This window comes from Protopterus annectens, chromosome 11.part0 (genome assembly GCF_019279795.1).
Source record: "Protopterus annectens isolate FY-2018-M chromosome 11.part0, PAN1.0, whole genome shotgun sequence".
NCBI classification, from domain to species: Eukaryota; Metazoa; Chordata; order Ceratodontiformes; family Protopteridae; genus Protopterus; species Protopterus annectens.
Window position 1 is genome coordinate 1,516,340,307 of NC_056745.1, and position 72,089 is coordinate 1,516,412,395.

The following is a 72,089-nucleotide window of genomic DNA, read 5'->3' on the forward strand; positions in this document are numbered from 1 at the left end:
CCATATGATTGAAGTTTTGAAACTTCCAATGTTTTGAATGGAAATCACCGTACAGCGTGGAACGGGAGTTTTACCATTTTCATCACTGTAGTGTGATCTCAGAGTTGGTATATTTAATTAGTAAGGGGTAGCGTGATCTCGGAGTTGGTATATTTAATTAGTAAGGGGTAGTGTGATCTCGGAGTTGGTATATTTAATTAGTTAGGGTTAGTGCAATCTTGCAGTTGGTATATTTAATTAGCAGAGGGTATGGGGGTGCAGGGAGGCTTGCCCCCTGGAAAAATGTAAAAAAAAATTTTTTTTTTTATTTTATTTTTTGCATTTTTGAAGTGTCAAAACCTTGATCATATGATCTCAGCCATACAAATTTCAGAGTTTTGAAACTTGCAGATGATTTCCTTCTGTCTTTTGCTGATATTGAATTTTCACTAACAAATGTCAAACATGCTTTCTATTATTTTGGATCAATCTCCAGAGTAACATTTAATCAAGATAAAGCTAATACTTTATTAATAAATGACATCAATAATTTAAAGAAATGTCATACAAAATTGATTTGAATAATAAACAGATTAAATATGTTGTCGCTACTCTTATGGATAATCTAAAAGATATTTTTTATTTTATTTTTGAAGTTTCAAAACTCCTATCATATGGTCTCTGCCATATGAATTTCGATGTTTTGAAACTTTGATAATCTGATAGGGATCTTGCGGATGTTATCCTTCTGTCTATTGGTTGCAAAAATGCTTTCCGTTATTTTGAATCAATCTCTAGATTAAAATGGAATCAAGATAAAACTAATACTTACTTTATTAATAAATAAAGACAACAATCATTTGAAGAAATGTCATATAAAATTGATTTGAAAGATAAACAGATTAAATATGTTGTTGCTACTCTTATGGATAATCCAAAAGATATCATGGATATAAATTACAATAAGATCTTGGAAGATATCAATTTTCTAACAGAAAGATGGAATAAATTGATTTTCTCAATGGGTGATAAGATAATACTGATTAAAGCGATCATGTTACCCACATGCTATATATCATACAGACAATTTCTGGCTCCCTCTAAAAAATTAAACAGTTTAATAATATTTGCTTGAGATTTTAATGGTACCTTAACAGATCTAGAGTAGCAATTGAAAGAGTGGCTGTATTACATTCCTATTCCTGACCTCTGTGCAACTAAATTAGTTATATAGACTATGGTCTTATGGCTGAATTCTAACTACTCTGCTAACTAGAAGAAATTGTAGGAAGCAATGTGCTTAAAATATGAGAAAAATATCAGTTTTTCATAATTGTTTTTCAGATATATGCATGTTGGATGTTAAAGAATTATTAAATCAGAATTTCTAATAGGCCAACTTGTTCCTATCAAATAAATATTATTTTGAAGTTTTTTTAAGGTTGTATATACGTAGCCTAAGGTAAAGGTTTGGTTACTGTCTACTTTCCCTATAACATTTATTAATATATGCATGGAAAATTCACATTTTAGTAATATGAGAAGATTCAAAAGCAATGTTTTAATTTGCTGGAATCATTTTTTAAAGAAATTAAATTGTGCGACACTGATTATATAAGGCACTAATATGACTTAAAAATGGACAACTGGCTAACAGCACAAGGCTACAGATGGGTCATGGTATGTAGATTGGATTTAATGTCAGATTCTGTTACAAAATAATTTCCATGTATAATTAACCTTTTTTTACTAATCTTGAAGCTAATACTGGAAATAGAATGGCCCTCCTTTCTATTACACATAATCTAATAAAAAACATAGAAGTCAAGTTAATGAAACATACTGGAATTCTTCTGCTTCTTTCAGCTGTTCTTGTTAGGGATCACCACAGCGGATCATCTGTTTCCATTTCTTCCTGTCCTCTACATCTTGCTCTGTCACACCAACCACTCGCATGTCTTCTCTCACCACATTCATAAACTTTATCTTAGGCTTTCCTCTTCTCCTCATACCTTGCAGCTCCATCCTTAGCATCCATCTCTCAATATACCCAGCATCCCTCTTCAGCAAATGTCCAAGCCAATCCAATCCAATCTCACCTCTCTGGCTTTGTCATCAAACTGTCCAACCTAAGCTGACCCTCTAATACACAAATTCCTAATCCTGTCCATCCTTGTCACACCCAATGCAAATCTTAACATCTTTAACTCTGCCACTTCCAGCTCTGACGTTTGTCTTTTCATCAGTGCCACCATCTCCAACCCATATAACAGAGCTGTTCTCACTACCCTTTTGTAAACCATCCCTTTCACTCTTATTGGTAACCGTCTGTCATATATCTCAACTGACACTCTTCTCCATCCACTCCACCCTGCCTGTACTCTCTTCTTCACCTCTCCTACACACTCACCATTACTCTGAACTGTTGATTCCAAGTATTTAAACTCATCCACCTTCTCCACCTCTACTCCCTGCATCCTCACCATTCCTCTATCCTCCCTGTCATTCACATACATATATTCTGTCTTAGTCCTGCTGACCCTCATTCCCATAGTCTCTAGAGCACATCTCCACCTCTCCAGGGTCTCCTCAACCTGGTCCCGTCTCTCACTACAGATCATTCATACCCAAACATCATAGTCCATGGGGACTCCTGTCTGATCTCATCTGTCAACCTGTCCATCACCACTGCAAATAAGAAAGGGCTCAGAGCTGATCCTTGATGTAATCCCACCTCCACTTTGAATGCATTTATCACTCCAAATGCAGACATCACCACTGTCACACTGCCGTCGTACATATCCCCTACCATTCTGACATACTTCTCTGCCACTCCTGACTTACTCATACAATACCACAACTCCTCTCTAGGCACCTTGTCATATTCTTTCTATAAGTCCATAAAGACACAATGCAACTCATAGGTTGGTTCATAGGATGGTACTAGGCTATCGGCCCTAGGGCCTATAGAAGCCTTCTGACCTTCTCCATACTTCCCCATCTACACCCTCAGAGCAAACATTGCATCTGTAGTACTCTTTCCCAGCATTAAACCATACTGCTGCTCACTAATCATCACCTACCTTCTTAACCTAGCTTCCACTAATCTTTCTCATAACTTTATGCTGTGACTGATCAGTTTTATCCCTCTGTAGTTACTACAGCTCTGCATATCACCCTTATTCTTAAAAATTGTTTCCAAAATACTTCTCCACTCCTCAGGCATCCTCTCACTTTCCAAGATTTCATTAACAAATCTGGTTAAAAACTTCACCGGATTCTCTCCTAAACACCTCCCTGCTTTCACAGGCATGACATCTGGACCAGCAGCCTTTCCATTCTTCATCCTCTTCATATCTGTTGTCACTTGTCTTGGTTTACAATTGAAGACAAACGGGTGGGGTAGTTCGTTTATACACTTTATTACACAGAAACACATCAGGATAGATAGCAGCAGTACAAAATATAAATAAACTGATTAACTGACAGACTACGCAGACATGCATACTTAAATCTCAATAGCTTACTAGAAAATGGCATCCAGGCTTGCACGTGCTCAGTAGTTATATACTTGTACAAGCCCCTAGAAAGCTTCTCAAACATATACATACATATTGATCTACACCCTCCATCTTTAATGAATTGCCCACAGTATAACAACATTTGAAAAGAAGCATGCAATTGTACAGACAATAAGAAATAAGTACAATGTTCATGTATAAGTTGCCATGCATCTGGAACATGGTCTGGAAATGCAACCTGATCTAGTGATATAGCAATCAGGACTGGACTTAGCAACAGGGATAGTCACTGGTGAACAAACTGCTTCAGGAGAGTCACGATTCTTCTCAGGAATAGGGATATTTACTGGAAGATCATCTGAAACTGGAATGCTGAATAACTCACTCTGAGATATAGAGTCTTTCTCACATGTATCATACTGCAATACAGGCTCAGGCACCAGGATCAAATGTTCCCGATTCTGCCTAAATTCTGCTCCTTGGGATTCCACAATGTATGACCTCATCTCTGGATATATACTCATCATTACTCCAATCCGATCAATACCTTTTGTCATCTGCTTTCTCACTATCTCCCCTTCTCATAATGGATTGAGCAGTTTGCTGGACTTGTTATAACAGGACTTCTGGGATAAGTGCTTCTTCAACAGATTGGCTTTCTGTTGTTCTTGACACATGGAACCGATAATGTACTACTGATTGGTAGTTTAGTTCTGGTTTCTCTTGACAGAAGTCTCTGTTCAGGTGAACCAAGATGTTTATCACAAGGAACATTTCTGAGATTCAAGAGATTCAAAGAAACATTGCTATTGTCTCATTTCAACTTCTCTAGTAATTGTTTCGCACTTTGAACTGCACGTTCTGCCAAACCATTTGACTGCGGATACTCAGAGCTACTCATAACATGAGTAAAGTTCCACTCTTCAGCAAATCTTTTGAATTGCTGGCTTGTAAACTGTGTACCAGTCAGAAATAACTTTGTGCAGAGTACCATGGACTACAAAATGACGCTTCATCTTAGTAATGACAGTACTGGATGGCATATTAGGAAGCAGGTCAATCTCAAACCTATTTGAATAAGAGTCTACTAACACCAAGTAATGTTGGTCATTCCATTTGAAAATGTCTGTAGCTACTGTCAACCATGGTAGTTCAAGAATCTGGTTTAGCTGAAGGGGTTCTTTCTGTTGATGTGGCTTTGTACTGTTAGAGTAATAAATAAATAACATTAAGAATTTACCTAATTTTGCCTTCAGTCAGGAATAACACTTCAGGATGTGCAAACAGAAATTTTATTTTTAACAGTGCTGGGAGTACATCTTTATAAAATGTGTAAACCAGACTCAATGAGCAAAGGAAACTGTATCCTTTATACATTTGTACCCAGGAAAGGACCAAGCCAGCACTAAAAGTCTAATGTCTGAGTGTATCATATAACTGATTTGTTTGCAGTTAAAAGCATTCTGTAGGTTCTCCTTGCTCCTTTATCTGTTTAAAAACTTTCATTTTGTGACTCACTGCTGTTTTTCTGCTGTGATAAACATTTCTGTAGTGTTTACTGTCTAAAAGCATGTAAGCTAGTAGCTGTAGTAATGTGGCTTTGCAGTTGCCCGCCCCTACTGTAAATTTGACCGGAGACACTCCTCCCAGTCTAGTGTCATTCGCTCATTCCATCTAATACAGAGAGAACATTTGAGAAGGCCAACCCACTTAGTTTCCAAACCTTGAATTATCTTCTGCTTCTCCTCTCTCCCTTTCCTTTACCAAAAAAAAAAAAAATGTTGCTAGAATCTCCCTGTGTTCTGCTTCTCAGCTGATAAGTATATATTTTTGGCACGTTTTAACTGTAACAAAAAAAATTCTAAACTTGTTTCCTGCCTTTCCTGTAACTAGTCTAGTCCAGATACAGATTTGCTTTATCCAGGACTGTTTGTAAGCTTCTGAACCCCCCCCCCCCAAGCCTTTCTGTGTTGGAGGGAAGCCTTCTAGCTTATCAGTGGGAGTGGTAAGCACTAGGTAGCCTATCTACCACACGAGGAGTGGTTTCTGGCCCAGAAATTGTAGTTTATTGGCTGTTTGGGCAGTTTTTCCATCTCTTTCAACTTTCTGATTTAAAAGCCCATGTTTGTGCTTGTTTCCCACATTTCCTGTAACTAGTCTAGTCCAGATACAAATTTGCTATATCCAGGACTGTTTGCAAACTTCTGAGCAGTGCCAAAGTCTGCTCTTCATTTTTTCCCTTAGATCTGCTAGTTCTCTCCTCTTCTGCACTTTTACTAGCTTATTAGTCTAGCACTTTACCAGACTTCTTGCTGCAATTATTGTAGCACACAAAAGTGCTACCAGCACTAAACATTCTACAAAAAGAAACAGCTCCAGTACTTATTATTAATGCCCACCACTCCAGGCATGTCTAAAGGTCAGTTCCATGTGCTTTCCCCTATCAACCTGGTGAACTTGGGCATCCTGAGACAATGTAGCAACTGCCTCATATACACTAACAACCCTCTCCTCTTACCTCCCAACACTCAAACTTGCAAGAGATGCACTTATATATCCAAATTGGAAGCCACGCACTCTCCAGCCAAATCCAGAATAGCTGGTCAAGAGGAGAAGGTCAACACTTGCACCACACCACATGGAACACACAGCCCTCCAGAACACACACCAGCTCTGCCTTCACATAAAAACACAAACCACACACCCACCTCCATGGAGGCTGTCAATAAAAATCTACCTAAACAGCAGAGACCTACAAGGCAGAAATGCACCCACAACACAACAATAATCATGAGACACATAACTCTCCTAAACAGTGTGCCACTCAACCAAAGCCCCTAAGGCAAAACACCATGCCAACACACTAGTCATAGGTGACTCAATAGGAAGGCACACTGATGTCCCACTCACTAGGTTAAATAAGGAGAAAGTAACAGTCAGCTGCCTGTCAGGTGCCAGGATCCACCACATAATGCACATACTCATAGGTTTATAGGTTCATAGGTAGATACTAGGCTATCTGCCCTAGGGCATTTATAAGCCTAGCCAGAGTGTATGTGGCTTCTGCCTCCCTATTAGATTAGCCTACTGTGCCTCTGTAAAGTAGGTCACAGAAGGTACCCTTTTAAGATTAGTTTACTGTGCCTCTGTCTAGCAGGGACACAGAAGAGATCCCAGGGGTGAATTTGCGATTTCCCATCCACGCATCCAGATTTCGCTTGAAGAGGGTCAGCAAGGGGCTATGTCTAACATGAATTGGGATTCTATTCCAGAGTGAGGGGAGCCTCTGGGAAATGAATCTGTCCCTTCAGCATGTCCTATTTATTTTTGTGCTGAGGTTTAGGTCCCTGGAGCGTGTAGCTCTAAGGGACTTGGATTTTTTGAGGTGGAGCATGTCCATTAATTCTGGGTTTGACATGGCTTTATACGTCAGACATAGATTGCCTCTGAGTAGGCGGTAAGCAACTGAGTAAAGCTGGAGTTTCTTCAGTCGTGCTGCATAGGACATCTGTTTGTAGCCCATGATCCTCTTGGTGAGGTACTTTTGGGGTCTCTCCAGTTGCTGCAGGTGGCGGGTAAGGTACATCCCAAAAGGGGCATTGTATTCAATTATGGGCCTGATGAGTGATGAGTAGAGGGGCACAATGACCTCTCTTGATCTAGATGTGAACCCTTTCATGATAAGGTGGGCTATATAGAAGGTCTTTCTAACCACTTTGGCAACGTGATTATCAAAGGAGAGATTACTATCTATGTTGGTCCCCAAATCTCTAATTACTTCTTCCGTACTTAATGGATTACCACCTATGTGGTAATTTGTGGGCACCTTGTTTTTCCCAAAGGGGATGACTATGCACTTTTTAGCATTTAGCTTGAGGCCGTGGCTCTGGCACCAAGCAGCCATCTCTGTGAGACCCTTTTGGAGGATGCTTGTGTCAGTTGGAGATTCGATTATTTTGCAGTCATCTACGAACTTTGTCAGCCATAATCCCCCAGTGTTAGCCTGAACCTCAGAGAAGTATATACCGAACAGGAGAGGTCCCAGAACTGAGCCCTGTGGGACGCCACTTGTAACTGGTTTGGATTCGGACATGGCACTGGCAATTCTGACCATGTGGGTTCTATCTCTGAGCCAGTTTGCAACCCATCTTGTGATATAGGGGTTGATATTTAAGCTGGTAAGCTTATTTATGATGCCCGAGTGGGGTATTGTGTCGAAGGCTTTTGCGAGGTCCAGGTAGGCTGTGTGGACTACCTCGCCCTCATCTATGGCTTCGGTAACTGTTTCAAAGAAATCAACTAGGTTTAAGAGGCAAGATCTGCCCTTAACAAAGCCGAATTGGGTAGAGTCCAGTGTCTGGAAGCTCCCAATGTCTTTGTTTATGAGTTTCATGATAATATGCTCCATAGCTTTACAGACCAGACTAGTCATGCTTATGGGGCAATAGTTTCTGGGGTCCATTGTGGCACCACCTTTGTGGAGTGGGACCACTGTAGCTGTAAGCCATTCTTTGGGAACATATCCTGTAGTAAGGCTAAGTTTGAACAGTGACTTAATGTGAGGGTTCAGTTCTACTTGGAGCTCATGTAAGACACAGCCTGGGACACCGTCCGGTCCCATAGATGCTGTGTTTTTTGCTTTAGAGAGGGCAGCTTTCACCTGTGCATCTGTGATGTCAGGGAGGTAACATTCAGTTGGGATAGGCATTTGCTCCTTTGGGGGGGAAGGGGGGGAGAAGTTTGTGCTGAATCTGTCTGCCAGGATGTTGGCTATGTCTGTAGGTTCAGTATATTTTGTACTGTTATGCAACAATTCAGAGCATATCTGGGAGTTTCTGCCCATGTTCCTGACATAACTAAAGAAGGCCTTGTGATTATCTTTAGTGTCTAGGACAATTTTTCTTTCGAAACTGGCCTTTGATGATTTTATGAGGGATCGCAGTTTCTTGCTAATACTGATCAGAGATGCCTTCCCTTTTTGGGATTTTGCTCTGTCATGTAATAGCTTCCTCCTTCTGTTGTATAGCTTATTTATGGCTGGGGTCCACCAGACCGGTCTCCTGTTTTTGGAGGAGTGAGTCTTGGTTTTATTTGGGATAGCACGATCCATGCATTCCTGCAGGTGCTCATAGAATGCATTTGTAAAGGATTCTGTGGATTGGGCTGTATTATCCTCTGGCCCAGGGGCTTTGAAGGATTCCACCTCTGTCTTGAGAAGTGCAAAGTTGGCTTTTGAGAAATTCTTTACAGTGATTTCCTTGGCTGGGGGTGGGGATGGGATATGGATGTCCAAGGAAATTTGTTTATGGTCTGATCTTACCAATGAGGGGTTTACCTCTGGTGTGGAACATAGAGCCCCCATGTTGGTGATGACCATGTCCAATATGTTGTTCCCTCTTGTGGGAGTGGTGACCAGTTGTTCCATTGCGTTAGAGTTTATAAATTCAAGGAACCGTTGGGCGAGGGTGTTTGGGCTTGAGTAGTTTTCCCAGTCAATGTTTGGGTAGTTGAAGTCACCCAATAACATAGTGTTTGGAGAGACCTTCATATTCTCCAGTGTTCTCAAGAATGCCAAGTGGGGTTCCTGTAATAGGGAGGGTGTTCTGTAGCAGGCTACAAACTGAAAGGCAGTTTTGCCCGCTGTTAGTTGCACATGGATGGTTTCTGATGCTTTGTGCAGTGCCACTAACCTGGAGGTGTAGGTATCTTTGATGAATATAGATACTCCCCCTCCTTTTGTGCTTTGGTCCAAGTCTTGGGGCCGAAACGCATGGTATGAGTTATAACCTGGTAGTGCTGGGGTGCTCTCAGGAGCCTTGAACCAGGTTTCTGTTACTGCACAGACATCAATTTTCTCCATACTGAGCAGAGCCTCGAGTGCGTGCATCTTGAGGTTTAGACTTCTGGCATTGAGTAGCATTACCTTTAGTTTTTTTATCCTTGGGTTGTCTATGGAGGTGGGTTTGTCCTTTGAGCCTTGCCTAAAAAAGGCACTATGGGGGGGGGTCCCTCAACAACAGGTACAACTATGACTCTATTATTGTACATGTGGGTGTGAATGACCTGAGAGGTACCTCCCTGGATTACATGAAAAGAGACATGGAGGAGCTCTCAGAATATGCAGCCCAGCCGAGTATGACCTTAGCCCTGAGCAGCATCCTACCATCACCCAGAATGATACCACAGTACAAGCAGAAAATTATTGATTTTAACAATTGGCTAAGTTTCCGGTGTCGTTCTAAGGGGGATCCAGTATCTGTCTGCCTGGGATGACATGATTGACAGACCCCGATGCTTTGACAGAGATTGCCTGCATCTGTCACCCCTGGACATCCAGATACTGGCCAAGGCTATTGCCACCCCTATAGTGCCTTTTTTAGGCAGTCTTCCAAAGGTCAAATTACCACCATAACAGCTACAAACAAATGCAATCTGAGGGTCATGCTGCTCAATGCTAGAAGTCTAAATCTCAAAATGCACTCTCTCGAAGCACTCCTTAAAATGGAGAACATCGACATTTGTGCTGTAACAGAGACCTGGTTCCGGCAGCAGAAAGCATCCTGCACTACCAGGCTATAACTCATTCCACACCTTTCGACCCTAGAACTTGGACCGAAGCTCCAAAGGCAGTGGTGTTTTTATATTCATAAAGGATGCACACACCTCCAGACTGGTAGCCCAACATAACACATCTGAGATACATCAGGTGCAGCTAACATTGGGTAAGACAGCAATTCAGGTCATAGCCTGCTATAGGTCCCCAACCACATCCCAAGACTCACACTCCACATTCCTAAACATCCTGGAGAATATTAGGGTCCAACCTAACACTCTCATACTGGGCGACTTCAACTATCCCTCCATTAACTGGGAGAACTACTCATGTGCCAATACACTTGCCAAACAACTCCTGGAATTCATTAATTCCAATACCCTGGAAAAGCTCGTTCTTACCCCCACTAGAGGTAGCAAAATCCTTGACCTGGTCATTATTAATATGGGTGACCATTACTCTACACCAATAATCAACTCCTCCCTGGTTAGATCCGACCACAAGCTAATCACTTTGAAAATCCACATCCCTCCCACCACCCCTGCAAAGGTAACCACCGTGATAAACTTTTCCAAGGCTAACTTTGGGCTCCTAAAAACAGAGGTGGCTAAAATGGAGATCATTTGCATGACCGCCGAATCATATACCAATGCACTGTACGAACATGTACACAAATGCATGGCATACCAAATAGAACCAATATGCTCTACTCCAAAAAAGGAAGCCAATCTGGTTGTCCCCTGCCATAAACTAACTCTACAATGGATGTGGAATAAGGTGAAATCCAAAGAATGGAAAAACTCCCTTATCAGCCTCAACAAAAAGTTGAGATCCCTCATCAAATCCTCTAAAGCTATCTATGAAAACAGAATTGCAGCAGATAGTAAAGACAACCACAAGGCCTTCTATACATATGTAAAGAATTTCCACAGCAATACCCAGATTTGCTCTGAGCTACTTCACAATGGTACCTCCTATACCGAACCAACAGATATTGCCAATATACTGGCTGACAGATTCAGTGTCAACTTTATCCCTATCTCCCCCCAAAGAACCAGTCACAATACCAGTAGATTGCCAGACACCCAGTATTACTGCTGCACAGGTTAAAACAGCAATGTCCAAGGCCTAAAATACAGTTTCTATGGGACCTGACAATATCCCTGGCTGTGTTCTACATGAACTACAGAGTGAACTGGCATCTTACCTGTGTGCCCTCTTCAATCACAGCCTCACCTCAGGTTTTCTTCCTACTGAATGGCGCATTGCTACAGTCATCCCTCTCCATAAAGGAGGATCAACTGCAGACCCTGGGAACTATCGCCCCATTAGCCTGATGAGTCTGATATGCAAAGCTATGGAACACATCATCATCATGGACCTAATAAACAAGGATATAGGGAATCTCCAAACTCTGGATCCCTCACAGTTTGGTTTTCTGAAGGGTAGATCATACCTGCTCAACTTGGTTGACTTCTTTGAGTCAGTCACCAGAGCTGTGGATGAAGGCAAGGTGGTTCATACAGCCTACCTTGATTTGTCCAAGGCCTTAGATACCATTCTCCACTCAAAAATCAAAGAAAAAACTCACTAAGCTAGGCATCAACCCCATATCACTAGGTGGGTTGCAAATGGATTCACAGGTAGAACCAACAGTGTGAAAGTAGCTGACTTCAAGTCAGACTGCTGACCAGTCATGAGTGGAGTCCAACAGGGTTCAGTCCTGGGTTCTCTCCTGTTTTGTATCTACTTCTCTGAAGTCCAAAGCCAACACAAAGGGACTCTGGCTGACAAGGTTTGCAGATGAGTGCAAGTTTGGAGCTAGTATTAACTCCCCAAGTGATGTTGACATCCTACAGAAAGGCCTCACTGAGAACAATAACTGGTGTCAGAACCATGGCCTTAAGCTCAATGCCAAAAATGTGTTGTCATCCCCTTTGGAAAAAACGTGGTTCCCATGAATTACCACATTGATGATAGTCCACTGAACACAGAAGGCATTATAAGAGATAGTAACACAAGTTGACAGCAACCTCTCCTTTGACCACCACATTGCCACTGTGGTCAGAAAGTCCTTCTATGTGGCACATCGCATTACTAAGGGTTTTGCATCCAGGAAGAAAGAGGTCATTGTCTCCCTCTACTCTTCCCTCATTAGGCCAGTCATTGAGTACAATGCCTCAGTTGGTATGTATCTCACTAAACACCTGCAACTACTGGAGAGGCCACAAATGTACCTCACAAAGAGGATCCTAGGCCTTAAACATTTGTCCTATAGGGACAGACTCAAAAAACTCCATCTATTCTCTGTCTCATATCACCTACTTAGAAGCGATCTCTGCTTGACATACAAAGCCACATCTGACCCAGCTCTGTTAGAAATGTTACATCTAAAAAAATCCCAATCCCTCCGCACCACATGCTCCAGAAACCTCAACCTTATTACCACAATCAACAGAACATGATGGAGGGACAGGTTCATAACCTAGAGACTGCCATGCTATGGAATAGACTTCCCATGCATGTCAAGCAGAGTACCTCACTGGCCCTCTTCAAGAGAAATCTTGATGAGTGGATGGGAAATAGAACATTCACCTCAGGGATCACTTCAGTGGCTTTACTCAACAAAGGCACTGGGAACTAATGTCAGGTGGCAAAATGCCAGGGTAATACTACGGGCTAGGCTTGTAAAGGATTCAGGGCCATTAGCCTAGTACACACCTATGAACCTATGTTTTAATAAAACCAAATAATCCAGAAACACACAGTAACACACATATGTGTGTTACTGTGTGTTTCTGGATTATTTGGCTTTATTAAAACATGTGTGTTACTGTGTGTTTCTGGATTATTTGACTTTATTAAAACATTGGACTTTTAGTGCTGGCTTTTTCCTTTCCCGGGTACTTCTGTTTAGTTATTTGTTTTATTTTGTATCTGGAAAACCTTTCTCATTTTAGATCTTTTATACATTTGCTTATCAATTCAACCATGCAAAGTTTTGATGTTATAGTACTGGTAGATATCAATGACTTTAGAAATGTTGTCATTCCTCGTGATTCTTGCCTTGGACTTCATGTGAACACCTTCTTTTACATGACCCACCTGCTTTAAGGATCTTGTTTTCTGACCTTGGACAATTCATTTATCAGCAGGATTTCCCTAGAACAACTCACTCCTAGCCTGCAGGAATCAGGTTAACAAATTCCTTTTACACTAGATAACATGCCTGTGTTCATTCAGCGCTTACTTTTCCTTGTTACATATTAAACGAATTCAGTTGAAACACAGCAGTAACTTCAGCTTATGAAACTGCATTTTTCCACAGTCCTGCATACAAATTATATTTGTTTTTAACAATCGTATTATAGAATCATTAATAAAACTGGAAATTAATATACATTTTTAATAAGACTGATCTTGTCCCATAACAGTACTATTACATACAGAACAAGATGAAAGTACTCTCTCAATGTCCTTTGACAAAGAAGGCCAAAATACTAGTTCTCTCCCCCTTCTTTTGGTAGAATCAGTTCATGGGTGGCCATGATGCAAAATGGCAACATACTCTTGTTGTAAGGATTTTGGAAAAAAAACACTTTTGTATCTTTCATGATGATAACATTGTTAAATAAAATCTTATCTTTGTAAGGAAAATATGGTGGCAGGCCTACTGGTAAGCAAGATTGCTTTGAAGGTCATCCTCAACTGATAAAATGTCTCACTTCCATGACTTCAAAATCAAGTTTCTCATTTTCATGCTGTTCACTTGTATTTCTGGGTGATCTGGATAATGTATCAGCAAAATAAAGAAGTTTGCCTATTGTGTAGACAAGACTGAAATTATACTTTTGCAATTTCACCATCATGTGTTGCAATCTGTCAGGAGCTGTATGCATAGGCTTTCTCAAAATAGTGACTAGAGGTTGGTGATCTGCTTCAATCTGGATAGGTTTACCATAAATATATTCATAGAACCTCAAACATGCAAACACAATTTCCAAGAGCTCTTTCTGTATCTGTGCATATTGCATTTCAGTTTGGGTAAGAGTTCTGGACACATAGGCTACTGGTCTACCCTCTTGAAAAATGATTGCACCAAGACCAAACTTCGAAGCATCACAAGAAAGAGTAACTGGTTTGTAAACATCATAGCATCTGAGAGATGGTGGAGTGGTAATTTTCTGTTTCAGGACATCAAATGCTCTTTGATATTGCTCTAACCATGACCAGGATACATCGTAGTGTGTCAGCTCTCTAAGCAGTGCAGTAAGTTGGCTTAAGTCTGGAATGAACTTGCCTAGATAGTTAACCATGCCAAGAAAACATTGTAGGGCTTGAACATTGTCTGGATCTGGCATCTCGAGAATAGCAGTTTGCTTTGAAAGATCTGGTCATAAGCCTGAACCGGTAAATAAATGATCAACATAAGTAACTTCTCGTAGTTTGAATTTGCATTTCTGAAGAGTCAGCTTCAGATTCACTTCACGTGCTCTTTCCAGAACTTTCCTAAGGTTTCTGTCATGCTCTGCTATAGCACTACCTCCTACTGGAATATCATCTCCTATAATACCACACGGATACCCAGAAAAAGTTTGCTCCATTGCATGTTGGAAGACATCACTAGCAGAATTTATCCCAAATGGCATTCTCATAAACCTGTACCTACCAAAATGAGTGCTGAAAATAGCAATGAACATTTTCATTCAAGCACAATTTGCCAGAATGAACTTTTTTCATCTAAGACAGAAAAAGCAGTGGCATTTGGCATGAGAGCAGTGATTTCTTCAATTGTATGCATTGGATGATGAGTTGTTATCAATGCTTTGTCCAAATCTTGGGCAGAAATACATATTCTGATAGCATCTGAGCTTTTCTTATGAGCAATGTCCATGGAAGATACCTATTCATTTGGTTCTTCTTCTGGACAAATTACACCTTGCTGCACCATTTCTTTGAAAGTAGACCCATTTTCAAACTGTCTCTGAGGCCTAATAATGCCTCTACATGCCTTTTGACCATGTGAAATTGCAAGTCATAGTTGTTCCTAAAAGAGTGACATAAAAACACTACTGAACCTTCAGTTTGAATTTCTTCACCACCATAAGTAACAAGCTTCACACACTTTGCCAAATCAAGCTTCTCACCAGTACATACTCTTGCAAATGTTTCTGCTGACATAGCAATGTACTTTGAACCTGTATCAACTTTGAATTCTGTGGGTCTCGCATTTATCCAAACAATACAAAATACTTCATTCTTTGCCCATAAATCTATTACACTTACTGCTGCATTAAGCACAGACATACCATCAACATAAAATGTAGGGTCACAGCTTTCTAATTGATCAACTTGTCTCTTTGAATGTTCTCTTTTAATAAAAGAATGTCCCTTATTTGATTTATAAAACCTGGAATGCTGGAGATATAAATTGTCAAATAAAGCAGATTGGTTATGTTTGGCATTTGACTTTCAGATAATTAACCCATTTTGGAAACCGATTCAAGCATTATTGCAAGTAATATGGTCTGATGAGTTTACATAATCTAAATCTTTGTAAAAGTGAGTATAATCCTTCATCCACTGAATTACCGCTCTTGTCTGTTGATACAAATCAGTTACTATTACAATAAGAACAAACTACTGAACTAATTTTCTGGTGAAAATTAAATTCTCTTTTAGGTTCATAGGTTAGTACTAAACTAACTGCCCTTGTGAGACATTTCTAGCCAGTTATCTCTTGTGAGACTCAAACCCTGCACCTTGTGTTTGTAATGCAAACACATTAACCATTAGGCCACCCTCCCAACCCCCTTAAATCACACTTTGTTCACATGTTGAATAATTAGGATTATAATACTTTCTTTTATATATAATGAATACAGAGCAGACATTTTTGTATATAGGTTTAGTGTGTTATTTACTTGTTTGTCTTTCAAAAGTTTATCAAAATTTGTTAAAAAATATATTAGAAAGCATCGGAAGGGTTTGTTAGAACATTAAGATTTGCACCATTTAGCAGATACTATCTCTCATTTTATTGGCAATATAGGCAATAATCAAAACTATTTTTGAAAGGAAACATATTATAACTTATTGTACAGACACAGCTAAACAAAATAGTACTTTTTCCTATTTTTCTAGTAAACAGTTTAAACAGTCCTTATATGATTAATGTATATATGAACAGGCATGTAGAGATGTCTGCAAGGTTTAATTGCAGAATTCAGAATGTAGTTACCATGCACAATGTATTTCCTGTAATAGTTTTTATATGACAAATACCATGAGGTATTTAAAATCAAGAGGGGCATTCAATATGGCCATTAAAAACAAAGAAATGATGCTCCTTATGGACATTCGAACATGTGATTGTTATATAGAGCAAACCTAGAACTTTAAAACTATAAAGTTCAAAAATGCACTCATAAATGTTAAATTATATATTCCCTATAGAAACGTAAAAAAAATCACTTTTATTTAGAACAACAATCACTTGCAGATCACTAAAGCCAATAACTCTGCTGGTGAAGCATTATTCTCTTGTGCCATAGCCAAATTATGGAACTCCCTCCCACCCACAATTACCTCCGTACCATCATGCACCCACTTCAAAACTTTACTAAAAGCACACCTAAAAACATGCTGGCTATACCCTTGCAAATCCCACTCTAACATCACTCACCCCATCCAACCACTACCTTTCTTTCCACCCCACTAACTACCTTGATTATAGCAAGCTCAGATGCTCATAAGCCTAGGACTTATTATACAGAAGGAACTTTTTATTATAACGTTTGTTAATGTCTGTTATGTACTTTGCAGATAAAGATTTTAGTTGTCTACTGATGTATTATGTTCTTCATCTGTAAATATGTTTGTAATTAATTGCTATGTTAATCAAATTGTTAATCGCTATGTAATCCAATGTAACTACTATCTGTTTATTTTAACTGTGGAGCTCTTCTCTGGGCCTCTGCTGAAAATGGACCTACATCCAGTCAGATACTCCCGGACAGCAAATGTAAATAAATAAATAAATAAATTACCTTTACAGAAAACATGCCCTTATGCATTTGTTTATGTCCAGCATATAGCGCTTTCATAGATGAGTCCACAGTAACATATGGAAGGTAAAGATAAGGATGTAAATGATTTTTGCCCATATGAAAGCAAATCTCATAACAAATATTAATATTTAACTTGAAACAATAAATTAATGTACATCATATTCCAGTAAAGATGATGCAAACCACTGATACAAATTATTGATCCATTAGTAAAGCAAATGTTTAAAAAAAAATCTACATTTAATTTGAAACAATAAAACAACTTACATTAGAAATAAAACATCAGAATTCTGAAACAATATGATCTCCTATTACGGACAGGCTTATAAAACAGTTGAACATTTCCCATGAAAGAACATATTCATAATAATATTTCTACCTGTATTAATGTAACTAGTCGACTCCAAATTAAGTCCTTTCAGAATACAGCCAGATATATCTCACATTGTGTCAATGCAGAATAATTCCATGGTTAAGTTATAAACATAGATTAAAATCATATGGAGGTATGTGCCAGAATAGCAGCTGAAAATCATGTCTGCAATGTGAACAAATGCCAAAAAACAAAACTGGTACTTTTAAAAATGATACAAATATCGTGAACACATGCTCTAAGTATAAATGCATCTTTAAACAGTTAGATACAATTATCCCCAGGATTCTTTAAGTTTCCATGCAGGAATAGCTTATTCCTGCATGGAAGTGACCTTTTAGGAGCAGCATGGCAGTGCGTCATGCATAGTAATGAAGGCGTGCTGCTTGTGCTCTTAAACGGACATGGAGCATGGACAAGTACGGGGGGTGGCTGAGAGCAGAGCTCTCACAATACACACGTCCCAGCACTCAGGAAGTGCCGTCTGGCAATAACAATGAGCGAGAATGCTCATAGGAGGCTGCATACCTCCCAACTGTACAAATCATTGCATAATGTCCACACATTTGTTGGCCATACAGTTGGCCTGTACCCCAGTTGTACCCTGAAACATGGGATGATGTCAGGAATGAAGCCGTGAAGTAATGGCATATATATATGACTGTCATATACCAAACCATCGGAAAACCTATATTAAAACCAATCCTGTTACTCTAGCAACTGTCCCAAGTTCATAAGAGCAATAATTAAAGTATGTCCTTAGTTGAACCTCATGTTGTCAAGCTTTGTCCAGATAATGTGCATTAAAAGGTTGAGAGGTGGGTTGCTAGGATGTCTGCCAAACGTGCAGATGCATGCAGGAATCCACAACAATACGTGTAACCTGTCCCTCCCAAGAGAAAATAGCAGTAGAAACTTTTTTTTATCAAACAGATTAAATTTAACCGTAGGTGCACGGGTTTGCCCATTGTTTAGCTATGTATACTGTAGCTTAAATGACACAAGAAGATAAATATCAAGATACATGCAAATGAAACAATACTGCAATAGTGTAGTGGTCAGAGTGTTCGCCTTATGAGCAGTCATTCCTGGTTCAATTATCACTCTACTACATTCCATTTTCCATGTCAAATCACTTTATGAACAATTTTTTTTGTTGTATAACCTACTAAATAACATATATTTGTGAAATGGATTACTGCATTAAATGCAGATGTGAGGTGTCACTGTAATAATGTTGTAAAATCCACAGATAAAAACAAGTGTCCCATACAGTATATGTACACATGAATCAATGATACAAATCAAAGGTATAATGTGCAATGATTGATAAATCCAAAGAGTGTCCAAATACACCACATTCCCAAGAGCCATGTTACATTTCTGTCTAAATTAGTGCAGGGGTAAGTGGGAGTAAGCACTTGTAAGCAGTAGTAAGTGGGTATAAGCCTGTTTGCGCAGGGGTAAGCAATGCACACACAGGTTAAGCAATATTAAAGCTAACTCTCTGTAAGCATATTTAACCAGCAGTTGGCATTGCTTACCATCACTCAAACCCATGCAAACCCACTTACAATTGCTTAAAAGTGCCTTAATCACTCTGTATCCAACAGCCGCTATCCTGCCCTACAACAAAATAAACAGCCCTTGCTGGTCTTGAACCCAGGAACCTGTACACTATAGTCAAAAAGTTAACCAGTAAGCCATCACAGCACTACATAAAACTGAGGTATCACCAAACAGATCCTCACTACAGGAAAATCAAAATTAACATGTGAAAGGAATCTATATACAGTTTTATGTTGTATAACCTACTACATAACATAAATATATGAACTGGAGTACTGCATTAAGTCCAGATGTGAGGTGTCATTGTAATAAAGTGTTGAAATCCCCCAATAAACACAAGGACCCCATACAGTGTATATACACATGAATCATGGATACCAAACACATATATAACATGTAATGAATGATAAATCAATTTCAAACAGAAAATAGTGTGCAAATTAAAAATTAAGCAATGCTAAGCATTGCACACTCCATGCTTATTAGGTGTAAGCAATGTGTGGCCAGCTAAATCAGTTTGCCCATTGGTATACCTCTTTAAGCAATGCCAACTTTAGGTAAGCAGGTTTGCACATAGCTTAGCATTTTCAAAACTGCCCAATCACTGCAAAGTGTGGGAAATCAGCCCTATTTAAACCCCACAGGTGGGAATACATCTCATAACTGGTTGCAGCTTCCTCCTGTAGGCACTATGACCGGTGTGGGTGAAAAATTGCACTTTCGGGTGCAGTGCTGGGGCATCCAGGAGTCCAAAGTCATGGCAAGACTCCTTGGTAAAGACCATGACCAGAGGCTGCTGCAGGGCCAGTACCAGGGTTCCCAGTATAAAGCGGAAGCCTGGGACCATCTCGTCCATGACCTCACCAGTGCCACTGGCATACCTCAAACTGGTGATCAGGTCAGGCATCACTATGCCATTCTGAAACGGAGAAAGGGGGAACTCTTGGATCAGTGGAACCAAGAGGCTAGATGGACAGGTGATGTCCCAGCCGTGTGTAAGCATCAGTCTACTACCTGTTTAATAATTGCCAGTTCATGTATATTATGGATAGGTATGGCTAAATGTTCCTCTTATGTCTTTGACAGCGGCAGATGAGTGGGCTGTGAACCGGGAAGCCCATGCCTGTAGATTGCAGAGGTTGCATCATGAGGCAGATTAGTAATAATCTTGCATATACTGTCATAAGAAATAAATTTAAAAGTAGTAGAAAGTTAATTGTCAGTATAAAACCTGTATTGCGTATGGTATGTACTGAATAAACCAGACAATATGACAGGAAGAGTCTCATATAGGTTGTATATAAATAAAAGGTTAACAGCCTGGCAATAAAGATCTAACTGCTGGACTGCTTGTGTATACTGTGGTATCATATGGTAATGTAGTGTTGCAATCTCTAAATAGTACTATTGTATTAAGCACTGTTACCCACACTGTACTACATAAATAAAATGTGCAGGAATGTCTGTATATGACTGTTGTAATCACAAGAGGTCATATTGTACAACTGAGAGAGACTTAGATAGAAAACAGTGAGATAATAGAGAACATATTCCAAATAGCACACTCAACTGAGACGTGAAGTGGTGTGTTTTTAGCAAGCACAGCCATGGTTCGAATCCTGGGAGTGGTAGTAAGCTGTATGCAGAATCATACCCCACAACTGTACAGATATTGTCAAAAAGTCCATATAATTGGTCTAAGTCCCTTGCCTGTCACCCTGTCCCCCTGGCAAATCAGTGGGATAATCCCAGAAGTTTAGACAGCAAATAATGACATGCAACTGATTGTCAGACATCATAACTGTCAGAAATATATCCATAAGAACAAACCTCTCACTCTAGCAACTCACCAAAGTGTTATGAGAGTAATAAGCAAAGTATGTCCCAACTCCACCCCCATGTTGTGAAGCTATGTCCATAGTGTGTGCAGTGACTGAGTGAGACGTATGTGCATAATAATAATGTGGAATCTGGTAATACGTGTGCCAACATACAGGTAGTGCTAACAAACATTCCCCCAACATGTCTGTCAGATACAAAAACTGTACCTAGAAATAAAAGATTGAAATCCTGGACTGGTACTGTTTAATCTGGTATTGTATGGCAGGGTTATTGCTGCAGTAAGGTATTACGCATCACTGTCATCCACACTGTGCTACATAATAAAACTGACTAGGAAATCCAGTATAAGAGTGTTGTAATTATAAGGTCAGATTGTAAAACAATGGGAGATCTATAGACAAATCAGAGAAGAGATACACAGCAATATCTATATAGCACACTCAACTGTGATGTGCACTGTTTTATTTTTAGCAGACACAGCCATGGTTTGAATCCTGGCAGTGGTAGTAAGCTGTATACAGAATCATACCCTTGACTGTACAGATCTGTCCAGACTGTCCAGAGAATTGGCCCATATCTGCTGGCTGTTACCCTGTCCCCTGGCATATCAGCGTGCGAATCTCTGACATTTAGGCAGCATTTAATATCACATAACTGACTGTCAGGCCTGTAAATATTTGGAAAATGTCTATGAAAACAAACCTGTCATTGTACAACTCACCAAAGGTTTATGAGAGCAATAGTCAAAATATGTCCCAGTTTCACCTGCATGTTGTCAAGACATGCCCAGAGTGTGTGCAATAAGAGATGGAGAGGAATGTGCATAACATCACCCTGGAATCTGGGAATATTCATAGAAACAGTCAGGTAGTGTTAACAAAAAATACCTCCACAGGTATGCCAGGTAAGAGGTGTATAGTGCAGGTAAAACACAGTTCATGTATATAATTGTCTACATCCATACCACTGTCTAAACTAAGGCCATAAGGTAGTGTAATAATACCTGTAAGGTACAGATCACAGCACTGACTAGGAAAGTAATGAGAACTACGAAGATATAAAAGTTGTTAATTGACATCTTTCTCTCCCTCCCACCATATCTGCAACAATAAACTAAATACACAACTCAATCAGTATGTGCACAATTAAATCTACTGTTGGGACACATGTTCTGTTGTTTGATAACTATTGTAATTTGTTTCTATGCTTGTGCCATGTTGAAATACACCCACATTGGTGGCATGCTGCCATCAATGTACCTGCATGCTGTTGTAATGGCCACTGTGGCATGTGTTCTGTTAGCTATGTAACTGTTCCATATCTGGTGTTTTGAGTTAATGGGAATATCTCTGCATGCTGCTATACCTAATCCTAGAATATGTTGACTATTACTAACCCACATATGTTTTAAAGTTGAAACACCATAGCACGTTTGGAAAGGCCAGTCCCAGCAGACCCACCTCTCTCACCTCATCTGGCCAAGGCACTGGGCAATAGCACATCTGGGGACCACCCTGGGACCTCCTCATCCACTGGTCCTGCACCACCTTCGGGTGGAACCGCCTCAGGGGATGGGGCTCGCCCTCCTGGAAGTGGGCACGGACAGGGTATTGTCACCTGTCTTCAAGTCCAGGGTCTGGTGCATAGCGAGCTCCGCAGGGAGTTTGGAGATCTGCTATGCCAGCTTGAGGGCCTCATAGTGCAATAAGAGGGTCAATCTGCCCCTCCTACTCAGTTACCAGCACAGCCAACTTTGGGGCTGTGAAGGTGCAGTAGTGACTGCCCAAGGGTGGGGACCTTAGTCCCACTGTTTCCACTAGGGGGATCATGGGCTTCTGAATTCCAAACACCCCTCCCCATCCAAGGTGTTTACCACCCACGTGTCATATACCACCCCTGTATGCTGTCTTGCCTGTCTTGTCTGTTATGCTTCCCAACATACCTCCCCGAATATACCTACTATCCATCCCCAACATCCCACTTTCATCTTAAAAAAATGGGCAATCTGTTCCCCCCAAAAACTCTTGCTCCATACATAGTTGTCCATTTCACACACATGTCCACTGGACACATGTAATCTGGTCTAATTGGCTTCACAACATATTATTGTTGTCCTCACTCCTCTATCAGGGGTATAAGTGTCCAAATCTACCTGCAAATCAGTGTATATGCACAGCTATTGCTGTAGAAGAAATGGGCAGCTATGGACCTTACCTACATCCATCCTGCATATCCCTAACTATTTTCCCTAGTGTCTTTTCCTCTTTGTGCCCCTTTTTTCACCACTTTCCTATCAACCCTTTTTCTTTTCTTTTAAAGAAATGAATGCAGGGGTAAACAGGAGTAAGCACTTTTAAGCAGCAGTAAGCAGGTTTAAGCCTGTTTGCGTGGGGGTAAGCAATGCCTACACAGGTTAAGCAATTTAGAAGTTAACTGAGTATAAGAAACTGTAACCGGAAGTTAGCAGTGGTTACCTTCACGCAAACCCGCGCAAACCCACTTACAACTGCTTAAAAGTGGCTCAATCACTCTGTATACAATGGCCCTTGTTCTGCCCAGCAACAAGCTAAACAGACTTTGCTCGGACCAAACTCAGGAACCTAAACACCATAGTCAAAGTCATTTACCACTAAGTCATGTCAGATATACATAATGCTGATGTTTTCACAAGCATATCATCCAACACAGTCATTCAACAGTACAGAAAATGTATTTATACATGTAGATGTATGTGTGTGTATATTTCATATATATATATATATATATATATATATATATATATATATATATATATATATATATATATATATATATATCTATACACATATATATATATATATTTATATATATATATATATATATATATATATATACACATACATATGCATACATCTATAGATATATATGTCTACATATATATGTATATATATATATATATATATATATATATATGTATATATATATATATATATATATATAATTGATTTATTTGTGTTGCATTGAATATTAACTGAAGTGGAAGTTTTGACTTTTTGTCAGATAGTTCCTCACCCACCCTCCCTGATTTGTTTTGGTGTTAATCTTGGTGGCTTTGAAACCGCCCACCCCTGTTGTAAATTTGTGTTTGGATACTCCTTCTGGGCCTATCTCATTTGCTCACTCAACTGAGTGCAGTGAGATCATATTCTGATTTCCGGCACTCCTACTGTGTACAAAGAGAGCATCTGGGAAAAAAAAATTAAGCTTGTTTCCTGCCTTTCCTGTAAGTGGTCTAGACTGTTTGTAGGCTTCTGAGCCCCCAAGCCTTTCTGTTTTGGAGGGAAGCCTTCTAGCTTAATTTTGTTTATTAGAACTAGCCAGTTTTCTAGTTTCAGCACTCAAATCTGTTTCTTTGAACTCAGCACTTGTTCAGAACTCATTGTAAGCACTAAATAAACTGCAAATTACTACAGCACTCAACTTTCCTCACTTGTCTAGAGGAAAGCAGTTTTTAGTACTTAATAAATAAGCACCTATCTAGGCATGTCTAAGGATCAACTCCCGGTGATTTCTCCTGTCTACCTGATGAATCTGGGCATCTTGGGGCAATGCAGCAATTGCCTCATGTACACAGACAAACCTCTCCTCCTACCACCCAACACTCAACCTGTGAGAGATGCACTTATATAGCCAAACTGGAAGCAAAGCTCTCTTCACCCAAGACTGGACTAGACAGTCAAGAGGGGAAGGTAAACACTTGCCCCACACCACACTCATCACATAGTCCCTCAAACCCTACACCACCAAAACACACAAATAGAAACACAAAACACATACCTACATTCGCGGAGGCTCTCAATAAAAACCTGCCCAAGCATCAGGGACCTCCAAAGCAGAAACGCAAGCAAACTCCTCCCCTTAACGCAACCCAAATGACACATAGCCCACAAACTCAGTGTGCCATTCAACCACAGCCCATAAGGCATAACAATGTACCCAACACTCTAGTCATAGGTGACTCTATAGTCAGGCACACTGATGTTCCACTCACCAGGCTAAACAAGGAGAAAGTTACTGTCAGAAGCCTGTCAGGTGTCAGGATCCGCCACATAACACACGCACTCAGGTCACTCCACAACAAGTACAAATATGACACTGTCATTGTCCATGTTGGTGTGAATGAATTGAGATGTACCTCCCTGGACTACATGAAAAGAGACATGGAGGAGCTCTCCAATCTTGTAGCCCAGGCAGGTATGACCCTGGCCCTGAGTAGCATCCTGCCATCACCCAGAATGATGCCACAGTACAAGGACAAAATGATTGACTTCAACAATTGTCTAAGCTTCTGGTGTCATAAGGGCATCCAATATTTGTCTGCCTGGGATGACTTGAACGACAGACCACAATGCTTTGCAAGAGATGGCCTGCACCTGTCGCCCTTGGGATTCCGGATACTAGCAAAGGTTCTTGCCACCCCTATAGTGCCTTTTTTAGGGAAGGTTCAAATGACAAATTCACCACCGTAACAGGTACAAGCAACCAAAATCTGAGGGTAATGTTACTCAATGCTAGAAGTCTAAACCTCAAAATGCACTCACTCGAGGCACTCCTTAAAATGGAGAACATCGACATCTGTGCAGTGACAGAGACCTGGTTCAAAGCTCCAGAGAGCACCCCTGCATTACCAGGCTATAATTCATACCACACCTTTCGGCCACCTATACCAGAACGAAGCACTAAAGGTGGAGGCGTGTCCATATTCATTAAGGATATGCACAACTCCAGGCTAGTTGCACATCATAATGCATCTGGGATTATCCAAGTGCAACTAACTCTGGGCAAGACGACAATCCAAATTATAGCTTGCTACAGAGCCCCCACCATGCCCCAGGATTCCCACTCCTCATTTCTTGATACACTGAAAAGTATTAGGGTACAACCTAACACCCTAATAATGGGCAATTTCAACTACCCCACCATTAACTGGGAAAACTACTCATGTACCAACACTTTTGCTCAACGTTTTCTGGAATTCATAAATTCCAGTGCCTTGGATCAACTTATTCACGCCCCCACCAGGGGCAGCAATATCCTAGACCTGGACATTACCAACATGGGCAAACGGTGTTCCACATCAGAGGTCAATTCCTCGTGGGTCACACCCAACCACAAGTTAATCACCATAGACATCCACATCCCGCCCCCACCCCCAATTAGGGTAACCACTATAAAAAAACTTTTCCAAAGCCAACTTCACACTTCTTAAGACTGAATTGGCAAACTTCATGACACCCATGTAGACAGACAATAGAGGTGCGACTGCTGAATCCTACACAAATGCACTTTATAAGCACTTACACAAATGCATGGATCATACTATGCCTAATAGAACCAAGATGCTATCCTCCAAAAAAAGGAAGCCAATCTGGTGGTCCTCTGCCATAAACAAACTCTACAACAGAAGAAAAAAACTGTTGCAAAAAAGAGTAAAATCCCATGACTGGAGGAACTCACTTGTCAACCTCAGTAAGAAGCTGAGATCCCTCATAAAATCCTCCAAAGCTAGTTACAGAAATAAAATTGCCACTGACTCTAAAGACAACCACAAAGCATTATATCTATGTCAAGAACCTCAATAGCAACACTCAGATCTGCTCTGAGTTACAGCACAATGGCATTAAATATACAGAACCAACTGATATTGCCAACATCCTGGCAGATAAGTTCAGTGCTAGCTTTACCCCCCTCTCACCCCCTAGAGGGCCAATCTCTATACTGGAAGAATGCAATGTTTCTGTAATCACGGTTGCACAGGTAAAAAATACACTCTCCAAAGCCAAGAACACAGCATCCATGGGACCTGACAATATCCCAGGCTGCATTCTACATGAACTACAGAATGAACTGGCACCCTACCTAAGTACCATGTTCAATCATAGCCTCACCTCAGGCTTTGTGCCCACTGAATGAACTCATTAAACTAGGTATAAATCCCTATGTCACAAGATGGGTTGCCATCTGGCTCACGGACAGAACCCACACTGTGAAAGTAGCAGACTCCAAATCCGACTTCAGACCAGTGAGAAGTGGAGTACCACAGGGTTCAGTCCTGGGTCCTTTCCTGTTTGATATCTACTTCTCTGAAGTACAGGCTAACAAAGTTTGCAGATGACTGCAAACTAGGAGCCATAATCAAAACTCCTAATGATGTGGACATACTAGAAAAGGGCCTCACTGAGACAGATGCCTGGTGTCAAAGCCATGGCCTGAAGCTCAATGCCAAAAAGTCTATTCTCATCCCCTTTGGTAAAAACTCTGTACCCATGAACTACCACATAGCTGGTAGTCTACTTAATGCCAAAAATGTGATAAGAGACCTTGGGACACAGGTGGACAGTAGTCTCTCCTATGATAATCACATCACCACAGTGGTCAGGAAATCCTTCTACGTGGCTCACCTCATCACAAAAAGTTTCTCATTCAGAAAAAAAGAGGTCATCGTTCCCTTCACTCATCACTCATTAGACCCCATTATAGAGTACAACGCCCCTTTTGGTATGTACCTCACAAGACATCTACAACTGGAAAGGCCACAGAAATAGCTCACAAAGAAGATTACTGGCCTCAAACAGATGTCCTATGCAGACAATCTCAAAAAACTCCAGCTTTACTCCGTCGCATATCACTTACTCAGATGCGATCTCTGCCTAACATACAAAGCTATGTCAAACCCAGAGATGTTGGACATGCTCCACTTAAAGAAATCCCAATCCCTCCGAGCTACATGCTCTAGGGAACTAAACCTTGTCACCACAATAAACAGAGCATGCTGGAGGGATAGATTCCTGTCCCAGAGACTTCCCATACTCTGGAACAGACTACCTAGCTATGTCAAACAGAGCTCCTCATTAGCATTCTTCAAGAAAAATCTTGATGATTGGATGGAAAATAGGAAATTTACCCCAGGGATCACTTTTGTGGCTCTGCTCGACAGGGGCACAGGAAAATAATTTTCTTGGGTGGAGAAAGCCAGGGTACATTTTTGGCTAGGCTTATATAGGCCCTAGGGCCAATAGCCTAGTACCTACATATGAACCTATGAACCTATATATATATATATATATATATATATATATATATATATATATATATATATATATATATAGACATACATACATATACAAATATATATCTATAGATATAAAAGAGAACATAACAAATACATATATGACCAAAGGCAATGTTAATGGGGGTGAGGGGGCCCAAGATAAGTACCTCTTGTAAGTACTGATATCACCCCCTCCCCCACAGCCAAACAGATCTGCCCTGCAGCACAATATCAACTGTTGCAAGTCCCATACCCCGGACCCTACACAACATAGCCACAAGAAGTTAACAGTAATCTATCTCACCTGTACGATGTCAGGATGGTATCAATAACATCATGCAGTACAGTCTGGCTACCATAGGGAATGCACAATGTGGAAGCAATAAACATTCCAAATAGATAGATAGATAGATAGATAGATAGATAGATAGATAGATAGATAGATAGATAATACACACACATAGATATGTATAGGGAGATACATATTTAGAGGGTGCACAACATATTGAACAGCCGGCATTCCTACTGTTGCCACCTTTTCAAATGGACAGTGTATGAGTCCCTCATACAAAAGACAATTATTGCATGAAAAATATACCCACAAAGAAGTCAAAGGATATAACACCACACACAGGTTTGCATACATAAGAAATGTTTATTTGTGTACTATTACAGTTGTATATGCCATGTCATACAACTGTTAAGACTTTGAAATACATACTAACTGAGTAATACAACTCTCAAGCAGATCATTTTATACAGTAATCTGAAACCATAACATATGTCGCTGTCCGGGACAAGGCCTTCAAGTAGTACAACAGTAAAGAAAGACTGGGCCAGAGGATAACAATCAATCAGCAGTAAGTAATGCAGATGTATAGTTCAACAGCCTCCAATTACACTCTGTACTCAACCCCTAGGGGGAAAAGAATTAGGCTGCCAAAATGAGGATGTATCTGTTACATAACAATGCTTAACTGAAAACATCACTATCACACTGACAAACAGAATAGTCTGTATGACAGTAAGCAATAGGCCACCAATGCTCCCAAGGTGAAATGTATGAAAATGTACAGCCATATACCTTAAGGCGTCTTACTACCAATATCCCTCATATGTTGTAACAGCCTAGGTTATATATGGTGCATCCCCTTCCCCCATAGACTGACTTACAGGGGCATATAACAATGTTACATGCACTGACCTGTGGACTGCAAAAGGGCACACGTGTTTTGTGCAGATGAAGCCCACATTTATATGGGCCCTACCCCACAATATGTGTGGGGGCCACAACAGCACTGGAATGATGGCAGGAATGGCAGCATGACATAATTGCAGGCCACTACATAACAACCTCTTACTGAATGTCATATGGACAAAGCCTGGTACGCAGGTGGAGGAAAGAGGCCAGAACACAGGCCCATATGTGAAATAGTGTTGTCATATGCTAAGCAAATTACTGGTGTTACAGGATAGTTTGTAACATACCCTTAGTCAGGAATATGAAGTCAGAAATACAAATGGATGTAGCCACGTACTGGCAGCTCTCAACAGACACAATGCCAGTACTATGTCTGACACAAGACCAGTGTGGTGGACAGACAAAACATAACAGGCAATCCTCTAGCCATCATGTGGATAGGCCCACAATTAGAGCTATGCAGACAGACTGCATTCCATGTTAAACTAGTATGTACACACAGACCCTGTAACACTGGTGCTATACAATGCATATACCAACACTACTCACACTGTCTGTAGTTTTGGAACCTTATACAAATATGTAGCTGGCCTGAGGCTGCAAGTCCTCTTGTAACAGATACTGGAACCTGCTGTTTCTAACACTGCTGCCCACACACAGGAAGGATGTCCTCCATACAAGAAAGGTAAAGGGACCACGCCCACCTGATGTAGGGATTTAGTAGTGGGTTGCCATGACAGTGGTAATTGGAAGTACTACACAGCATGCTGCATACAGGTAGCAAGTGGTAGACACTGATTGATGCAGAGGCCATCACCTGACCATGTGCATCACCTACAAAATCCATGCTGCAATCTATTCAAAGCAGCTCAATCCATTTACTGGAGAGAGACCGAGATAGAGAGTGAAAGCAAAAAAAAAAAAAAAAAAAACAAATACAATAAACAAATAAAAACAAACACATCCTTCCAGCTGTCCAAACAGCAAACTATCCAGAAGAGACTTCATTCCCACAACAGGTATGTTAAGTATATATGCATGTAACTGAATGCAGCACTTGGTCCATAATAATGGGATAGATGATGTGGAATTATTTATATGTGCCATCAGGTGTTATTGTTGTAATGATGTCCAGCTGAACAACTGCTATGGACAATAGTGTCTGTCCCTGTGGGCAGTGGGCCATACCTGTCAACTGTGCAGATCAGCACTGACTGACAAGCTCTAAGCCATCATAGTGTGTTGTGTAATGCAAGACATGTATATTAGTGTGGCCAATAGCTGGTGGCAGAAGTAATGCCATTATGATGGACACGTGGGTTCCAGAGCCCACCACTTGCAGGACAGTCATGTTAATATGTAATGTAGCATGCAGAAATGCTATAGGTGTACAATAGGCTTACCTGCAATCTGTCACTATATATACCCCCCTAATGTTAGGCTGTGTCCACATGTGGTACCTGTCTGTGTTGTAGAAAGGCAGAACAGTGCAGCTGTGCAGGAAGGAGAGATAGCGAGTGTGGACCTGATGTCTGAATGCACCCCTTATATATATCTTCTTCTTTCGGCTTTTCCAGGTTAGGTGTCGCCACAACGGAACTCCGGTCTGTTAATGATTGGCAGTCGATTTTTATGGTGCCGAGATGCCAGCTCGATGCCCAACCTTCAACGAAGGAACACCCATTCATGCATGTCTTTCGAATGCCACTCAACCAGGGGGAAGACATGCAGACTTCACACAGAAGGTGCTCCAGCCGAGAATTGAATGGGAGAACCTCTTGCTGTGAGGCAACAACACTACCGCTGCACCACTGTGGCTTTGCTTACCCTATATATGTGTATATATATATATATATATATATATATATATATATATATATATATATATATATATATATATATATATATATATATATATATATATATATATATATATATGTATGTATATATAGATATATATATATATATATATATATATATATATATATATGTGTGTGTGTGTGTGTGTGTGTGTGTGTGTGTGTGTGTGTGTGTGTGTGTGTGTGTGTGTGTGTGTGTGTGTGTGTGTGTGTGTGTGTGTAGAAATATATGTATATATATATATATATATATATATATATATATAAATATATTATATTTTATATATATATGCACACGTATGTCTACAGTTATACAGACACCTAAATGTAAATATATATATATATATATATATATATATATATATATATATATATATATATATATATATATATATATATATATATATATATATATATATATATATATATATATATATATATATACAGTTGTAAGTGTGTGCAAAATGGATGGTTATGTCAGGTGTGAACCCCATGTTGGGAACACATTGCCCTTGTTTGTGAAGGTAGGATTGGGAATTTGTGGAAGCATAGCAGGTATATCTGTTGAGGTGGGTGGGTTGGAAGATAGAGAAGACAGCCTGCAGTGGTGGTATATGACACATATGGTGGGTAAACACCCTGGATAGGGAGGGTCGTCTGCGATGTGGAAGCCCCATGAACCCTCATATGGAAACAATGGGAACAAGGCCCCCAGCCATTGCCAGTCTCAACATCATCTTTACGGCCCTGAAGGTGCCTGTGCTGGAGGCTGAGCAGGATGAGCATGCGGACCCTGTGAGTGTGTACTGAGGGCCTCAAAGTGCTGTAGCACATCCCAAAGTCACTGTGGAGCTCCCTATGCACCAGACCCTGTACTTGATCTTGGGTGACAGGACTATGTCTGTGTGTGCTCCCGGCGGGGAGTGAAAACCATCCCCTGAGGTGGTTCCACCTGAAGGTAGTGCAGGACCAGTAGATGAGGAGGCCCCAGGGTGGGTCACACATGTGATGTGGCCTGGTAACATGGCCAGATGAGGTGGGAGAGGTGGTTCTGCTGGCAACTGTTCCATAAACATACTATTGTGTCACTGTTATAGAACATATATCGGTAGTAATAGTCGACACCTTCCCGGATCATGTCCAACAGCATGCATAGATATCCCCAATAACACATAACAACAGATGCGCAGCAATCACATAGCAAACAGACCACATGCATATATGGAATCATAGTGGCCCTTACAATGGCATGCACATGACATAGTCCATAACAGGCCACCGATGATAGTGTCCCCACAGGGAACATAACTACAAACACATAGCACAATGTGTTGTACAATACGATATATGTCCCGATGGTAGGTATTCTGTAGACATACCTGTTGAGTTGTGTGATCAGATTGTTGTTCCAGATATGGTGTGGGGGAGACAGAGATGTGTATTAAAAACTATGATAACCTTGCTGTATGAGGTCCTCAGACCTGTTTCCATCTTTATGTCTTTCAGGCAAGATGTCCAGGGAGAGGCTTCCCATTTATACAGCAGAAGAGAATGATGTAATCATCTCACACCTGGTGCAGCACTACCAGGAGTTGTTTGGCCAAACATCCCATGAGCAGCAGGAGTGGACCACCCTGTGGAATGATCTTCTCCACAGGGTAAATAATGTCGGCCTGCATAATCACAGTTATGAGCAGGTCCAGCATTGTTGCACAGACCTACTTCACAATGCCCATCGGTGTGCTGCTGCAGTCAGGTGGATCAGCTTGCAACAGGGGGGTTTATGCCATCCAGCCTCCCTAACACATATTGAGGAGCTCCTTGCCAGTCTCAGGGCACCTGCCTGCCTGCACACACAATACTTGGTGGAGAACATAGTGGAGATGGGTGCTACCCACACAATGGCAGAGGAGCGTTCAGGTAAGGCCACAGGGCACATCAGTAGACCACTGTTGCAGCTGCTGACATCACATCTCTTACACACTTATGCAGATCCCTCTGGTATACCTCCAGGGCAGCAGCTTGTAGCTGGTGAGTATGGTGTTTGTTCAGGTTTGCCAATGCACCAATCATGTTATGGGCATGGTATGTTCCATGCACACATTTAACACACCTACCCATAATGCATGTCGTACATGTTCACGTATTGCTGCTGTTAACTGCACTGCATCACAGTGGTCACCATGTTGGTGTATCTGAAGGGTATGTCAGACTCCTGCACTATAACTAACATCCTGTCATTGCAAAATGTGTGCACAGAGATGAACATAATGGTGAGACAAATGGCCTACAGTAGGGATGTGTGAAACATCACCCTTATAGAGTGCTACAACAGTGTATATACCAGTATTACAATGGCAACTGTTACAGATCTACACTACGGCATATGACAATACTGCAGTCCACAACCCTTAAAACCTGCAATGTGGTCCTAACATGAGCAATGAGTGTGTAATATGGAATCATATATTAGGACAGAAAATATGGGGAATACGGTTCCTCTTGAAACCATCAAATGTTCAGAACATCGAAGTTCTGATCATCGAGACCAGAACATCGATGGTCAGAACATCGAAGGTTCAAACTGAACCACAGAAAAAGACATAAACTTTCAAAAACTATTTTATGCAGGGGGCTCTGCCCCCCTGCACTCCCCACACACCCCTACTTTAATATTCCAACTCCGAGATTGCACTACAGTGGGGTAAAGGAAATCTCCAGTTTAACGCTATATGTGGTAGCACTAAATGGGAGATTTCCCATACTTTACCTGCAATGTCAACACTCAGATGGCACACACACACACACACAACATGCAGGGCACCTTGCTGCCCTGCATATACACCCAAACATTTACCTTTTTACTTACCTGGCACTTCCACTTTGAACCTTCGATGTTCTGAACATCGATGTTTTGGTCTCGATGATCAGAACTTCGATGTTCTGAACATTCGATGGTTTCAAGTGGAACTGGGAATACATACCTTCACAAACACTGGAAGCATATGTTTGCACACACTCCAGATAAAATATAGTGGAAGAAGCTGTTGAGGTACTGACTGCATGCATTCTTCATAGAAATGCACCTTCCAGCAAGTACACGTCCCCAATGTCACACCAAGAAATGGTCTGCTGTCCAAGACATTTGGCCATCAAATGTGCCCACTTACCTGCAACAGAGGCAGCCATGGCTTACACACATCTTACATGCCATGGCGTGGCCCCATACCCAACAGGTAGCACCCAGGAGTTGGACATGTAGCCATACCTCACCATACCTTATACCATGGCAAACAGTGTAAACAGTCATGTATGTGGTGAGGATGTATGGGACAGGAATAATGTAGGAAATAAACAGATGGCCATCCAAGACAGATGATGTCACATGTAAAAAAACAATCATGCACCCTGCCTAGTAACATACCACAATACTGAGGGAGTTGCAGGAATGTCTAGCAAGTACTAGCTGTGCAGTACCTGTGTCAGCAATTGTCTGGACTCTGCATACATGTAGCCCATGGGTTAGGGTAATTAGATGGGACAGTTGTACCATAGGACATATCAGCCAGGCCTCTCTATAGGTAGCATATGCATAACAAAAAAGGTCCACAAAAGGCATGCGTTGTAATGTGTACTGGTCTACCAAGACCATGTTGGAAACCTACAGACAGTATCAAGTAAGATACATGTGCTGCACAACCAACACCTCACCCCCACCTCAGGCCCACAGTCCCCATCTGTACCTTGCCAGTGACAGTGTACATCTGTATGTTTGTCATTCATTAGCTGGGACTAGGCTGCTACATATGGTGTTCAGTGTTTGGGATACTGCAAACTGACACACATGTGTAGGCCATAGCTGTCAAGCATCTGCAAAAAGGCTGAAGGTGGGAATGGGGTGTCATCATTACACAACAGTGCACTGCAGCAGCGATCCAAAAGATGTTACTAATGGCTGTATCTGCACACAGTCAGGGTCAGGAACTTTGGCAGACATAGCCCTGACTCCACAGCAATAGTGACGGCAGTGTGTAAACTCCAAGGGATGTGCACATGAGTTGACCTTGCAGTCACGCAGAGTTGGGGGACATGTGTAGGGCAGACTGACCAAATACTGGCAAATGCAGATGGCCCATGCTAGTATACCCCTGCAGGAATAGTGACTGCTTTAGTACACATAACAGTAGGTGCAACAAACCATTATGATAGGAGTGTGCACACATATGCACCCACAAAGTGTATGCATCTCAGTCAGCATCAACACAACTAACACATTTGTTTGACGCTGCATTTGATTGTACAGGACATATGTCACATATCAGGCTCATGTAATGTTAACATATGCAGTAATATGGTCCCATGGCATATCAAGAAGAGGGCATCATATCAATAAGGGTGTGTACACTCCCCATCACCATGGTAAGGTTTGACAGTTGTCAGTGTAATTGTATTGCATTGGCCATACATGCCCCACTGATGATGACATCTGTAAATCAAACATTAGGCATTCACAAATGACATCTGTCCACATATCATCCCAGGTATCTGTCGGACAAAGACATAGGGGCTGTGAGCAGCAGAGCAGACATAACTGACACAGCAATACACATTCAGGAATGGTGTGTGCACCTGTGAGGTATTTTGCACAGTACATGCCAGGGTGCCGAACAGGTGCACAGCAATACTTTGTACATGGGTGCAGTGTGTTCCGGGGGAAGGGGCATCACCTATTAACACAGCCCATGCATCACACACATGTATACTGTTGCTAGCATGTTGTTGACTATAGCTGCACTGCATGCTGTTGAGTACCATATGTCATGCATACTGACCGATGGGTAATGGGTGGTCTGTGTGTGATAAGTTCATGTAACCTCACCTGTAAGTGTGTGTGTGTGTGTGGGGGGTTGTCTGTAAGTGCAATCTGGTGGAGTGGAGGGGGTTGATGTATGTAGGATGTGTGTGTGTGTTTGTGTGTGTATCCATGTATACACATGAGTGATTGTGGGGTTGTTCATACCTCTCGACTTCCCTTTGAAATCGTGCAGTACATGAACATGGACAGACACATGAGACACCAGGAATACTTGTCTAGCATGTAATCTCAGGACAGCTGATAGTATAATAAGGTCTGTACCATGGAACTTGCATTGGGAGGGAAATTAGACACCAGGTATACTGTTATAATTGCAATCAGCAGAAAGGTGAAAGAATACCCAAGTATGCAGCACTACAGATGCATTGGGGAATTACTAGACAACACTAGTGAGTGTTTTCAAATATTACTGCTGTCCACATAGTAAGTTAATAGAGCAACAGATCTTGCATCTACTGAGCAATAGTCACATATGACACTCCAGTATGTGACAATATTGAGATAACTGTAGTAGCCCCTAACATACGGCGGTCATGCTCACGATGTCTGGGAAAACCTATGGTGAACACTGAATGACAGCAGTGAGTCTTTGTAAAACCGACTCTAATCAAGTCAAAGAGGTAATGGAGTAACAGGTCATGTTTTGTGATCACTTGTCTAGGCAATTAGAAGAATGATACGTTAATGATTATTATTAATGAGTGTAAGTTTCCATGTGTGATGCAGGATGGGGAACCTAAGAGAATAAACTTGGGACAGTCTGTAATCTCAGGAACAGGTAAGTATTATGGTGGAATGCCAGGGTGAGTGTGTGTGTGTGTGTGTGTGTGTGTGTGTGTGTGTGTGTGTGTGTGTGTGTGTGTGTGTGTGTACTGTTAAGCAATGACGTACTAAGTGCATTTCTTGTTTTCCCCTCACAGGTGGCGAGGTGTGTCAGGGTCCCTCCTGCAGGCAATCTGATGTTGGTGTCCATATAGACACTGAAAATGAAGACAGTTGTATTGAGGCACAGGCGGGGTTGTCTGAGGCCAAAACTGCGCCATTGTTTGACATCCCCCCCGTTATCCACCCCATCCCTGCACACAGTCACAGTGCCTATAGATACCCCATCACCAGTGGCCAAAGCAGAGGGACAGTTGGCAGTTGGTGACAATGCACAGAACAGTGTGGTATCTATGGCTGCTGTGTCTGGAAACAGCAGCCATAACCAGATGTCCGGCAGGGTACCACACAGGCAGATGTACAGGGGGCTTATTGGAGGGCTGCTGGTCATCGTGCCCCTGGCAGAAGTGCCACATCTGGTACCACCAGATGCATGTTTCAGACTGTCATGGAGGGGCAGGCATGTATAGAACTGTACACCAGACAAGGTCTGAGGCTGCAGAGGGGTACTCTTTTAGCTATAAATGACATCTGTGATCTTGCAGGTGCCCTCTGTTATTTTACAGTGGTCATGGATAGATGTTGGGGTGAGATGGTGGGAGTCATTGACCATGGCTTGTCTGTGCAAGAGCATGTGGTGAGAGTGGTGCGACAGACATGTGAATGTAGGCCAGCAACACCAACAGCTGGAGGTTGACGTGGACATTCAAGGACACCAAGCTGCTCCCGTAGTGGCAGTACCAGCCTCAGCACTGCAGGGGAGTGCTGTCCACACCACACCACAGCAGGCCACGTGCACATGGCCCTGGCCAGTCCCAGGAGAGATCTGGTACCAGCAGACATATGTCATCATCAGGGGAGAATACCATATCATGGCTTGTACTGTACATGCCTGTGGAACCCCTGGAAGGCAGAGTTTTTCTGTCTATGGCTGGAGGCAGTGAACTGCACACCCTGCCAGGTATGGTCTGCAGCTGTCCAACAAGCACCTGTATAGGGCAGCAACATGGCAGAACTGTGTGCATGCATAATCACACACAATACAAACACACCTAGGGCAACCCCATACCTACACACACCACATCACCATGGCCATATCAGTAATTAAAATCCCTCATTCACACACATGGTGTCAAACATATGGCCCAGCCTAGGTCTCTGGCAAACCAACAACACACCCTGTGCATATGATGATACCTGTGCCACATCCCTGTCATCCATAACATTGATGCAGGGACAGGCTGATATGGTTCTGATGCACATGGTGACTGTACTATAGTGTACCAATGTACTGCTGTGTAACATGTTGTCAGCAGTAACATTTACTGCTTTCATGTCAGGAAGTGTAGTGGTCCAGCCATGATGCATTATATCTGTTATTTACACTATTATTGTGGTCTTCATAATGTTATCCGTTTGTGTTGTAGGTGTCCATGTGTCAGCAGAAGGATGGTCTGCTGTCATATCTCACAAGGGGTATAGCACTGTGGTGACACCTTGGCTGTGCTATATCCTGGGTACAGGTAAACACATGCCACAGGTCTGTATAACATTTACTGCCTGTGCCACATGGCTGATAGGTTTGGGGGTCATGTATACAGGTGAGTGCATGGTGGCTGCTGTTAGCAGCCCATCTACAGTGGACAATGGTAGTTGTACTGGGAGGTACACACCACATGTTTGTGTATAACACATACAGAGGCTTTGGTGTTGATGCACTACACAGAGAATACTGTACACATGGATGGATGTATGCACCTGTGCAAGGAACCTATTGTAGCCTATGTAATTTCACCAAGCCAGACTACACAGAACAACACGTTGTGGAATAAGCAGCCTGCTAGTTTAATGTCATTGACGATGGTACCGGCAGGGTATATGTCCCCTTCCCCCAATGTAGTGCAATCCTCAACTCGGTAAACATATTTGTGCTGGTGTGGGTGGCAGACCCCTTATCCTTTGGAGGGTGAGAGGTGCTGTAGCACCACAGATAGTGTGATAGACAACTGCCTAACTTGTTAACATGAACTGTACAGTATTATGGCCAGCTATGCAGGGGGATACACTCGACAGTAATTGCAATGATGTTGGCTGTGTCCACAGCAGCCACACCCAGCTATATATATCAACCCCAGTATCGCTGCACACCTATACAGTGGGGAAAAGGCCATTTACACATATAACAGTAGTTGTGATGGAATGTATGTAGAAAGGATGATACCTGTGAAAGTTTAGCATATGCCATGCAGTTCTTGGACAGATGACCCCCTGGGACATGTATATTTTGCAACCTGAAGTAGATCCCTCCACATACACAGACACTCTTACTTGGCAACACTGGGACTAGACCCCTACCTAGGTGTGTAGTGCTACTGATGTGTGTAGCTTTAAATGCACACACCACACAACTTTTAACATGAGGTGTGTTCCAGGTTACATGTTACATGCAGAACATCACCAGGCATGTACAGTATGGTAATAGGGATGTAATAGTTGTTTATGGACAGTACATAGTGCTACATACCATCATATGCACATTGGCAAACACATAATAGTCAGACACACATCTGAGAGACCTGGGCCTATCAGTGCTAACTACCTTGTCAGTGTGCCCATTGTGTTACAGGTAGGTTACACACAGCACATGCACAACTGGGCTGGATAGTGTTATCAGTTACTTGTATGGTTAATGGTGACAGTGGTCACCATAAAGTGGTACCTGGGATATGTACGAGGGGGTACCATGGTGTAATGACAGTATACCCAGAACCCACACCCCACTGTGGATATTGTATGCACTGGAACTCATGATGACACTCTGACATACCCACCATTACACACTGACCAAGACTGCAATACAACCCTTTGTCCATCCCAAGAGTGCTACTACCGGGATATGCATCTAATGCACATGCCACAGGCACAGTAGGGTGATGCATTGTCATGCCTCCCCTATGGGCAGCAACATAACTATCCCTAATACTGTGTGGCAATGCATATTGTAATAGGATTATGTGGCCTTGAAATGCTGTACCCTACATATATACACACATGCACACATACACACCCTTGCCAGAACTCAGTGGGTATCCCATGCCTATCAACCCATTTGTACAACAGTGTTGTGCTGGTACTGCAAGGCTCAGGTAGCCCTTAGGGAGATGAGTGTAACAAGGTACATGTAATGTCTGGTACAGCAGCAGCCACATCTAACTATGGCAATGGGTGGTGCGGTGGGTGTGAAGGGCCTAAGGGTATTCCCAACCACAGGTCTACAAATACACAGACACTGATATTCTCAGTAATGCACATGTATACATTTGTCAGTACTGGGGTGCATTGGTGCAGGTGTTCATAGGTGTGTACCAGGCTATTGTTCATGGAGAGATGGGAAGTGTAGGACATGTGTGTACAGTGGTATCATGCCACCTGCCATGTGAAAGCAGGTCATCTATCAACAGACACCACTGGGGTGATCCTCAGGGTAAGAGTGACATGCATCAGCCAATCCTCTGTGTACCTCTTGCAAAGGGCCGGTGAGGTGCTCCAGTTGACATCTATGCAACATGTATTACATAACATGGTTAGTGTCTGTCTTGGAGCTCTGTACCCAAGCATGTTCTGTTGAATGTGGTAGTGTAGTTGAGATATCTATGGCATGTGTGTTGTACAGAGTGTGGAATCCTATCTGTGGCATTTATAACATAGCTGGGATGACATGTTAGTGTCAGTCAAGCATAGATTGCCTGTAAGTATCCAAGAAGGATACCTGACATCTGCACATATAACAGCTAAGCACATTTGCGCACTGGTAAGCGAAGCTTACATGGTGTAAGCACCTGTACGTATAACCATACCTCAGCACCGCTTAGCTTCACACAAACTCATGTAAACGCACTTAAAGCTGCTCAAAACTGCCTTGTATCTAACAGCCCTTGTTCTGCCCAGCAACAAAACAAACAGCCCTTGCAGGTCTTGGACCTTGTACAATATAGCCACAGCAGTTCACCACTGCACCATGACAGCTGTGAAGACAGTTGTTTTTCCAATATATCTGTCAGTAAACATATTGAATAGTATTGAACAATTGCTATGACTTCTATAATTGTGTAGCACTTGTTAGTAATAATACTGCTGCATCACATATGTTGTTATATCGAAATATACACATATCAGATACATACATTGATACTTCTGGGAAGGTATACACAACAGTAATGTTTACACATGATAAGGATATGGATATATATATAAGTTTGAAATACTGAAATATCAAAATTCAGTATTTCAAGCACATAAAGTGGAATCCTGGTTGTAGTTTAAATTTGGTGGCTTTTGCAGTGCCCCCCCAACTGTAGATTTGATCTAGGACACTCCCCCAGTCCCATCTCTTTACCGCATTCTACCTAATAAACCCTTTCTGCACTTGCTTTTAGTCCTTTTTAATTTAATTACATTTTTTTCAAACTGTGTGTGGACTAATATTGCTACATACTCAAGTGTGCCAACTTGCACTGCATGTGAATTGTGTTTACTACTGTTTTTGCTACTTTTCTGAAGAAAAAAAAAATCTGCTTTTACTGTATTTGTGTTTCTTCCTACTTTATTTTGCTTTTGCGTCATCTTAAAAGTACTCAATTGTATTTATTACTGCTTGGTGTATCTCATTCTAAGCCTTTTAGTTTAAGCACTTGGGCTTCAGAAGGTTTGTGGTCTGCACTGTGGTAGCAAAACAGGTAGCTTACATCCTTCTAAGTTGGGAACTGCTGATTGAGGGCTCAGTGTCTGTTATTCTAAAAGTGTATTAATTCTGGTTTAAGCACTTTGGCTTCAGGCCAGTTATTTTACATTAGAAGGGTTCGTGGTCTGCACTCTTGTGGAAGGAGAGGCTGGACTCTGCCCTTCTGAGCTGGGAATTTCTGGTTAAAAGCTTATAGTGCCTGCATATTTGAACTGCTTCTTACTGAAATTGGTGCACCTTGTTTGCTGTAGCATAGACTAGATCCAGGCCTGCTGAATCTAGCTTTGTTTGTATAACTTGAGCACTAATTCAGGCATTCTTTAAAGTATTCAATTGTATTTATTACTGCTTGGTAGTAACTTGATTAAAGTGTAGCTATCATTCTAAGTCTTTTGGATTAAGCACTTGGGCTTTAGACCAGTTGTTTTACATTAGGAAGGTTTGTGGCCTGCACTGTGGTGGCAGGACAGGTAGCTTACATCCTTCTAAGTTGGGAACTGCTGACTTGAGGGCTCAGTGTCTGTTATTCTAGAAGTATATTAGCTCTCGTTTAAGCACTTGGGCTTCAGGCCAGTTATTTTACATTAAGAAGGTTCGTGGTCTGCACTCTTGTGGGAGGAGAGGCTGGACTCTGCCCTTCTGAGCTGGGAAATTCTGGTTAAAGGCTTATAGTGCCTGCATATTTCAACTGTTTCTTATTGAAATTGGTACACCTTGTTTGCTGTAGCATAGACTAGATCCAGGCCTGCTGAATCTAGCTTTGTTTCTATGCTTGTTGTTTGTTTGCTTGTTATTTCCCTGAAATGCTAATTCCACCTAAAATGCAGCTTTTCAGTGCTTCTGTGGATCCCTAGTGATATCTGCATTGTTTACTGTACTTATTTCCTTGTTTCACTTGAAAGAAAGTTACTGTTTGTTGTTTTTGCATTTAGGTTACCTGTAACACATTGCATTTAAGTTACCTGGCACTTGCTCACTAAAGCAATTATATAAGTCAGCACTAAAAAATTAAAAGCACTACACCCTCACAAATTTCCCTTGAGTACCTTTTTCCCCATTAGCCCTTTTTTTTTCAATTATAAAGAAATTCCCAATACTATTCTAGCATGTCCAAAGGTCAGTTGTCAATCTCCTCTCCAGTCCAGCTGGTGAATCTGGGAATCTTGAGGCAATGTTACAACTGCCTCATGTACACAGACAACCCTCTCCTCCTCCCAACAAATTTCAACTCATGTGAGAGATGCAACCATATAGCCATACTGGAGGCTAAGCTCTCTCAACTCAGTACTAGAAAAAACAGTCAGTAGGAGAAGGAAACCACACACACTACAATTCCAGTCTCACATAGACCTACCACGACAGCAAACCAAACACATAAACACACAAAAACATACTCGGAGGCTCTAACTAAAAATCTGCCTAAGCAGCAGAGACCTCCAAAACAGACACCCAAGCAACCACTACCCCAAAACAAAACACATGCAACACATAGCTCACAAAGCCAGTGTGCCGAACAGTCACAGCCCTTAAGGCTAAACAACACACCTGATACACTTGTAATAGGTGACTCTATCGTCAGGCACACTGACGTCCCGCTCATCAGGCTGAACAAGGAGGTCACGGTGAGCAGCTTGTCGGGCGCTAGGATCCGCCACATAACACAAGCACTCAGGTCACTCCAAGGCAAGTACAAATATGACTCAGTCATTGTCCATGCTGGTGTGAATGACCTGAGACGTACCTCCATGGACTACATGAAAAGAGACATAGAGGAGCTCTCTGAGCATGTAGCCCAGGCCGGTATGACCCTGACCTTGAGTAGCATCGTACCCTCACCAAGAATGATGCCACAATATGAAGACAAGATGATCAATTTCAACAATTGGCTTAAGTATTGGTGTCATTCAAAGGTGATCCAATGCCTGTCAGCCTGGGATGACATGCTCAACAAGCCACGATGCTTCGCTAGGGATGGCTTGCACCTGTCACCCCTGGGCTTTCGGATATTAGCAAAGGCTCTTGCTACCCCCATAGTGCCTTTTTTAGGCAAGGCTCAAAAGACAAACCCACCTCCATAGGTATCACAAGGGATAAGAAACTAAGAGTAATGCTACTCAATGCCAGAAGTCTAAACCTCAAGATGCACGCACTCGAAACTCTCCTTAGCAGAGAGCACATCGATATCTGTGCAGTAACAGAAACCTGGTTCAAGGCTCCCGAGAGCACCCCAGCACTACCAGGTTATACCTCATACCATGCTTTTTGGCCCCAAAACTTGGACCAAACCACAAAAGGAGGGGGAGTATCAATATTTGTCAAAGATTCCCACACCTCCAGGTTGGTGGCACAGCATGAGGCATCAGAGACTATCCATGTGCAACTAACAGTGGATAAAACTGCCTTCCAGTTTATAGCCTGCTACAGACCACCCTCCCAAACCCAGGAACCCCACTCGGCCTTCCTGAGAACACTGGAAAATATGATGGTCTCTCCAAACACCATTATATTGGGCGACTTCAACTACCCAAACATAGACTGGGAGCATTACTCTAGCTCCAACACCACAGCCCAAAGGTTCCTAGAATTTATAAACTCAAATGCTATGGAACAACTTGTTACCACTCCCACAAGAGGGGAAAACATACTGGACCTGATCATCACCAACATGGGGACTCTATGCTCCAGACCAGAAGTGTATCCCTCATTGGTAAGATCAGACCATAAACTAATCTCACTGGTTATTCACATCCCGACTCAACCCCCTGCCCTGAAAACCACAGTGAAAAACTTCTCTAATGCAAATTTCACACTCCTCACAACTGAGATGGAATCCTTCAAAGCCCCGGGCCTGTGGAAAATACGGCCCAGACCGCAGAATCCTTTATAAACGCATTCTGTGAACACCTTCAGAAATGCACGAATCATGCAATCCCAAATAAAACCAAGTCCCAATCCTCCAAAGGCAGACGTCCTGTCTGGTGGACCCCAGCCATTAACAAACTATACAATAGAAGGAGGAAGCTACTACATGATAGAGCAAAAGCCCAAAAAGGGAAGGCATCTCTGATCAGTATTAGCAAAAAACTACGGGCACTCATAACATCGTCTAAGGCCAGCTTCGAGAGAAAAATTGCACAGGACACTAAGGATAATCACAAGGCTTTCTTTGTTATGTTAGGAAACTGGGTGGGAATTCCCAGATATGCTCAGAATTAGTCCAAAATGAAAAAAAATACACCGGACCCACAGACATTGCCAACAGCCTAGCTGACAGGTTCAGTGCAAACTCCCCCCCCCTCCCCACCAAAAGGGCAAATATCTATCCCAGCAGAGTGCTGCCGCTCGTGACATCTCAGATGCTCAGGTAAGAGCTGCCCTCTCCAAAGCAAAAAACACAGCATCAATGGGACCAGACAGTGTCCTGGGCTGCGTCCTACATGAACTCCAAGATGAGCTAAACCCAAACATAAAACTACCGTTCAATCTCAGCCTTACTATAGGTTATGTACCCAAAGAGTGGTGTACAGCAACAGTGGTCCCTCTCCACAAAGGTGGTGCCTCAACGGATCCTGGAAACTATCGCCCCATAAGCCTGACTAGCTTGCTCTGCAAAGCTATGGAAAGGATCATCATGGACCTCATAAATAAAGATATTGGGGACCTACAGACACTGGATCCTACCCAGTTTGGCTTTGTTAAGGGCAGATCCTGCCTCTTAAACCTGGTTGATTTCTTTGAAACAGTCACCAAGGCCATTGACGAGGGGAAGGTGGTCCACACAGCCTACCTGTACCTCGCAAAAGCCTTCGATACAATACCCCACTAGGGCATTATAGATAAGCTCACCAGCTTAAATATAAACCCCTATGTCACTAGATGGGTTGTAAACTGGCTCAAGGACAGAACCCACATGGTTAGAATTGCTGGAGCCATGTCAGACTCCAAACCAGTTACAAGTGGTGTCCCACAAGGCTCAGTGCTGGGACCTCTCTTGTTCGGTATATATTTCTCGAAGGTACAGGCCAACATGGAAGGACTGCGGCTGACCAAGTTCGCAGATGACTGCAAACTGGGTGCCATATTCGACACTCCAGCCGACACAAGCATCCTCCAAAAGGGCCTCATAGAAACAGACAACTGGTGCCAGAGCCATGGCCTCAAGCTAAATGCCAAAAAGTGTATAGTCATCCCCTTTGGCAAAAACAAAGTGCCCACAAATTACCAGATAGGTGGTAATCCATTAAGTACAGAAGAAGTAATTAGGGACCTGGGGACCCAAGTTGATAGCAATCTCTCATTTGACAACCACGTGGCCAAAGTGGTTAGAAAAACATTTTATATAGCCCACCTAATCATGAAGGGTTTCACATCTAGATCAGGGGAGGTCATCGTGCCTCTTTACTCATCCCTCATCAGGCCCATAATTGAGTACAATGCCCCTTTTGGGATGTACCTTACCAGACACCTGCAGCAACTGGAAAGACCCCAAAAGTACCTCACCAAGAGGATCAAAGGGCTCAAACAGATGCCATATGCTGCCCGGTTAAAGAAATTCCAGCTCTACTCAGTGGCATACCACCTGATCAGAGGTGATCTGTGCCTGATGTATAAAGCCATGTCCAACCCAGAATTAATGGACATGCTGCACCTAAGAAAATCCAAATCCCATCGAGCTATGCACTCGAGAGACTTGAACCACAGCACTGAAATAAATAGGACATGCTGGAGGGACAGATTCATAACCCACAGGCTCCCTTCACTCTGGAATAAAATCCCAGTCCAGGTTAGGCAGAGTCCCTCATTGACTCTCTTCAAGAGGAATCTAGATGAGTGGATGGGAGATCGTAGGTTTACCCTGGGTATCACTTCTGTGTCACTGTTAGTCAGAGGCACAGTATACTAACCTCGAAAAAGGGCATAGCAAAATTAATTTAAAATGGGTGGTGAAAGCCAAACACACTCTGGCAAGGCTTATAAATCCCTAGGGCAGATAGCCTAGTATGAACCTATGAACCTATGAACCTCAGAAGCGCAAAATTCAAAACCTCGCACACTGTAGGTTTTGAATTAGTTCTTCTGGTGTTTCAATGCGGTTATGCATTCAGGTAAGTGTTAATATGGTAAGGGTTTTGGGTAGGGGCTGTGGTGTGTTAGTGTTTTTTGTTGCTGTAATGTGTGTGTGTGAGGAGAATGTAGCTTGTGTGGTGGTGTTTTGTGTGTGTTTGTATGTAGTGCAACCTCTGAGTTAGAATATTTAAGTAGGGTGGGTGTGGGGGGGTGCAGCCCCCACATGGGGGGGGCACAGGGGTGCTTGCCCCCTGTTTTTATGTAGTAGAGAGCTTGTATTTGTGTGTGTGTGTGTGTGTGCGTGTGTGTGTGTGTGTGTGTGTGTGTGTGTGTGTGTGTGTGTGTGTGTGTGTGTGTGTGTGTGTGTGTGTGTGTGGAGTAAAAGCGCTAATTCAAAATCTCCGTGTGCGTAGAATTTGAATTCGAGCTCTGAGTTTTTGTTCTTTTGAGGTTTCGATTCATAGCCTCGAAATACTGAATTTTGACATTTCAGTATTTCGAGGATATAAAGTGAATCCATATATACATATGTAGATATGTGTACATGTACATACACATATATATTCATACATATGTATTTATATACATCTGTATTCTGCGTCATATATATGGCCATATATAGATCTCTCTGTATATATATATATATATATATATATATATATATATATATATATGTATGTGTGTATATATATATATATATATATATATATATATATATATATATATATATATATATGTGTGTGTGTGTGTGTGTGTATACATATGTATGTACAGCATATATGTATATATATATATATATATATATATATATATATATATATATATATATATATATGCAGATATCTATAACTATATATATATATATATATATATATATATATATATATGTGTGTGTGTGTGTGTGTGTATAGACATATATAGATGTGTATATATATCCATATATGTATGTAGATATGTATATATATATATATATATATATATATATATATATATATATATATATATATGTTTAACATATGTCCGGAACATGGAGTGGAGTCATATCTCAGCAGGAATAGTCTCAACCTCTTAATGCAAGGGGATGTCATATGCGTATTGCAGGTATATATGTAGACTGTTGCTACTGTAACAGGAAATGTCTTAACAGAAATGTTGTGTGTGGGAGGTCACACCTGCTATTGACATGTACGCCATCAGTTACTGACAGACATCTTAAGGTCATCATAGTTCAGTACCACTGATATCACAGTAATGGTCCTGTGGAATACAGCAGAGATATGGCCAATAAATGTGGATACTTTGACACACTCTGGTCAGTCGAGAGGTATACACAGAACCCCTTACTTCAAGACATGTGGACCAAGCCTGACAATGTGGATGATAACAGCTATGTAAATGAGTCTATCACATAAATACTGGAATAAATATGCCCACACAGGTTATGCATTCAAACACTCCTGTCTGTCATAACACATAATAACTGGTGGTACAGAGGTCACATGACCACATAATACTCACTAGTTAGTGACATACAGCTGTACAGCATCCCACTGCTTTGTCAGAAATATGACAGTTATGCTGGCCTGGTAGCAGTACATCTGGCAAATATCTAGACATAACATCACACTGGGTAAGTACACTAAGCTACTAGAAATGTAACAAAGGACTGTGCAAACTACAGGCAGACTACCACAACACTGGCCTACATTTCTTATGAGGGAATACACATGTACCTGCAAATATAGCAGGCTCTACAGGCATGTCACAGCACAGAGTAACAGACACCTGTGTGAAAGTGCTTACCCACAACCAATGTGAACACAGCCACAGCCACATATGGTAAGCTAGCTTACTATTACAATATATGGATGTCTGATCAACACCATCCTCATATGTGCCACTCACACACTAACCCAACATATACTGGGCCACTACACAGTGTGGTCGATGCCTGTCTGTGGTATGGGACATGTGTGCGTTTGGCCCTACAAACATGTAAGCCGATGGGTACCATACACTGGAGCATCATGTAACATCAGATAGAACAGGACCAAGAACAATGACATTTACCACAGTCTGTACACAGGCCAAGGTACATATTCACAATACACACACTGTCGACAATCACCATGGAACCTTGCTGGCTAGGCTTACATAGGCCCTTGGGCCAATAGCCTAGTACCTACCTATGAACCTATGAGCCATAAGTACACAGGCCTCAGTACTCTACACACAACCACAGAATGCCCAGGTTATGTCCTCAAATATAATCCCTACTATACATAACATGTCTAGCAGTCTGATATCTCACTGGCTTGTTATCAGATATGATGTCAATAAATAATGCTGTACAGAAAATATGCACCTCTTACTGCATGACATATGTACAAAGGTTGACAGAGTTGTGGCTGAAGGCACAAACACAGGGCCAATATTGACATGCTACTGTGATGAACCCATACATTTACTGATGGAACAGGGTTTGTCGTGCCATATGTCCTATGAGGGATATGAAGTCAGTAACTCTCATGGCTGTCACCATGTACCGACTGCAATCCTCAGACTATGCTACTGCATTTCTAAAGATAGGTCATCTGTGAGTAACACAACACATGTAAGACTCCAAACACTGTCCAGTCTGCAGATAATGTGTGTGTGTGTGTGTGTGTGTGTGTGTGTGTGTGTGTGTGTGTGTGTGTGTGTGTGTCTACATATATACAAACACTTAAATACATGTCCCCTACTTTTGCATGACAGTGCTGCATGATATATGTGAGGAAACATCACACATATCAAGACACACACACACACACACACACACACACACACACACACACATATATATATATATATATATATATATATATATATATATATATACATATATATATATATATATATATATATATATATATATATATATATATATATATATATACAGCTGTAAGTGTGTGCAAAATGGATGGTTATGTTAGGTGTGAACCCCATGTTGGTAACACATTGCCCTTGTTTGTGAAGGTAGGATTGGGAATTTGTGGAAGCATAGCAGGTATATCTGTTGAGGTGGGTGGGTTGGAAGATAGAGAAGACAGCCTGCAGTGGTGGTATATGACACATATGGTGGGTAAACACCCTGGATAGGGAGGGTCGTCTGCGATGTGGAAGCCCCATGAACCCTCATATGGAAACAATGGGAACAAAGCCCCCAGCCATTGCCAGTCTCAACATCATCTTTACGGCCCTGAAGGTGCCTGTGCTGGAGGCTGAGCAGGATGAGCATGCGGACCCTGTGAGTGTGTACTGAGGGCCTCAAAGTGCTGTAGCACATCCCAAAGTCACTGTGGAGCTCCCTATGCACCAGACCCTGTACTTGATCTTGGGTGACAGGACTATGTCTGTGTGTGCTCCCGGCGGGGAGTGAAAACCATCCCCTGAGGTGGTTCCACCTGAAGGTAGTGCAGGACCAGTAGATGAGGAGGCCCCAGGGTGGGTCACACATGTGATGTGGCCTGGTAACATGGCCAGATGAGGTGGGAGAGGTGGTTCTGCTGGCAACTGTTCCCTAAACATACTATTGTGTCACTGTTATAGAACATATATCGGTAGTAATAGTCAACACCTTCCCGGATCATGTCCAACAGCATGCATAGATATCCCCAATAACACATAACAACAGATGCGCAGCAATCACATAGCAAACAGACCACATGCATATATGGAATCATAGTGGCCCTTACAATGGCATGCACGTGACATAGTCCATAACAGGCCACCGATGATAGTGTCCCCACAGGGAACATAACTACAAACACATAGCACAATGTGTTGTACAATACGATATATGTCCCGATGGTAGGTATTCTGTAGACATACCTGTTGAGTTGTGTGATCAGATTGTTGTTCCAGATATGGTGTGGGGGAGACAGAGATGTGTATTAAAAACTATGATAACCTTGCTGTATGAGGTCCTCAGACCTGTTTCCATCTTTATGTCTTTCAGGCAAGATGTCCAGGGAGAGGCTTCCCATTTATACAGCAGAAGAGAATGATGTAATCATCTCACACCTGGTGCACTACCAGGAGTTGTTTGGCCAAACATCCCATGAGCAGCAGGAGGGACCACCCTGTGGAATGATCTTCTCCACAGGGTAAATAATGTCGGCCTGCACAATCACAGTTATGAGCAGGTCCAGCATCGTTGCACAGACCTACTTCACAATGCCCATCGGTGTGCTGCTGCAGTCAGGTGGATCAGCTTGCAACAGGGGGGTTTATGCCATCCAGCCTCCCTAACACATATTGAGGAGCTCCTTGCCAGCCTCAGGGCACCTGCCTGCCTGCACACACAATACTTGGTGGAGGACATAGTGGAGATGGGTGCTACCCACACAATGGCAGAGGAGCATTCAGGTAAGGCCACAGGGCACATCAGTAGACCACTGTTGCAGCTGCTGACATCACATCTCTTACACACTTATGCAGATCCCTCTGGTATACCTCCAGGGCAGCAGCTTGTAGCTGGTGAGTATGGTGTTTGTTCAGGTTTGCCAATGCACCAATCATGTTATGGGCATGGTATGTTCCATGCACACATTTAACACACCTAACCATAATGCATGTCGTACATGTTCACGTATTGTTGCTGTTAATTGCACTGAATCACAGTGGTCACCATGTTGGTGTATCTGAAGGGTATGTCAGACTCCTGCACTATAACTAACATCCTGTCATTGCAAAATGTGTGCACAGAGATGAACATAATGGTGAGACAAATGGCCTACAGTAGGGATGTGTGAAACATCACCCTTATAGAGTGCTACAACAGTGTATATACCAGTATTACAATGGCAACTGTTACAGATCTACACTACGGCATATGACAATACTGCAGTCCACAACCCTTAAAACCTGCAATGTGGTCCTAACATGAGCAATGAGTGTGTAATATGGAATCATATATTAGGACAGAAAATATGGGGAATACGGTTCCTCTTGAAACCATCAAATGTTCAGAACATCGAAGTTCTGATCATCGAGACCAGAACATCGATGGTCAGAACATCGAAGGTACAAACTGAACCACAGAAAAAGACATAAACTTTCAAAAACTATTTTGTGCAGGGGGCTCTGCCCCTGCACTCCCACCCCTACTTTAATATTCCAACTCCGAGATTGCACTACAGTGGGGTAAAGGAAATCTCCAGTTTAACGCTATATGTGGTAGCACTAAATGGGAGATTTCCCATACTTTACCTGCAATGTCAACACTCAGATGGCACACACACACACACACACAACATGCAGGGCACCTTGCTGCCCTGCATATACACCCAAACATTTACCTTTTTACTTACCTGGCACTTCCGCTTTGAACCTTCGATGTTCTGAACATCGATGTTTTGGTCTCGATGATCAGAACTTCGATGTTCTGAACATTCGATGGTTTCAAGTGGAACTGGGAATACATACCTTCACAAACACTGGAAGCATATGTTTGCACACACTCCAGATAAAATATAGTGGAAGAAGCTGTTGAGGTACTGACTGCATGCATTCTTCATAGAAATGCACCTTCCAGCAAGTACACGCCCCAATGTCACACCAAGAAATGGTCTGCTGTCCAAGACATTTGGCCATCAAATGTGCCCACTTACCTGCAACAGAGGCAGCCATGGCTTACACACATCTTACATGCCATGGCGTGGCCCCATACCCAACAGGTAGCACCCAGGAGTTGGACATGTAGCCATACCTCACCATACCTTATACCATGGCAAACAGTGTAAACAGTCATGTATGTGGTGAGGATGTATGGGACAGGAATAATGTAGGAAATAAACAGATGGCCATCCAAGACAGATGATGTCACATGTAAAAAAACAATCATGCACCCTGCCTAGTAACATACCACAATACTGAGGGAGTTGCAGGAATGTCTAGCAAGTACTAGCTGTGCAGTACCTGTGTCAGCAATTGTCTGGACTCTGCATACATGTAGCCCATGGGTTAAGGTAATTAGATGGGACAGTTGTACCATAGGACATATCAGCCAGGCCTCTCTATAGGTAGCATATGCATAACAAAAAAGGTCCACAAAAGGCATGCGTTGTAATGTGTACTGGTCTACCAAGACCATGTTGGAAACCTACAGACAGTATCAAGTAAGATACATGTGCTGCACAACCAACACCTCACCCCCACCTCAGGCCTACCGTCCCCATCTGTACCTTGCCAGTGACAGTGTACACCTGTATGTTTGTCATTCATTAGCTGGGACTAGGCTGCTACACATGGTGTTCAGTGTTTGGGACACTGCAAACTGACACACATGTGTAGGCCATAGCTGTCAAGCATCTGCAAAAAGGCTGAAGGTGGGAATGGGGTGTCATCATCACACAACAGTGCACTGCAGCAGGGATCCAAAAGATGTTACTAATGGCTGTATCTGCACACAATCAGGGTCAGGAACTTTGGCAGACATAGCCCTGACTCCACAGCAATAGTGACAGTGTAAACTCCAAGGGATGTGCACATGAGTTGACCTTGCAGTCACGCAGAGTTGGGGGACATGTGTAGGGCAGACTGACCAAATACTGGCAAATGCAGATGGCCCATGCTAGTATACCCCTGCAGGAATAGTGACTGCTTTAGTACACATAACAGTAGGTGCAACAAACCATTATGATAGGAGTGTGCACACATATGCACCCACAAAGTGTATGCATCTCAGTCAGCATCAACACAACTAACACATTTGTTTGACGCTGCATTTGATTGTACAGGACATATGTCACATATCAGGCTCATGTAATGTTAACATATGCAGTAATATGGTCCCATGGCATATCAAGGAAGAGGGCATCATATCAATAAGGGTGTGTACACTCCCCATCACCATGGTAAGGTGTGACAGTTGTCAGTGTAATTGTATTGTATTGGCCATACATGCCCCACTGATGATGACATCTGTAAATCAAACATTAGGCATTCACAAATGACATCTGTCCACATATCATCCCAGGTATCTGTCGGACAAAGACATAGGGGCTGTGAGCAGCAGAGCAGACATAACTGACACAGTAATAAACATTCAGGAATGGTGTGTGCACCTGTGAGGTATTTTGCACAGTACCTGCCAGGGTGCCGAACAGGTGCACAGCAATACTTTGTACATGGGTGCAGTGTGTTCCGGGGGAAGGGGCATCACCTATTAACACAGCCCATGCATCACACACATGTATACTGTTGCTAGCATGTTGTTGACTATAGCTGCACTGCATGCTGTTGAGTACCATATGTCATGCATACTGACAGATGGGTAATGGGTGGTCTGTGTGTAATAAGTTCATGTAACCTCACCTGTAAGTGTGTGTGTGTGTGGGGGGGGGTTGTCTGTAAGTGCAATCTGGTGGAGTGGAGGGGGTTGATGTATGTAGGATGTGTGTGTGTGTTTGTGTGTGTATCCATGTATACACATGAGTGATTGTGGGGTTGTTCATACCTCTCGACTTCCCTTTGAAATCGTGCAGTACATGAACATGGACAGACACATGAGACACCAGGAATACTTGTCTAGCATGTAATCTCAGGACAGCTGATAGTATAATAAGGTCTGTACCATGGAACTTGCATTGGGAGGGAAATTAGACACCAGGTATACTGTTATAATTGCAATCAGCAGAAAGGTGAAAGAATACCCAAGTATGCAGCACTACAGATGCATTGGGGAATTACTAGACAACACTAGTGAGTGTTTTCAAATATTACTGTTGTCCACATAGTAAGTTAATAGAGCAACAGATCTTGCATCTACTGAGCAATAGTCACATATGACACTCCAGTATGTGACAATATTGAGATAACTGTAGTAGCCCCTAACATACGGCAGTCATGCTCACGATGTCTGGGAAAACCTATGGTGAACACTGAATGACAGCAGTAAGTCTTTGTAAAACCGACTCCAATCAAGTCAAAGAGGTAATGGAGTAACAGGTCATGTTTTGTGATCACTTGTCTAGGCAATTAGAAGAATGATACGTTAATGATTATTATTAATGAGTGTAAGTTTCCATGTGTGATGCAGGATGGGGAACCTAAGAGAATAAACTTGGGACAGTCTGTAATCTCAGGAACAGGTAAGTATTATGGTGGAATGCCAGGGTGAGTGTGTGTGTGTGTGTGTGTGTGTGTGTGTGTGTGTGTGTGTGTGTGTGTGTGTGTGTGTGTGTGTGTGTGTACTGTTAAGCAATGACGTACTAAGTGCATTTCTTGTTTTCCCCTCACAGGTGGCGAGGTGTGTCAGGGTCCCTCCTGCAGGCAATCTGATGTTGGTGTCCATATAGACACTGAAAATGAAGACAGTTGTATTGAGGCACAGGCGGGTTGTCTGAGGCCAAACTGCACCATTGTTTGACATCCCCCCCGTTATCCACCCCATCCCTGCACACAGTCACAGTGCCTATAGATACCCCATCACCAGTGGCCAAAGCAGAGGGACAGTTGGCAGTTGGTGACAATGCACAGAACAGTGTGGTATCTATGGCTGCTGTGTCTGGAAACAGCAGCCATAACCAGATGTCCGGCAGGGTACCACACAGGCAGATGTACAGGGGGCTTATTGGAGGGCTGCTGGTCATCGTGCCCCTGGCAGAAGTGCCACATCTGGTACCACCAGATGCATGTTTCAGACTGTCATGGAGGGGCAGGCATGTATAGAACTGTACACCAGACAAGGTCTGAGGCTGCAGAAGGGTACTCTTTTAGCTATAAATGACATCTGTGATCTTGCAGGTGCCCTCTGTTATTTTACAGCGGTCATGGATAGATGTTGGGGTGAGATGGTGGGAGTCATTGACCATGGCTTGTCTGTGCAAGAGCATGTGGTGAGAGTGGTGCGACAGACATGTGAATGTAGGCCAGCAACACCAACAGCTGGAGGTTGACGTGGACATTCAAGGACACCAAGCTGCTCCCGTAGTGGCAGTACCAGCCTCAGCACTGCAGGTGAGTGCTGTCCACACCACACCACAGCAGGCCACGTGCACATGGCCCTGGCCAGTCCCAGGAGAGATCTGGTACCAGCAGACATATGTCATCATCAGGGGAGAATACCATATCATGGCTTGTACTGTACATGCCTGTGGAACCCCTGGAAGGCAGAGTTTTTCTGTCTATGGCTGGAGGCAGTGAACTGCACACCCTGCCAGGTATGGTCTGCAGCTGTCCAACAAGCACCTGTATAGGGCAGCAACATGGCAGAACTGTGTGCATGCATAATCACACACAATACAAACACACCTAGGGCAACCCCATACCTACACACACCACATCACCATGGCCATATCAGTAATTAAAATCCTCATTCACACACATGGTGTCAAACATATGGCCCAGCCTAGGTCTCTGGCAAACCAACAACACACCCTGTGCATATGATGATACCTGTGCCACATCCCTGTCATCCATAACATTGATGCAGGGACAGGCTGATATGGTTCTGATGCACATGGTGACTGTACTATAGTGTACCAATGTACTGCTGTGTAACATGTTGTCAGCAGTAACATTTACTGCTTTCATGTCAGGAAGTGTAGTGGTCCAGCCATGATGCATTATATCTGTTATTTACACTATTATTGTGGTCTTCATAATGTTATCCGCTTGTGTTGTAGGTGTCCATGTGTCAGCAGAAGGATGGTCTGCTGTCATATCTCACAAGGGGTATAGCACTGTGGTGACACCTTGGCTGTGCCATATCCTGGGTACAGGTAAACACATGCCACAGGTCTGTATAACATTTACTGCCTGTGCCACATGGCTGATAGGTTTGGGGTCATGTATACAGGTGAGTGCATGGTGGCTGCTGTTAGCAGCCCATCTACAGTGGACAATGGTAGTTGTACTGGGAGGTACACACCACATGTTTGTGTATAACACATACAGAGGCTTTGGTGTTGATGCACTACACAGAGAATACTGTACACATGGATGGATGTATGCACCTGTGCAAGGAACCTATTGTAGCCTATGTAATTTCACCAAGCCAGACTACACAGAACAACACGCGTTGTGGAATAAGCAGCCTGCTAGTTTAATGTCATTGACGATGGTACCGCAGGGTATATGTCCCCTTCCCCAATGTAGTGCAATCCTCAACTCGGTAAACATATTTGTGCTGGTGTGGGTGGCAGACCCCTTATCCTTTGAGGGTGAGAGGTGCTGTAGCACCACAGATAGTGTGATAGACAACTGCCTAACTTGTTAACATGAACTGTACAGTATTATGGCCAGCTATGCAGGGGGATACACTCGACAGTAATTGCAATGATGTTGGCTGTGTCCACAGCAGCCACACCCAGCTATATATATCAACCCCAGTATCGCTGCACACCTATACAGTGGGGAAAAGGCCATTTACACATATAACAGTAGTTGTGATGGAATGTATGTAGAAAGGATGATACCTGTGAAAGTTTTAGCATATGCCATGCAGTTCTTGGACAGATGACCCCCTGGGACATGTATATTTTGCAACCTGAAGTAGATCCCTCCACATACACAGACACTCTTACTTGGCAACACTGGGACTAGACCCCTACCTAGGTGTGTAGTGCTACTGATGTGTGTAGCTTTAAATGCACACACCACACAACTTTTAACATGAGGTGTGTTCCAGGTTACATGTTACATGCAGAACATCACCAGGCATGTACAGTATGGTAATAGGGATGTAATAGTTGTTTATGGACAGTACATAGTGCTACATACCATCATATGCACATTGGCAAACACATAATAGTCAGACACACATCTGAGAGACCTGGGCCTATCAGTGCTAACTATCTTGTCAGTGTGCCCATTGTGTTACAGGTAGGTTACACACAGCACATGCACAACTGGGCTGGATAGTGTTATCAGTTACTTGTATGGTTAATGGTGACAGTGGTCACCATAAAGTGGTACCTAGGATATGTACGAGGGGGTACCATGGTGTAATGACAGTATACCCAGCACTCACACCCCACTGTGGATATTGTATGCACTGGAACTCATGATGACACTCTGACATACCCACCATTACACACTGACCAAGACTGCAATACAACCCTTTGTCCATCCCAAGAGTGCTACTACCGGGATATGCATCTAATGCACATGCCACAGGCATAGTAGGGAGATGCATTGTCATGCCTCCCCTATGGGCAGCAACATAACTATCCCTAATACTGTGTGGCAATGCATATTGTAATAGGATTATGTGGCCTTGAAATGCTGTACCCTACATATATACACACATGCACACATACACACCCTTGCCAGAACTCAGTGGGTATCCCATGCCTATCAACCCATTTGTACAACAGTGTTGTGCTGGTACTGCAAGGCCCAGGTAGCCCTTAGGGAGATGAGTGTAACAAGGTACATGTAATGTCCGGTACAGCAGCAGCCACATCTAACTATGGCAATGGGTGGTGCGGTGGGTGTGAAGGGCCTAAGGGTATTCCCAACCACAGGTCTACAAATACACAGACACTGATATTCTCAGTAATGCACATGTATACATTTGTCAGTACTGGGGTGCATTGGTGCAGGTGTTCATAGGTGTGTACCAGGCTATTGTCCATGGAGAGATGGGAAGTGTAGGACATGTGTGTACAGTGGTATCATGCCACCTGCCATGTGAAAGCAGGTCATCTATCAACAGACACCACTGGGGTGATCCTCAGGGTAAGAGTGACATGCATCAGCCAATCCTCTGTGTACCTCTTGCAAAGGGCCGGTGAGGTGCTCCAGTTGACATCTATGCAACATGTATTACATAACATGGTTAGTGTCTGTCTTGGAGCTCTGTACCCAAGCATGTTCTGTTGAATGTGGTAGTGTAGTTGAGATATCTATGGCATGTGTGTTGTACAGAGTGTGGAATCCTATCTGTGGCATTTATAACACAGCTGGGATGACATGTCAGTGTCAGTCAAGCATAGATTGCCTGTAAGTATCCAAGAAGGATACCTGACATCTGCACATATAACAGCTAAGCACATTTGCGCACTGGTAAGCGAAGCTTACATGGTGTAAGCACCTGTACATATAACCATACCTCAGCACCACTTAGCTTCACACAAACTCGTGTAAACGCACTTAAAGCTGCTCAAAACTGCCTTGTATCTAACAGCCTTTGTTCTGCCCAGCAACAAAACAAACAGCCCTTGCAGGTCTTGGACCTTGTACACTATAGCCACAGCAGTTCACCACTGCACCATGACAGCTGTGAAGACAGTTGTTTTTCCAATATATCTGTCAGTAAACATACTGAATAGTATTGAACAATTGCTATGACTTCTATAATTGTGTAGCACTTGTTAGTAATAATACTGCTGCATCACATATGTTGTTATATCGAAATATACACATATCAGATACATACAGTGATACTTCTGGGATGCTATACACAACAGTAATGTTTACACATGATAAGGATATGGATATATATATATATATATATATATATATATATATATATATATATATATATATATATATATATATATTATATATATATTTATATATATATATATATATATATATATATATATATATACATATATATATTATATATATATATTTATATATATGTATATATATATATATATATATATATATATATATATATATATACAGATTCACTTTAGAAGTTTGAAATACTGAAATATCAAAATTCAGTATTTCAAGCACATAAAGTGGAATCCTGGTTGTAGTTTAAATTTGGTGGCTTTTGCAGTGCCCCCCCAACTGTAGATTTGATCTAGGACACTCCCCCAGTCCCATCTCTTTACCGCATTCTACCTAATAAACCCTTTCTGCACTTGCTTTTAGTCCTTTTTAATTTAATTACATTTTTTCAAACTGTGTGTGGACTAATATTGCTACATACTCAAGTTTGCCAACTTGCACTGCATGTGAATTGTGTTTACTACTGTTTTTGCTACTTTTCTGAAGAAAAAAATCTGCTTTTACTGTATTTGTGTTTCTTCCTACTTTATTTTGCTTTTAGTCATCTTATAAGTACTCAATTGTATTTATTACTGCTTGGTGTATCTCATTCTAAGCCTTTTAGTTTAAGCACTTGGGCTTCAGAAGGTTTGTGGTCTGCACTGTGGTGGCAAAACAGGTAGCTTACATCCTTCTAAGTTGGGAACTGCTGATTGAGGGCTCAGTGTCTGTTATTCTAAAAGTGTATTAATTCTGGTTTAAGCACTTTGGCTTCAGGCCAGTTATTTTACATTAGAAGGGTTCGTGGTCTGCACTCTTGTGGAAGGAGAGGCTGGACTCTGCCCTTCTGAGCTGGGAATTTCTGGTTAAAAGCTTATAGTGCCTGCATATTTGAACTGCTTCTTACTGAAATTGGTACACCTTGTTTGCTGTAGCATAGACTAGATCCAGGCCTGCTGAATCTAGCTTTGTTTGTATAACTTGAGCACTAATTCAGGCATTCTTTAAAGTATTCAATTGTATTTATTACTGCTTGGTAGTAACTTGATTAAAGTGTAGCTATCATTCTAAGTCTTTTGGATTAAGCACTTGGGCTTTACACCAGTTGTTTTACATTAGGAAGGTTTGTGGCCTGCACTGTGGTGGCAGGACAGGTAGCTTACATCCTTCTAAGTTGGGAACTGCTGACTTGAGGGCTCAGTGTCTGTTATTCTAAAAGTATATTAGTTCTGGTTTAAGCACTTGGGCTTCAGGCCAGTTATTTTACATTAAGAAGGTTCGTGGTCTGCACTCCTGTGGGAGGAGAGGCTGGACTCTGCCCTTCTCAGCTGGGAAATTCTGGTTAAAGGCTTATAGTGCCTGCATATTTCAACTGTTTCTTATTGAAATTGGTACACCTTGTTTGCTGTAGCATAGACTAGATCCAGGCCTGCTGAATCTAGCTTTGTTTGTATGCTTGTTGTTTGTTTGCTTGTTATTTCCCTGAAATGCTAATTCCACCTAAAATGCAGCTTTTCAGTGCTTCTGTGGATCCCTAGTGATATCTGCATTGTTTACTGTACTTATTTCCTTGTTTCACTTGAAAGAAAGTTACTGTTTGTCATTTTTGCATTTAGGTTACCTGTAACACATTGCATTTAAGTTACCTGGCACTTGCTCACTAAAGCAATTATATAAGTCAGCACTAAAAAATTAAAAGCACTACACCCTCACAAATTTCCCTTGAGTACCTTTTTCCCCATTAGCCCTTTTTTTTTCAATTATAAAGAAATTCCCAATACTATTCTAGCATGTCCAAAGGTCAGTTGTCAATCTCCTCTCCAGTCCAGCTGGTGAATCTGGGAATCTTGAGGCAATGTTACAACTGCCTCATGTACACAGACAACCCTCTCCTCCTCCCAACAAATTTCAACTCATGTGAGAGATGCAACCATATAGCCATACTGGAGGCTAAGCTCTCTCAACTCAGTACTAGAAAAAACAGTCAGTAGGAGAAGGAAACCACACACACTACAATTCCAGTCTCACATAGACCTACCACGACAGCAAACCAAACACATAAACACACAAAAACATACTCGGAGGCTCTAACTAAAAATCTGCCTAAGCAGCAGAGACCTCCAAAACAGACACCCAAGCAACCACTACCCCAAAACAAAACACATGCAACACATAGCTCACAAAGCCAGTGTGCCGAACAGTCACAGCCCTTAAGGCTAAACAACACACCTGATACACTTGTAATAGGTGACTCTATCGTCAGGCACACTGACGTCCCGCTCATCAGGCTGAATAAGGAGGTCACGGTGAGCAGCTTGTCGGCGCTAGGATCCGCCACATAACACAAGCACTCAGGTCACTCCAAGGCAAGTACAAATATGACTCAGTCATTGTCCATGCTGGTGTGAATGACCTGAGACGTACCTCCCTGGACTACATGAAAAGAGACATAGAGGAGCTCTCTGAGCATGTAGCCCAGGCCGGTATGACCCTGACCTTGAGTAGCATCGTACCCTCACCAAGAATGATGCCACAATATGAAGACAAGATGATCAATTTCAACAATTGGCTTAAGTATTGGTGTCATTCAAAGGTGATCCAATGCCTGTCAGCCTGGGATGACATGCTCAACAAGCCACGATGCCTCGCTAGGGATGGCTTGCACCTGTCACCCCTGGGCTTTCGGATATTAGCAAAGGCTCTTGCTACCCCCATAGTGCTTTTTTTAGGCAAGGCTCAAAAGACAAACCCACCTCCATAGGTATCACAAGGGATAAGAAACTAAGAGTAATGCTACTCAATGCCAGAAGTCTAAACCTCAAGATGCACGCACTCGAAACTCTCCTTAGCAGAGAGCACATCGATATCTGTGCAGTAACAGAAACCTGGTTCAAGGCTCCCGAGAGCACCCCAGCACTACCAGGTTATACCTTATACCATGCTTTTTGGCACCAAAACTTGGACCAAACCACAAAAGGAGGGGGAGTATCAATATTTGTCAAAGATACCCACACCTCCAGGTTGGTGGCACAGCATGAGGGATCAGAGACTATCCATGTGCAACTAACAGTGGATAAAACTGCCTTCCAGTTTATAGCCTGCTACAGACCACCCTCCCAAACCCAGGAACCCCACTCGGCCTTCCTGAGAACACTGGAAAATATGATGGTCTCTCCAAACACCATTATATTGGGCGACTTCAACTACCCAAACATAGACTGGGAGCATTACTCTAGCTCCAACACCACAGCCCAAAGGTTCCTAGAATTTATAAACTCAAATGCTATGGAACAACTTGTTACCACTCCCACAAGAGGGGAAAACATACTGGACCTGATCATCACCAACATGGGGACTCTATGCTCCAGACCAGAAGTGTATCCCTCATTGGTAAGATCAGACCATAAACTAATCTCACTGGTTATTCACATCCCGACTCAACCCCCTGCCCTGAAAACCACAGTGAAAAACTTCTCTAATGCAAATTTCACACTCCTCACAACCGAGGTGGAATCCTTCAAAGCCCCGGGCCTGTGGAAAATATGGCCCAGACCGCAGAATCCTTTATAAACGCATTATGTGAACACCTTCAGGAATGCACGAATCATGCAATCCCAAATAAAACCAAGTCCCAATCCTCCAAAGGCAGACGTCCTGTCTGGTGGACCCCAGCCATTAACAAACTATACAATAGAAGGAGGAAGCTACTACATGATAGAGCAAAAGCCCAAAAAGGGAAGGCATCTCTGATCAGTATTAGCAAAAAACTACGGGCACTCATAAAATCGTCTAAGGCCAGCTTCGAGAGAAAAATTGCACAGGACACTAAGGATAATCACAAGGCTTTCTTTGTTATGTTAGGAACCTGGGTGGGAATTCCCAGATATGCTCAGAATTAGTCCAAAATGACAAAAAATACACCGGACCCACAGACATTGCCAACATCCTAGCTGACAGGTTCAGCGCAAACTCCCTCCCCAAAAGGGCAAATATCTATCCCAGCAGAGTGCTGCCCCCCCCTGACATCTCAGATGCTCAGGTAAGAGCCGCCCTCTCCAAAGCAAAAAACACAGCATCAATGGGACCAGACGGTGTCCCAGGCTGTGTCCTACATGAACTCCAAGATGAGCTAAACCCAAACATAAAACTACTGTTCAATCTCAGCCTTACTATAGGTTATGTACCCAAAGAGTGGTGTACAGCAACAGTGGTCCCTCTCCACAAAGGTGGTGCCTCAACGGATCCTGGAAACTATCGCCCCATAAGCCTGACTAGCTTGCTCTGCAAAGCTATGGAAAGGATCATCATGGACCTCATAAATAAAGATATTGGGGACCTACAGACACTGGATCCTACCCAGTTTGGCTTTGTTAAGGGCGGATCCTGTATCTTAAACCTGGTTGATTTCTTTGAAACAGTCACCAAGGCCATTGACGAGGGGAAGGTGGTCCACACAGCCTACCTGTACCTCGCAAAAGCCTTCGATACAATACCCCACTAGGGCATTATAGATAAGCTCACCAGCTTAAATATAAACCCCTATGTCACTAGATGGGTTGTAAACTGGCTCAAGGACAGAACCCACATGGTTAGAATTGCTGGAGCCATGTCAGACTCCAAACCAGTTACAAGTGGTGTCCCACAAGGCTCAGTCCTGGGACCTCTCTTGTTCGGTATATATTTCTCGAAGGTACAGGCCAACACGGAAGGACTGCGGCTGACCAAGTTCGCAGATGACTGCAAACTGGGCGCCATATTCGACACTCCAGCCGACACAAGTATCCTCCAAAAGGGCCTCATAGAAACAGACAACTGGTGCCAGAGCCATGGCCTCAAGCTAAATGCCAATGTATAGTCATCCCTTTGGCAAAAACAAAGTGCCCACAAATTACCAGATAGGTGGTAATCCATTAAGTACAGAAGAAGTAATTAGGGACCTGGGGACCCAAGTTGATAGCAATCTCTCATTTGACAACCACGTGGCCAAAGTGGTTAGAAAAACATTTTATATAGCCCACCTAATCATGAAGGGTTTCACATCTAGATCAGGGGAGGTCATCGTGCCTCTTTACTCATCCCTCATCAGGCCCATAATTGAGTACAATGCCCCTTTTGGGATGTACCTTACCACACACCTGCAGCAACTGGAAAGACCCCAAAAGTACCTCACCAAGAGGATCAAAGGGCTCAAACAGATGCCATATGCTGCCCGGTTAAAGAAATTCCAGCTCTACTCAGTGGCATACCGCCTGATCAGAGGTGATCTGTGCCTGATGTATAGAGCCATGTCCAACCCAGAATTAATGGACATGCTGCACCTCAGAAAATCCAAATCCCATCGAGCTATGCACTCGAGAGACTTGAACCACAGCACTGAAATAAATAGGACATGCTGGAGGGACAGATTCATAACCCACAGGCTCCCTTCACTCTGGAATAAAATCCCAGTCCAGGTTAGGCAGAGTCCCTCATTGACTCTCTTCAAGAGGAATCTAGATGAGTGGATGGGAGATCGTAGGTTTACCCTGGGTATCACTTCTGTGTCACTGTTAGACAGAGGCACAGTATACTAACCTCGAAAAAGGGCATAGCAAAATTAATTTAAAATGGGTGGCGAAAGCCAAACACACTCTGGCAAGGCTTATAAATCCCTAGGGCAGATAGCCTAGTATGAACCTATGAACCTATGAACCTCAGAAGCGCAAAATTCAAAACTTCGCACACTGTAGGTTTTGAATTAGTTCTTCTGGTGTTTCAATGCGGTTATGCATTCAGGTAAGTGTTAATATGTTAAGGGTTTTGGGTAGGGGCTGTGGTGTGTGTTAGTGTTTTTTGTTGCTGTAATGTATGTGTGTGAGGAGAATGTAGCTTGTGTGGTGGTGTTTTGTGTGTGTTTGTATGTAGTGCAACCTCTGAGTTAGAATATTTAAGTAGGGTGGGTGTGGGGGGGTGCAGCCCCCACATGGGGGGGTACAGGGGTGCTTGCCCCCTGTTTTTATGTAGTAGAGAGCTTGTATTTGTGTGTGTGTGTGTGTGTGTGTGTGTGCGTGTGTGTGTGTGTGTGTGTGTGTGTGTGTGTGTGTGTGTGTGTGTGTGTGTGTGTGTGTGTGTGTGTGTGTGTGTGGAGTAAAAGCGCTAATTCAAAATCTCCGGTGTGCGAGAATTTGAATTTCGAGCTTCTGAGTTTTTGTTCTTTTGAGGTTTCGACTTCATAGCCTCGAAATACTGAATTTTGACATTTCAGTATTTCGAGGATATAAAGTGAATCCATATATACATATGTAGATATATGTGCACATGTACATACACATATATATTCATACATATGTATTTATATACATCTGTATTCTGCGTCATATATATGGCCATATATAGATCTCTCTGTATATATATATATATATATATATATATATATATATATATATATATATATATATATATATGTATGTGTGTGTATATATATATATATATATATATATATATATATATATATATATATATATGTGTGTGTGTGTGTGTGTGTGTGTGTGTGTGTGTGTGTGTATACATATGTATGTACATATATATATATATATATATATATATATATATATATATATATATATATGCAGATATCTATAACTATATATATATATATATATATATATATATGTGTGTGTGTGTGTGTGTGTGTGTGTGTGTGTGTGTATAGACATATATAGATGTGTATATATATCCATATATGTATGTAGATATGTATATATATATATATATATATATATATATATATATGTTTAACATATGTCCGGAACATGGAGTGGAGTCATATCTCAGCAGGAATAGTCTCAACCTCTTAATGCAAGGGGATGTCATATGCGTATTGCAGGTATATATGTAGACTGTTGCTACTGTAACAGGAAATGTCTTAACAGAAATGTTGTGTGTGGGAGGTCACACCTGCTATTGACATGTACGCCATCAGTTACTGACAGACATCTTAAGGTCATCATAGTTCAGTACCACTGATATCACAGTAATGGTCCTGTGGAATACAGCAGAGATATGGCCAATAAATGTGGACACTTTGACACACTCTGGTCAGTCGAGAGGTATACACAGAACCCCTTACTTCAAGACATGTGGACCAAGCCTGACAATGTGGATGATAACAGCTATGTAAATGAGTCTATCACATAAATACTGGAATAAATATGCCCACACAGGTTATGCATTCAAACACTCCTGTCTGTCATAACACATAATAACCGGTGGTACAGAGGTCACATGACCACATAATACTCACTAGTTAGTGACATACAGCTGTACAGCATCCCACTGCTTTGTCAGAAATATGACAGTTATGCTGGCCTGGTAGCAGTACATCTGGCAAATATCTAGACATAACATCACACTGGGTAAGTACACTAAGCTACTAGAAATGTAACAAAGGACTGTGCAAACTACAGGCAGACTACCACAACACTGGCCTACATTTCTTATGAGGGAATACACATGTACCTGCAAATATAGCAGGCTCTACAGGCATGTCACAGCACAGAGTAACAGACACCTGTGTGAAAGTGCTTACCCACAACCAATGTGAACACAGCCACAGCCACATATGGTAAGCTAGCTTACTATTACAATATATGGATGTCTGATCAACACCATCCTCATATGTGCCACTCACACACTAACCCAACATATACTGGGCCACTACACAGTGTGGTCGATGCCTGTCTGTGGTATGGGACATGTGTGCGTTTGGCCCTACAAACATGTAAGCCGATGGGTACCATACACTGGAGCATCATGTAACATCAGATAGAACAGGACCAAGAACAATGACATTTACCACAGTCTGTACACAGGCCAAGGTACATATTCACAATACACACACTGTCGACAATCACCATGGAACCTTGCTGGCTAGGCTTACATAGGCCCTTGGGCCGATAGCCTAGTACCTACCTATGAACCTATGAGCCATAAGTACACAGGCCTCAGTACTCTACACACAACCACAGAATGCCCAGGTTATGTCCTCAAATATAATCCCTACTATACATAACATGTCTAGCAGTCTGATATCTCACTGGCTTGTTATCAGATATGATGTCAATAAATAATGCTGTACAGAAAATATGCACCTCTTACTGCATGACATATGTACAAAGATTGACAGAGTTGTGGCTGAAGGCACAAACACAGGGCCAATATTGACATGCTACTGTGATGAACCCATACATTTACTGATGGAACAGGGTTTGTCGTGCCATATGTCCTATGAGGGATATGAAGTCAGTAACTCTCATGGCTGTCACCATGTACCGACTGCAATCCTCAGACTATGCTACTGCATTTCTAAAGATAGGTCATCTGTGAGTAACACAACACATGTAAGACTCCAAACACTGTCCAGTCTGCAGATAACCCTACAGGTGGGAGTTTCCTCAAACACATAACACTGTCATTAGATGTATTAAATCATGTAGACCAGCCATAACCACACAAACCCTGTTAAACCAACATTATTCCAAATGCAGAAGAGCAAGACTTACATTCTGTAGTCATGTCTGGAACATCCCCTCCTGTTTGTTGGCCTGTCTCCACAGTGTATGTTGTTAGAGGTATATCCCACTACCATCTGTGATGCTGTTTGCCAAACAACAACATGAAGGCCTGTTCACAGTGAATGAAAAAGTCCAACACCAACATGATGTTCCTAGTTATAGGAGTGTGTTTCCATGCAATTGTCTATGGGAATGTTACCATAGTTGTTCCACATGCAATCAGCTATTGGGGACTGCAATTCATGCACAGGCCATCAGCTGATCATGAAAACACAAGCTGCAGCCTAAGCAAAGCAGGTGTACTTCTCCACATCCACCAGAGAGGGAATGAGAGAGATAGAGAGAGATGAATTAAGACAGGGAGGGGATAAGAGAGTAAAAGCTAAGCATGTTTGTGTCACACGCTCACCAGTACAGGGTTTCAAAACCCTGCCTGACTATGTATTGCTATTACATGTTTATGCAGTTATTGCATGTGCCAAAGAGCTTATATGTTGGGGAGCTGTCCAAAGGTATATTTGACGGTGAGTGGCATCAGCAACAGTGATAAAGGTGGGATAAGGTAGGTGTAGTACATGTGCCTGTCCATAAGAACAGGTGTCAAGATCGACGCAGCCACAGTCTCTCAGGGACTCACACACATTATCACAGTTGACAGGGTCAGGATAAGACTTCCAAACTAGCTAGTTTGCCACAATAAAGTAATACGCAGGTATCACATGCATCACAGAGGTTATCAGGCTGATATACGGGCAAAGGGTATGTCAAGATGTTTGACATCAGATGGCATGCTTCACTAGGCCATTAGGAGGTGTAGTGAGTGTGCATGGCATCCAAATCATTATAGTCCACACACACACATACACACACACACACACACACACACACACACACACACACACACACACACACACACACACAGACACAGGCTTGCCAGTACTGACATGCATGGGTGCATTGCTTCACAGGTATGTAGTGTTTGACTGTGCCAGAAGGCTGTACAAGGCTAGGTAAAGGGTATACCTTGTCATCATGCCACATGACAATAGTCTGCAGTGTGGCTCAGGAGTGTACTGTCTGGATTGGCCCACACAGGTGGGTATTGTATTCACCATCCACTCATCTGGGTTACTATTGTGGGTGGCCAGTGTTGTGCAATGCTTGCCATGTATGTGTTCTATATTCCATAACATGGACAGTGTTTGGGATGTGCACACATCCCACATGCATGTTCTGTGACATGTGGAATTGTACCTGGGGTATCTGAGGCATGTGGTGTAGAAAGATTGTTATCATCATATGTGCCATTTCTGACCTCATGTGGTGAGAACTGGAAATGGACATCAGGTTGAGCCAGTACCTACATTGACAGCATGATACAGGTATTCACTGATGTCAGTGGCATCTGTCCATACAGGTCATGTGTATAAGGCATAGTATATCCTTTGTGGGTTACATTTGCTGGCTCTACAGTTGTTGCAGGCGCCCATGGGGAACATAGCGAAGGAGCGCTGTATGCAATGATTTGCCTATTGTAGGGATGGGACAGGGTGTCATGTCCTCTTTAGTCCACTGCAAGCACACCATGGTTACTATCTGTGGGCAATATGCAGGAAACTACCAACATAGTGGTTGTTGCCTAGCCAAGTGTGTTTGCGTATGAGACATGGGTGGAGTGTTCTCTGGGTAATACAAGGGTTGCCTATATTGTTCCCCAAGCCATGATATCACATGTAGGGGTATGGATTGTCTACCCCAGCCTCTCTGCTGTTTGACATCTGTTATCCTTGTAAGGTGGACATTGTGACATATAATAAACCCACCATATAAGAAATTTGCAAAACCCACTCCACAAAGAGTTTGGTTATTTTACACACACACACACACACACACACACACACACACACACACACACACACACACACACACACACACACACACACACACACACACTTGCCATATCTGGGATTAGAATTCCTACCTAACTAGTACATCACACTATAGCATTACGCAGTTATAGCACTCACCACTGAGCTTACTGGGCTAGTCTTTCCCCAAAGGTGTATATCAAAATGAATGACATCAGCAGGCTTGCCAAAGTAGGGCAATAGAAGTTGTAGTGACAGTGAATGGCCTCAAATGCATTGATCCTTACATATGCAAACAAACACACACACACACACACACACACACACACACACACACACACACACACACACACACACACACACACTTGCCATATCTGGGATTAGAATTCCTACCTAACTAGTACATCACACTATAGCATTACGCAGTTATAGCACTCACCACTGTGCTTACTGGGCTAGTCTTTCCCCAAAGGTGTATATCAAAATGAATGACATCAGCAGGCTTGCCAAAGTAGGGCAATAGAAGTTGTAGTGACAGTGAATGGCCTCAAAAGCATTGATCCTTACATATGCAAACAAACACACACACACACACACACACACACACACACACACACACACACACACACACACACACACACACGCACGCACACACACAAAGTTATACAGATGCCATGTCTGGGATTAGAACTCCTACCTAACTAGTACATTACACTACATCATTACACAGTTATAACATACGCCATGGAGCTTACTGGGCTACTCTTTCCCCAAAGCTGTATATCAAAGTGAATGACATCAGCAGGCTTGCCAAAGTAGGCAAGGTAAGTTGTAGTGACTGTGAATGGACTCAAAAGCATTGATCCCTACACAGACAAACAAACAACACACCCAAAAGGTTATACAATTGCCATGTCTGGGATTAGAATTCCTACCTAATTAGTACATCACACTACAGCATGACACAGTTATAGCATGCACTACAGACCTTACTGGGCTACTCTGTCCCCAAAGGTGTATTTCAAAGTGAATGACATCAGCAGGCTTGCCAAAGTTGGGCAATGGAAAGTGTAGGTCATAGGTTCATAGGTTCATAGGTTGGTACTAGGCTATCTACCCTAGGGCTTACACATGCCTAGTTATGACAATTCCCTGGTTATGTCTTCCCACAGTATTTACTTCCCTGGACCCCTGTCTAGCAGGGCAACTGACATGATCCCCGGGTTCAATTACCTATCTCTCATCCAATCGTCAAGGTTCCTTTAGAAGAGGGCCAAAGAAGCACTCTGCTTGACATGTTTAGGCAGTCTAGTTCAGAGTATGGGGAGTCTCTGGGTCAGGAACACATCCCTCCAGCATGAATTGTTCATTATGATGACAAGGTTTGGATCCCTGGAGCATGTAGCTGTGAGGGATTTTTTAATTTCTTTAAGTGTAGCATGTCCAACAGCTCTGGGTTTGATATGGCATTCTATGTTAAGCAGAGACAACCTCTGAGTACATGATATGTGACAGCATATAGCTGGATGATTTTCAGATGGTCAGCATAGGGCATCTGGTTTAGGCCTGTGATTCTTTTAGTGAGGTTTGTCTGCAGCCTTTCTAGTTGTTGCAGATGTCTTGTGAGGTACATACCTAATGGGCCATTGTAGTCTGTACTGGGTCTACTGAGAGATGACTACAGTGGGACAATGGCCTCCTTTTTCCTGGATGTAAAGCCCTTAATGATGAAGTGTGCCACATAGGTGGATTTCCTGACTGTTGTGGCGATGTGGTTATCAAAGGTGAGACCACTGTCCACCTGTGTCCCTAGGTCTCTTATCACACTTTAGGTGTTTAGTGTACTGCCACCTATGTGGTACTTCACAGGTGCATGTCCCTTCCCAGAGGGGATAACTATACATTTATTGGCATTGAGCTTGAGGCCATGGCTCTGGCACCAAGCATCTCTTTCTGTAAGTCCCTTCTGTAGAATATCCACATCATGTGGGGATTGAATATAGGCTCCCAGTGTGCAGTCATCTGTGACCTTTGTTAGCCAGAGTCCCTTAGTGTTGGCCTGTATTTCAGATCAGTGGATGCCAAACAAGAGCAGTTCCAGGACTGAACCCTGAGGTACTCCAACTGTCACTTGTCTGGGGCTGGAGTTGGTGTCACCTACTTTTACAGTCTGGGTTCTGTCAGTACAGCAGTTGGCAGCCCATCAAGTGATGTAGGGATTAATGGCCAGCTTGGTACATTTATCTATGATTCCAGACTGGGGAATGGTGTTGAAGGCCTTGGAGAGGTCCGGATAGGCTGTGTGAACCACCTTACCCTCGTCCACAGCTCTGGAGACTGATTCAAAGATGTCACTCAGTTTCAGGAGACATGATTGGCCCTTCACAATCCCAACCTGGGTGGGGTCCAGTATTTGCAGCTTGCCAATGTATTTGTTTATAAGTTCCATGATAATACATTTCATGGCCTTGCAGATCAGGCACATCATACTGCTGGGCTGTAGTTCCCAGGATCCAAGGTGGATCCCCCCTTGTGGACTGGGTTAACTGTAGAT